At 44.9% G+C, this 72089-nt stretch overlaps 1 protein-coding gene across 1 annotated transcript; it reads left to right on the top strand.

Annotated features, from left to right (window-relative positions):
- The first annotated feature begins 3057 nt into the window (after nt 1–3057).
- On the top strand, nt 3058–35297 carry LOC142569708 (uncharacterized). Its single transcript, XM_075678624.1, has 5 exons — nt 3058–3149; nt 18690–18808; nt 18880–18969; nt 30207–30440; nt 35023–35297. The coding sequence occupies exons 2-5, from the start codon at nt 18732–18734 to the stop codon at nt 35171–35173; spliced, it is 552 nt and encodes a 183-aa protein (XP_075534739.1). The 5' UTR covers nt 3058–3149; nt 18690–18731; the 3' UTR covers nt 35174–35297.
- The last annotated feature ends 36792 nt before the right edge of the window (nt 35298–72089 follow it).

Consider the following 72089-nt stretch of genomic DNA (forward strand, 5'->3'; position numbering starts at 1 on the left):
ATGACGCCGGGGTTTTCGGATCGAGCTCCATCGCCTTTTCCGAGGCACTGGATGATCGAGAGCCCGGCGCCGAGACGCGCGTCTCGGGCCGTGGGATGCTGTTCAACTTCGGGCCCTGCGGCACTGTAGTCTGCCGGGCCGTCTTCGTTGACGATGGAGCAGCACTGGCTGCAGCCACCAAGGGGGCAGTTGGAGTTTCTACAAAAGTACCGGACGTCCACCCTGTAGACTCCTGAAACCGGTGTAGCGCTGCCCCCTGCCGCGTCACACTGGCACAGCTTACTTGAGGTAACTGCCCTAGCCTTTTCTTCGCTTCATAGAATGAAATCTTTTCCTTTACAGTTATTGCGATTATTTCTTTTTCTCTTTTCCAGCAAGGGAAGCTCCGCGAGTAAGCTGGATGATCGCCCTTGCAATTGACACATTGTGCGGCAGCATTCCAGTTGTCAGATGGATGGTCGTTGGCACTACACTGTGCGCATGTTTCTTTGCCTCTGCATGATTGAGATGCATGCCCGAACCTCTGGCACTTGAAACAGCGCCTCGGGTTTAGTATGTACGGTCTGACGTTGATTTTCAAATATCCTGCGTCGAGTGAACTAGGGACAGTGCTACTACCAAATGCCAAAATCACATGTTTCGTCAGGATCTGTTTGTCATTTCGTCGTAGTGTGATTTTCCGAACGTTAATTACGTTTTGCCCCTGAAATCCTTCGAGGAGTTCTTCATCGCTGAGGTTCAGGAAGTTTTCTTCTGATATAACTCCCCTGCTAGTGTTGAGTGAGCGGTGTGGAGAGATTGTTACTTTGTTGTCACCAATATTGGTGAGTTTGGCGAGCTTTTCTAGTTGATCTTTCTGGGTCAGTTCAAGGAGGAGGTCACCGCTAGCCATGTTTGAGGCCTTATAACCAGGTCCAGTTGTGTTTGCTAGGCATTTCGAAACTATGACTGATGAGCTTTCTAACGGTGGTGTTGCCTTCACTGTGAAGAACGTGGTATTTTGGAAATGTGTCTTCGCTTGGTTTTAAAAAGAATTGAAAAGTTGCTTCGGTGCGACCTCTTTTCAGAGGCCGATCTGAAAGTCGCGGGAACGCTTCTGCCATTGGATGGTTTCAAAATTCGGCGGCGGTGGTAGCCACCGACCACCGAGCCCAACAAGGGGACGTACAGGTTCCTAGAAACCTGCAGACGCCAGCTATACACCGCCACTATAACCTAATGTATATACCCAAGGTAGAATATATTACACACGGTTAACCCTTGCCGAAAGGAAATACGGAAGTAATAGGAAGTGAAGAAAAGACAGGAAAGATGGAAAAGTGGGAGAAAAACACGAAGATTGGTGAGGAGGACAGGAAAAGGCGATTGCCGATTTCCTCCAGGTGGGTCAGTCTGGAGGTACCGTCTGCGTGAAGCTGAGGCCAAAGAGAGGTGCTGCCTCCGCCGAGGGGCCGTAAATGTCAAAAACACCTGGCATCGGCTCAACCACCAGGATCCACTCTTCCCAGGACACGACTAAGCCGTGCACGGTTACACGCGGGAGGGTCCAACCCTCGTGTTCTCGGGTACAGGCGCCCAAATCTTTAACTGGCGTGCGCCAGCGGTGACTTTTCTGTGCGTCAGCGCCGTATGACGGGGCGAGGCTGGAAACAGCCTAGCAAACGATGGGCCTAGCTGAGTGCGCTTTGTCGGCATGCGCTTTGCCTCACACTGTTTCTAGCCTCGCCCCGTCATACGGCGCTGACGCATGGAAAAGTCGCCGCTCGCGCACGCCAGTTAAAGATTTGGGCTCCTGTACGTGGTGTCGCAACACACCCAGCGCCTGTTGACGCGGACGCCCCTGCGGGGCCGAGTCATTGAGGCAGTATGTATTTGCCCGGTTCTAATACGACCCTGAACAAAATTCGTGCCTGCTTTCTATGCATCCAAAGTAGAAATCTAATCCACATTTGATTTCTCAGCAAGAAAAATGGCCAAGGTCTAATATTTGTTGCACAGTAGAGGCTGGTTTCCGATTATCAGCTTCGCCGCAATACAGCCATGCTATGCGGTAAAGCATACAAACGCCACGAACACGGTTTTGGTTTTGTATTCAAGTGCACCATACAGGCAATTTCCGATTAAATTTCCTTGAGAAAAAAAATGTACACGTTAGCATCGGGTAAATATTGTAATTAGCCATTGTGAGCTATTGTTGCTGCTTAGAAATCTTCCTAGGCCAGACCAAAAATAGGTGTTTTCTATGAGAAATGCTGCGTCTTCAATGCATTTAGTTCCCTGAACTCCACCACGACATGCTGCCGCTAAAGACTTTACTATTGGTGTCACCATAGTTGTCACATGCTTGCATGCTGACTGGCCAAGTTAGAATTATCTGCCGAAGGCTAATTTCAGAATCTAGAAAATGAAAATTCGGGCCCATAGAAATGCATGGGTGTCAGCCGGGACCATAAGTCAGAATCGAAATAAACCAAAAATATAATTAACTGGAGTTGAAATAATAATATTCTTTCCTGTGATCATTGTCTCCGATCAATATTCCACCAACAAGAAGCGCGCGTAAAATGGCACGACATAAATAAAATTTTCTTTCGTAGCTTCATGTTATAGATAGGCGGCTACTGTGGCAAAAATTACGTGTTACTTTGAAAAACAATGTTAAAGATAGCAGTTCACCAGGCTAAACCTACAATTGTACCGGCCGACCAGAGTCACGGGCGCAACCAAAGCAAGTAAAACCTTAAAAAAATTTACAACACAGACTTCCTGCGAGAAAAACTGCGCGTCATATTGCATAACCCATGTCACAAATATGTATACGTAACCAAAAGGTGTCAACATAAATTTGCTGTTGCGATATAGCACTATTATTAGAACGTACGTGCGTAATGGATCTCAGCGTCCGCAGCGAAATTACGTTGAACATGCCGCGAAGCGCGCCTCCGCCCCCAATCCAGATCGCTCGCAGCGCCCTCGCACAATTTTTCCACACTGGGCGCCTCAGCGGGAGAGCGCCGTTCGGTCCAATCTACTGTTGTCTAGTACAGTCTAATGTGTACATATACCTTGCGGACGCCTTCGTGCTGCTGTGGCGTCCATCTGCTGCGAACATTTCACCTTCGTCAGGAGCTGCAATACGACGCATTTCGGTAAGTCGTTCTTTGCATTAAACATTATCTGCACTTAATCAAAAATACTGTTTGTCAAGCATGATCAGCTCCAGCGTCAGATGCTATCTTTTTTTCTGACCATTGTAACGGTACATCAGCTTAGGAGGCTTACGACCAGGCAGCTATAAAACATTTAGCTGTGGACGCATGAAGTATTACGAGTACATGAGCCTACTCGCCGTGGTGGCGTAGTGGCTTTGACATTGCTCTCTTAACCCGACCGCGACGGTAGCATTTCGAGGAGGGCGAAATGCAAAAACGCCCCTGTAGCGTGAATTGCGTGCACGATAAAGAACCTCAGATCGCCGAAGGCAATCTGGAGTCCCCGACTACGCCTTGCCGCATAATCAGATCGTGGTTTTGGCGCACTAAATGCGAGTAATCCAGTTAATGAGCATGGTAACGGTTTTCTTTTTTTCTTCCTTGCTTTCGGAGACAGGTGAACTACTTGAGAGATAGAGTGGAGGCGAATTGTGTCCCGCACCTTTCTTGAGCCGCGAGTCCAACGAACGTACTATGAGCTGTTTCGCTGCTGCCTAGATGCCCGGATGTTCTCTCCCGCGTGCTACCTGGCACGAGCGCGCCGAGCATGCGGAGGCTGAACTTCGTCGTCGTCAATTTACCGGTGACGGCTCGCCGTTAACTCGCAACTCCATGTGTCTAAGGTCGAGGTCACGGTGTAGGAGTATCATGAGAGGCGTGCCAACGGCGGTGTGCCTCGCCGTGGTGAGAGCACGTCGACGATTCGCGCATGTTTAGGCCATCCTCTGAGGGGCGGCGCTACATTTTCGATGCCGCTAAAACCCCTTCGTAATTTGAAAGCAACGACGCTCTCCCCCCTGCGGCGCTTTCCTCCTCGATTATCCACGCCCGCCGGCTCCGCGCGCTCCGCACGGTACGCTTTTTCTCCTGGGCTCTCGTGAACGGGCCGCAGCATTCTGTGGAGGCGCGTTATTTTCGGCCAGTTGCGCGTCCCAGTGGTGTTGAAAATTTTGAGAAATGCTGATAACAGCATCGGTAATGCTGAAGGCAACGTTTATGAGGAGGTTGATTTTTCCTGAAAGCCCTATGATCGTGGTATACTGATGTAAAAGGAGCTTTGAGGCGAGTTCTATACTCCAGACAGTTTTTCTGCCACATGACGAGATGCTTTAATTTGCGCATCTGATCTAGTATTGCTTGTGGTACATCCCTGTGCGTGTGGCTTATTAGGCAAAAGCCTTAGATCTTTAGCAAAGTTAATTAATGGTTGATTAGTGATTGTATTGAGATGGATGAAGGTGTATTATGGAGGATTCACGTGTATTGAGGATAATTAAGGTGGATTAAGGTCGATGAAGGTGAATTAAAGCGGATTAAGACGCATAAAGAAGGATTGCGGTGAATTAGGGTGGATTAAGATCGATTAGGGTGGATTATGGTTAATGAAGTATTAAGGGGATTAGGGTCGTCTAAGGATGGTTAGGGTGTATAAAGGAGGATTAAGGCGCGTGAACAAGGATTAAGGATGAGTGAGGTTAATGAAGAAGCATGAAGGTGGATTAGGGTGAAATACGTTGGACTGCTAAACATTATTACCTGCAGAACATTATCTGCATTACTACATTATGACCACAATCATAATTGATTGCTCAACCTTCGTAATCAAAGTGCATCGATGCAATGATTTCGGTTCGTGTTAAATCAATGGAAAAAGCTTCCCCACAGAACAAACCTACAGAAACCGCTATTAAAGTGAAGATTCCCGGCCTCCGCCTAAATGTCGATATCAACAGCAAGCGTGCGCGATCACGTGACCCCCCCCCCCCCCACTGCACATTGCCTGTATCCGTGAGAAAACCGAATAATAATCGTCGCCCACTCATGCGTGTGTGGAAGCGGAGTTCAAAGCAAATTGCAAGAATCCAAAGTGTGTTTAGGTATCGCCTAAGAGACGCGAATACGAAAGCCTTGTACAGCCTACTGTAATTCACCTTAATCCACCTCCATCAAGAATACTTCTCCATAATCCACCCTAATCCTTCTTCATCAAACCTAATCCACCCTAATCTATGTTCACGCACCTTAATCCTCCTTTATACACCCTGATCTACCTTAATCCCCTTAATTACTGTAATACTCCTTAATCCACCCTAATCTGTCTTGATACTGCTTTATTAACCCTAATCCACCTAATCAATCTTAATCCACCCTAATTCACCTTAATCTTCCTTCATCCACCTTAACCGCCTCTAATTCTTAATACACCTTAATCCTTGTTCATGCACTCTAATCTTCCTTAATAATACAGCCTAATACACCCTACCACCTTAGTTAAATCACAAGTTAATCATGAATTAACTTGGATAATCAATAATATCCTATACACAACTGGACATGCACTGGGTCGCTTCTGGCCTTACTGGGTCACGTGATATTTTCTGTTCACCACACGGCAATGAAACACAGATCTAAAGGCTCTCGCTTAAAAAAAAACGCAATGTGGACTAGCTAGCGCTCATCCGCTGCAATACCACGGGTATACTTGCCACTAATTTTTTCAGTGCCTGCATTCAGTGTATGACTGACACACACATGGACGTAAGCTGAAAATTATAACTCCTCTACAAGCCGCTATTTCAATTTTCAGTAAAACAGGCAACGAATCTGAACAATCGCGAAAAGTGCTATCGAGAGGCTGTATATTTGCACATAAATGTTCGCAGCAGAAAGCAGAATCTATAGTGCTGCATTTACGACTGAATAACAACAGTTGGCGACGTGCGAGGTGATGGAGTCCCAGCAGAATATTAAGCATACTGAAGATAACCACATTTTTATGCAATGTACAAATTGCCACAGCAAAAACGCTGGTGAGCAGGCTGGAAGAATTTAAAAAAAAATGCAGCATTAGGGGATGCTTTGATGCGAACAATAAGAAAGGCGCCTTACCTCGCAAACAAGGCTGTTCTTTGTCGGAAGAAAGTTATTTCGGCCAATGTTGTGCAGCCACTGCTTCCTGCGCAAGCCGTCACGCTTTCCTTGTGGTATCATAAAAACTGCATAACCATCTTCAGGCTTCTTGCTGCAGTTACATGCGCAACAGCACGGCATAGCGCTAGCACAGACAGCAGGTAACACGGCGTACAACGTTCGCGACGCCGAGCTGAAGCGCTGACCCTGCTGAGCTGAGAAAAATGGCGCGAACGAAAAAGAAATAAACAAGCAAAACGCAAGATCCGCGCGTTTCTAAAGGCAACGGCAGGGAGACCAATCGTCGTGCAGAAAAACGGGCACAAGACCGCTTCCCGCAAAGGGGGTGGGGGGGACGCGTAAGGGGCGAGGAGGAGGCGAGGAGGTCACGCGGCGGTACTTTCAAATTATCAAATGACTTTAGGGGCCGGCAGCCCGTTCTAAAAGGGGGAGCCACATCGACACCACATCATCGTTCGCGTTCGTCGCCTGCAGTTGCGAGTACTTCTGTGCCATGCAGGAAGGAAACTCAGGAGAGGCCCTGAGGTCACTCTTTGCGAAGCTAAAGGTGAAGCCGGAAGTTGGCGTTGCTCATGGCGTTGCTCCGCCTATCGGGCCAGCGCTCCTCTCTTGTTTACTTCTCTCGAAACCATGCCGCGCTGCGCGCAACCGGGCTGCCCGGCCGCGCGCGCTCTGCAGCAATACTACTGGGCCTCTTCGATTTTCGGAATTCTGGCAGCCAGCTAGTTCCGATTCTGACAGGAAGTCACATGGGCTGGGATCCCAAGACAACCCGAACCTGCCCGAAGTTTGCAAAATCGAACGCCGATACAGCTGGCCAAATGTACCAGCATGGCAGCTCCCGTCGAGGCCGGCGCGCGCTCGGCGTAGTAGGCCCATTTATGCGTTGCCAGCTTGAAAATATATTGTTGCATTCAGGGATACGATCACTTTCGCGCGATTTCGCGCGACTCGGCGAGGGACGCGTACTCGGCCAACCTCGCTTGCGCAGCGCAACAGATGGCCTCCGACGCGGCGGATGACAAGACGCGAAATCGTGATTGTATACTCGAAAGCGATAGCTGGAGGATACCTGCTCGCAGCGATCACGTCGACCACCGGCGACATTGATGAGTTGGCGTTGTGTCATCACAAGACATGAAAAAGCAGGTTATCGGGTACGTCTAGCTCATACGCATAAAAATTCGCGCCGACCTGCTTGGGCTTCGATTCCATAAAGTTTGTTGTGGCTGATGGTGTTTCTCATGTAAGGAGCTGGGGATGCGGCTGGCGCATGAAAATGCACGTCGCCGGTGACGAGCGAAACGTTTCATACGAAAAACAACATTGGTCGCAATCATGATAGCAATAAGCCAATGTACGTGTGTCTAAATGTACCGAGTGCAATCAGTGTATTCTTAGATCAACAGCCTGCAGTTCGAACACATATCGGTTTCGAGCTGCCACAGCATACGACGGAGAGACGGAGCGAACACGGGCTAGCTGCAAAGCCTTCGCTAACTGCAGAGAAAGGAGATATACATACGCGAGATATGTGAAAAGGAACGCCACCAGAGAAAGACGAACCCAAAATGTACCGCAATCTGTGAATGAGCGTCTACAACTTGCGTGGAACACGATGTAGATAACATGCACGCATGATAGCGCGGCGCGCTGTTCACCGCCGCGAAGAAGCAATCAACTGGGGACACGCATACAAAAGCTTCAAACGGTTCACCACGGCTCGTATCACACCGCTTCGCGATGCGGAACAGTGCGTTAGCACCTAAAAAGATAACGCTAGAAGTAAGGAAATCCGAATATGACGGTAGACAGTTGGCTGAGCGAGGTAAATTTAAGTCCTCAAGCACCCGCGTTGCAATCCGTGAAGTCCCCGTAAAGATGGCGGCGAGCGCCCATCGCCTCTTTTAGTCGTCCGCTAGCCAGAGAACTTCCAGAGAGCAGCCAGACCAAAATCGTCCTGGCAGGTTCTGGCAGCCCGCGGGTAGCCAGAACCGTCCAGCGCGAGCAAAAGGAACGCCCGGCGGAAGTGCGTAGCGCGGTGGGCGGAGCAACCCGAGAAAAACGAAGACGCTCTGGCTGGCTCTGGCAGCCCGCGGGTAGCCAGAAGTGGAAAATCGAAAAAGCCCACTGAAGAATCGCGATGTCTCATTGCATTACCATTGCCGAAGTCACGTTGAAAGAATTTCTTAATGAACTTCGCAGATTGGGCCGTGAGGTCGAATCGGCTGCTTTTACCTGCTTTTATTAAAATAAACATGCCTTATAAGGTGCAGCGAACTGAACTGTTTGTTCTCGTCAAGCGCAGGTACGGGCCGCATGCTCAGTTGTTGCGTGTTTTTTTTTTTTTTTTAAGAAGATCGCCTTTATCGCTGCCTTCTACTCGTTTTTCTCTGTCTGGGCTTCCTGGGGCTCTCAGACGGTCTTGCGAGCTAGACGTCTGGCAATACGAAAAGAACGTACGCATTCTCACTGCACTGCAAGTGCAGTGAGAATGCATACGTTCACACGTACACGTACACGTACACGTACGACACACCGACCTATTTGCGATCTATTTGCAGTTTGTGAGCACAAACGCATTCTCGCTTGAGGAATCGTCGTGCTTTATGGAACGAACTTCGCGTGGCCGCGCACCACTACGACAGCACGCCGGCGAGGAGGAAGAATGTCATTTCTGACTACGCGTTTAGATTTATTGGCTCCGGCCTGAGGTGTCTTCTTCCCACGGTAAGTGAAGCATCACGGAACCAAAGTTTTGCGATAGACAGCGCACGGTGCAGAACAGTACGCGCGTAGAACCGGCTTATATGCGACCATGGAACAGCCGTTCGATGTGCTCGCAGGCGTACGTTCTGTGGAGCCTTGCCGACTCTTGCAGCGCATCCACTAACCTTCACTTCCCTGCACTTCTCGCGCGCACAGATAAGACACGCCTGCGGTAGGGAGGATTCATTCCTTCAGTCAAAGCAGCCGCTTCTTTCCGATCTTCCAGGATAAAGCGTCGGCTGGCAGGTGCGCTGTGCCGAGGGTACCAAAATGGCCTGTCAGCACGTGTATTGAGGTACACCTGTGCTGATGTGCATGAACCTCGAACGCGCTCTGCTTAAAATACTTCCTGCTGTCGCGAGTACTGCGAGGAACAAGCAACAATTAAGCAACATGTGTTTTAATATGCACAAGAGCAAGTTGTTACTGAACACGAACTATGAATTCATAACGTACGTCTACGTGCCGCAGATGCACCATATGCGCTGTCGAAAGCAGGAATCACTGACCTGCAAGGCGTTCATTGTACAGATTCTAAAACGCATCGGTTTCGGCCTGCGATGGCCCGTTACCATGGTTCCGCCACAGAGGACAAAATTTACCGCGGATATTCCCTCGGATATTACCGCGCCATTGCCGTGGCGCGGTACATTTCGTACAGAGTTGCATGCGCATTAATTTCATGAACTTTAGTTCCTCCTATCCCACCTGGCCACGGCAACATCCGGGAGAGCACGGTCCGGATAACACAGCGCAACAAAACACGGAAACCAACGCAAACCTGCCCGCACGGCGCCTTTACCACGGTACGAATCCTTCGGAGCAACACGTGTGAGCGCACAGAACTATAAAAAAGCCGCCATAGTGGCCGGAAAGGCGTAACCGCTACAGCAAAGAAATAAAAAAAGCAGCAAAAGAAAGGAGAACCTACTACGTCATTTCCTCCACACTTTTCTCCTAGCGCGCGGAGGGGGTAGGGCTTCTCCTCAGTTTCCTTCCTCCATGTTCTGCGCTTTGTGCTGGTATACATGGAGGAAGGAAAGCTATAGGAAGGAGCATTACGTCACGCAGCCAGCCTTGGCAAGCAACGCTCCGTGAAGCCACAATGCTGGCCCAAGATATGACCTTTTGCTTCCAGATCACGGACCAAGCACCGTGATTTCTTAAAACATTTTGCTCCCAGTAGGTATGCCAGTAGTTTTTATTCAGTGCGCGTTTATTCGGCTGCCCTGCCGTGGCTCTCCCTGCAGAGTGAGAACACTAAAACCAGCCGCGCACTTTGACGCGCGATCATGTGTAGGGCCGACAGGCTTAGCTTCAATCACTTTGCGGTATGCTCCCTCATATCCTTTTCCTTCCTCCATGCTGGTATACGTGTGTTGCTTTTGCACGGTTTCTTGCAGTATGAATTGTTTTGTGCACCTGTTCACCCGTTTCTTTTTCCACGATGAGAATCGAAACTATCGCGAACGAAAGCAACAAACGCGAGCAGTGCGAGCTAGAGCTGACGCTAGCAGACGATAGTAGGAAACGGCGGGTCCGCATGACAGCAGTGCTCGCGTGCCCCTCAGTGAAGGGGCCGCTCTCATTGGTCTCCACCGTTCGCCGCTCGCGTCTTTCATCTACCGCTCCGCGTTCGCTCTTTCATCTTTCGTTGTGCTCGCTCGACGATGGCCCCTAGAGTTACAATATATGGCTCCCACATATATGGCGCCCTGTGGGAGCCATATACAGCAACTCTAATGGTAAAGTTCCTTGATAATTAGAAAGTAGCGAAACTCTCCCCGATTCTCCTCGCCCGCCGGCTGCGCACGGCAAGCTTTTTCTCCTGCGCTCCCGCGGACGGTCCGCAGCATTCTATGGAGGCGTGTTATCTTGGGATAGTTCCGCGCCCCAGTGGTGTTGAAAATTTTGAGGAATGCTGATAAAAGCATAGATAATGCTGAAGGCAACGTTTATGAGGAGGCTGGTATTTTCTTAAAGCCGTATGAACGGGCTATACTGATGTAAAAGGAGCTTTGTGGCGAGTTCTATATTCCAGACAATTTTTCTGCCACATGATGAGATGCTTTACTTTGTGCGTCTGATCTAGTATTGCTTGTGGCACATCACTTTGTGCGTGGCTTATTAAGCGAAAGCCTCTCTGCTTCAAGGACGCGTTGTGAGCTACAGAAAATATCACGTGACTGAAGGAAGGCCGGAAGCGAACCAGAGGATGTGCAGTCGTGTATGAGAGATCATTACTGATTAACGAAGGTCAGGAATGATTGATTAGTGATTGGATTAAGAAGGATTAAGGAGGATTAAGGTGTATTACGGATAATTAAGGTGGATTTAGGTCGATGAAGGTGGATTAAAGTGAATGAAGGTGGATAAAGGTGCATTAGGTAGGATTAAGGTGGATTAGGGGGATTAAAGTGAACGAAGAAAGGGTAGGGTGGATTAAAGAGGAATTGGGTGGACTAAAGTCGATAAAGGTGAATAAGGGCGCATTAAGGAGAATTCTCGTGGATTAAGGTTGATTAGGGAGGATTGAGGTGCATGAAGGAGGATTACAGTAGATTAAAGTAGATGAAACAGGATGAAGGTGAATTACGGTGAAGTAAAATGGATTAAGGTATATAAGGAGAAATCAGGTCGATTAAAGTGGATGAATGAATAGCATGGATAAAGGTTTATTACAGTAGGCTTTACAACCTTAATCCTCCTTCATCAACCTTAATGCACCCTAATCCTCCTTAATACGTTTTCGTGCACCCTAATTCTCCGTAGTATACCTTAATCGGTCTTAATACTCCTTCATCAAGCCTAATTCACCTTAATGCTCCACATGGCCTTAATCCTCTTTCATACACCTTAATTCTTATTCATGCACCTTAATCCTTCTGAATACACCCTAATCCACCTCCATCAACCCTAATATATCATAATTGGTCTCAATCCTCCTTTATGAACCCTAATTTACCTTACTCTACCCTAATCAACCTCAATCATCCTGCACCCACCTCAATCCTACCTAATCCTTGTTCATGTACCCTAATCGGTCTTAATACTGCTTCATCAACCATAAATAATCTTAATCCACCCTAATCCGCTTTAGTACTCCTTCATCCACCTTAATCCTCTTTCATACACCTATATCCTTATTCATACACTTTAATCCTCCTTAATACACTCTAATCCACCTTAATTTAATCACTAATAAAGCATTAGTTAACTTCGCTAATCATTCTCTTATACAGGGGTGGACATGCTTTGGGTCGCCTCTGGCCTTTCTTAGGCCACGTGATATTTTCTGTTCACAACGTCACTTTGAAGCATAGAGATCTAAAGGCTTTCGCCTTAAAACTAAAAAAAATGTAATGTGGACTAGCTAGCGCTCGTCGCTTCCGCTCCTCACAGGTATACTTGCCACTAATTTTTTCAGGGCTTGCATTCACTCTATCTGACTGACGCACAGATCGACATAAGCTAGAAATAATAGCTCATCTCATCATCATCATCATCATCATCATCATCATCATCATCATCATCATCATCATCATCATCATCATCATCATCATCATCATCATCATCAGCCTGGTTAAGCCCACTGCAGGGCAAAGGCGTCTCCTATACTTCTCCAACTACCCCGGTCATCTGATGATTGTGGCCATGTTCTCCCTGCAAACTTCTTAGTGTCATCTGTCCACCCCTAAATTTCTGCCGTCCCCTGCTACTCTTCCATTCTCTTGGAATCCAGTCCGTAACCCTTAATGACCACCGGTTATCTTCCCTCCTAATTATATGCCCTGGCCATGCCCCCCATTTCTTTTTCTTTATTTCAACTAAGATGTCATTACCTCGCGTTTGTTCCCTCACCCAATCTGCTCTCTTCTTATCCCTTTACGTTACACCCATCATTCTTCTTTCCATAGCTCGTTGCGTCGTCTTCAATTCAATTAGAACCCTTTCCGTAAGCCTCCAGGTTTCTGCCTCGTTGGTGAGTACGGGTAAGACACAGGGTTATACGTTTTTCTCTTGAGGGATAATGGCAACCTGCTGTTCATGATCTGAGAATTCCTGCCAATTGCACCCCAGCCCATTCTTATTCTTCTGATTATTTCAGTCTCATGATCCCGATCCGCGGTCACTATCTGCCCTAAGTAGATGTATTCCCTTACCACTTCTAGTGCCTCGCTACCTATCGTAAACTGCTGTTCTCTTCCGAGACTGTTAAACATTGCTTTAGTTTTCTGCAGATTAATTTTTACACCCACCCTTCTGCTTTGCCTGTCCATGTCAGTGAGCATGCATTGCAATTGGTCCCCTAAGTTACTAAGCAAGGCATTATCATAAGCGAATCGCAAGTTACTAAGGTATTCTCCATTAACTCTCGCGGCGATGAAAACAACACTGCTGCACGTTGGGATGCGGTCCTACACAGTCCCAACCTCTAAGAACAGTTATGGGCTGTGCAACGGGCCCGCGACGCGGCGGAGAGGCTCGGCCTCTCTGTCCCGACGTGGGAGCGGCCCGCTGCGCGCTAGTGCGCGTCCTAAAGGACCCTAATAAAGTTTTTCATCCATCCATCCATCCATCTTATCCTTCATTCTTCCCAATCCAGGTTTCTGAATACTTCGTGTAAACACTCTGTGAATAGCATTGGAGAGATGGTATCTCCCTGCCTGACGCCCTTCTTTATTGGGTTTTTGTTGCTTTCTTTATGGAGGACTACGGTGGCTGTGGAGCCGCTATAGATATCTTACAGTATTTTTACATACGGCTCGTCTACACCCTGATTCCGTAATGCCTGCATGACTGCTGAGGTTTCGACGGAATCAAACGCTTTCTCGTAATCAATGAAAGTTACATATAAGGGTTGGTTATATTGCACACATTTCTCTATCACCTGATTGATAGTGTGAATATGGTCTTGTTGAGTATCATTTACGGAATCCTGCCTGGTCCTTTGGTTGACAGAATTCTAAGGTGTTTCTTATTCTATTTGCGATTACCTTAGTAAATACTTTGTAGACAACGGACAGTAAGCTGATCGGTCTATAATTTTTCAAGTTATTGGCGTCCCCTTATTTATGGATTAGGATTACGTTGGCGTTCTTCCAAGATTCCGGTACGCTCGAGGTCATGAGGCATTGGGTATACAGGGTAGCCAGCTTTTCTAGAACAATCTGCCCGCCATCCTTCAACAAATCTGTTGTACCCTGATCATCCCCAGCTGCCTTCCCCCTTTGCATAGCTCCGAAGGCTTTCTTCACTTCTTCCGGCGCTACTTGTGGGATGTCAAATTCCTCTAGACTATTCCCTCTTCCATTATCTTCGTGGGTGTCACTGGTACTCTATACTGGTACTGGTACTCCTCTATAAGCCGCTATATCCATTTTCAGTAAAACAGGCAGCGGATCCTCAAGATCGCAAAAAGTGCGATCGAGAGGCGGTATCTTCGCACATAATTGTTCACAGCGGAGAGCAGAATCTATAGTGCTGCGTTTCCGACTGAATAAAAACATTTGGCGATGTGCGAGGGGATGGAGCCGCGCTGCATATTAAGCATACTGAGGACAATCGCATATTCATGCAACGTACAAATTGCCGCAATAAAAACGCCGTGGAGCAGGCCTGAAGAATGAAAAAAAAAAGCGGCCTTACGGGATGGTCTCCTGCGAGCAATAAGAAAGATGCCTCAGCTCGCGAACAACGCTGTTCGTTGTCGGAACGAAGCTTTTTTCGGCCAATGTTATGCAGCCACTGCTTCCTGCGCAAGCGTTCACGCTTTCCTTGCGGTATCAAAAAAACGGCATAACCATCTTCAGGCTTCTTGCTGCAGTTATATGCGCAACAGCACGGCATAGCGCTAGCACATAGAGCAGGAAACAAGCGTACAACGTTCGCTACGCCGACCAAAAGCGCCGAGCCAGCCGAGCCGAGAAAAATCGCGTGAACGGAAAAGAAAAACACAAGCAAAACGCAAGATCCGCGCCTTTCCAAGGGTAACGGCAGGGAGACCAGTCATCATGCAGAAAAACGGGGGGCGAAACTGGCTGCTGCGGGGGGGGGGGGGGAGGGGGAACGCGCTGGAGGAGGCCAGGAGGTCGCGCTGCGGCGGCGGAGTTCAAAGAGTGGCGGTACTTTAAAATTATCAAGCGACTTTATCTAGTGGGTCCACACGAGCGCACCGTCGTTCGGAAACTGCTTGAAACGCATCCTAAACTGGTATCCTGGGACGAACGCCGTTTGCACACCTCTCATAATATTCCTACTTCGTGGTACATGTGCAGGTTTTAATGCGCAATCATTCTTTGTCGAGTATGCTAGCAAAATCTGTGCGTGACGCGGAAACTGTATTGCCCTGTTTCTGTACAAAAATGCGCTATTTGCGAAGGCATTAGGACTTTATAATTTCTTATTTTTTAATTTATACATACTGCAGGCCACATTCGGGTCCAAGCAGGAGGGAAGCACAAGAAAAGACGTAATACATGAACGGAACGTTAAGCGTATAAAAAATACTATGTCGCAGGGGAATAAACACATAAACAGAAATTGTGAGTCGGGTACTCTTGCATAATGAACATGTTACATACCGAAGTTGATGTTGGCAATATTATTAATGAAGGATTCTGCCGGAGTAGACGAAAAGGTACTTCTTGTAGTTTATACAAGCAGGCAATGGCAGCTGGAAACAAAGAATACTTGGCGAGTTTGTGTGGCTTATGGTTTGTTTGGCCATTTTACTGTGACCCGTGTGAAGTGAATGTCTCGTGAGGTCAGGTATGTAGGCAGAGCGACTGATATTCAAGTGGCCATGATAGAGCTCATACATAAATTTAAACTCGATAGGGTTCTACGACGGGCTAGAAATTGTAGATTAGCTTCCATAATTAACTGGCTAACACTGCTCTATCTTGAATAATCTGAGAAGGCAAACCGAACCGCTAATCTTTGTATTCGTTCCAGTTTGTCAATTAAATATTTCTGATGTGGACTCCAAATTTTATCGGCATACTTTAAGGTAGGTCTTACTAGACTTTTGTGAGCTTTCAATTTGACAGGCACTGTTGCTCCGCGCAGTTTTCTTTTCAATAGTGATAATTTACTCTGGGTTTTGCGACAAATTTCATTAATGTGCGGTTCCCAACTTAGGTTATTTGTCATTGTTACCCCTAGATATTTTATGCGCGAAGTTCTGGTCAGGAGGGTATTGTCTAATGTGCATGTAAAGCCATGCGGTTGTCCTCTGTTAGTGAATGAATGTACTTTGTTTTAGCACTGTTTAGTCTCATACCCCATACCTTGCACCACTGTTGAATAGAATGTAAAAAGTCATTTAACGTAAGTCGATCTTAACAGTTAAGCACTGACTTATATATGACGCAGTCGTCTGCGGACAATCGTGTATGTACGGACGGGTGAACACAGCATTGTATGTCATTGATATAAATTAAAAATAATATGGGTGCCAAATCCGATCCTTGCGGGACACCAGAATTAACACTCAATTCCTCAGAGGAGCAGGAATTCACAGTAACACTTTGTTTCCTATTAGTGAGGTAACGTGAAATCCAGGATACAATATTTTTTAATACCGTAAGCATGGAGTTCGGTAATTAAGTCAGCGTGGGTAACAACATTAAAAGCGTAAATATAGTGTAAATATATATTGGCAGCTTTATAAATGATAAGGAACAATTGGAAAAAAAATCATTATAAGGGAGAATACTCATATGATCAGTTTTATACATATCCATGGGGTACATAGGGCTCCACAGAATATGAATGGGCAAGCCTACTGTAGGGGTGGGCCAATTTCAATATAACGGTGGGCCAACTGAAATTTGGGATGGGTAAACTTAAATTTGGGGGTGGGCCAACCTAAATTTGGGGGTGGTCAAACTTGAAATGTGGGTGATGACACACTTGAATTTGGGGGTGGCCCAAGTGAAATCTGCGGGTGGGCCAACATGAAATTTAAGAGTAGGCCAACTTAAATTGGGGGTGGGCGAGTTTGGAACAGGGGGGTTGGCCAACTTGAAATTTGAGCGTGGACCCACTTGAAGTTTGGACGTGGACCACTTGAAATTTAGGCATGGGTTAACTTGAAAGTTGGCGATGGGCTAACTCAAATTTGGGGGTGGGCCTGCTGAAATGTGCGGGGTCGGCCTACTTGAAATTCTGGGCTGGGCCAACTTAAATTTGGGGGTGGGCCTGCTTGAAATTTGGGGGTAGGCCAACTTGAAATTTGCGGGTTGGCCGAACGAAATTTCGGGGTATGCTTACGCATACTTAGACAACTCCAGGGGAGTTTCTGCATAACTTGTTGGAATGGCAAGTGAAAGCAACTGAATGAGGTAGTTCAGGAAACCTGCAATAACGCGACAACTTGTTCAACTGCTTGATCACAATTGTCTTAAGGGATTTTAATATTTTTAGCGCAATGTAACTAGCCCACCAGTCTGTTTTCTTGTCCGAAGGGAGCACTTGTGCCCTTCTCATTCTCCAAACCACGGTGACATAACGGTTGTGGTGCTGCGGTGCTGATTTAGAGGTTGCGGGCGGTATATTTCCGGCTGCTGCGGCCGCATTTCATTAAGGATTAAATGCAAAATGTTAGTGTACAGTACATTGGGTGCATGTTAAAGAACTCCAGGTGGCAATCATTATTCCGCAGTCCCCTTATTTGTCATCCCATTAAGTCACGGTGTACACAACAGTTTTTATCCAGTTTTCTACAGCAATGGCCAAGGGAAAACAAATGCATTATCCTGTGCGTAATTTGGCGCTGCTTCTAAATCTCTCATTTACTCTCAAGACCCTTTATATACCGCTTTACATCACTACGGCGTGCCTCAGAATCATGTCGCGGCTTTCGCATACAAAATTCCATAATTTAAATTGCCACACATTTTAGTCTTCGTGGTAACAAGCAAATCTTACGCGGCTGGAATGCATTTTCTTAACTGTATCGCAGCGTCAGCCTTGCACAATTCTGATCTGCTTGCTTTTCGCAATATGACAACACTACATTTTGTTCTCAGGGTGCATGACTTGTCCTTCTTTACAACAGTAACCATCCCGTGTTCTTTTACCTTGGCTACTGCTCCACATTAAGCTACATATAACTGGCCCAAGCTGTAAAATATTTCACACCCTTAAAATGAAATGGTGTAAATTGGTCTATAACTCGCACCCATAAACTTGCAAGCAGTGTACGTTCATGAGTTAGATACAGATTTACAGTCTTAACCAGTTTTAAGGGTGTAAATTATTTAATAACCACAGGGCCTTAGATACGCCGAACGCCTGCTTGGATTCATACAAACCACATTCCTTATTATATAGGGAAAACACAGCGCCATATTGTACTGAATGATTGAAATATTAGCACCCAGGGAAACTGTGCACCTTTTTTCTGTTGCTGCTGCCATTGACAACTGACATACATAGCCAAATAATTGATCGCATTCATTTGTCTGCAGTGAGAAATTCATGGCAGGCGTTTGTCTATAGCGACATATCTCAAGAATGACTCTTTTGGATAGCAGAGGGGGAAGGTGTCGCGTTTGATTGTTGCCAGACTTGCTGTTCTGCGCAGTCAGTCACTTATACAGCACATGCGAACTCTAGTCGCTGGATCCACGCGACCATCTAGACGAAATGAGTACCTCCCGCATCAGTTTTAGAAGCAGTCGCGAAAAAAACATGGCTTCTCATTTACACTGCCATGATTGCTCCATTCTCTCACAGTTTTATCCAGTGTATCCGCTGTATTCACTGTAGCTCAGTGGTCACGTGCCCGACTGGTCCGCCATCAACACAGTGATGGATAACGCAGCCGGAGGCAGGCTACCAGAGGCAGAGCGCGGCGGCAGACTGAAGCTCACGTCGACAACCCGCAAGTATGTCCGCGTCCATCTGGAAGAGCCACATCGAATGCTCTCAATCAAGGTTCTGAACTTCCTGCTTCCAGCCGCTGGGTCAGGAGTCGCAGCACCTACGAGATGAGCTGGCGTTCAAGTGTTCCTGCTGGCCGCCAAGCACAGGCGACGCCGCTACGCAGGTACGCTACTGGCGCACGCTTCTTAACAATTGTACGAGATGTTGACATGACACCTTGCCATCGTCGTTACTATCACCCTCAATATAATCAAAATTTTTACATGAAAAGCTGTTAAGGTGTTTAATGGAGCTTTAATTGGAGGCTTTGTAAAATGCATTGAATAAATGCCCCACTCTGTTTGACCCCTCCCTTCACGTGTACCAACGCATAGAGAGACGTCGCCAAAGCAAGATGAGCGAAACTAAAGCCTGTTTGCAAATCGAATGAAACTAAGAAATACGGAAAATGGCCAAAGAACGATAAGAAAAAAGATCAACAAGAGAAACAAGCTTTAACTTTAAAAATATACGGAAGTTTTTATTATCTTATCAGGAGAAGGCTTCACCACATGCGACTAAATATATTGCAAAGTTATTGCGTTAGGGGCAGTCCTATTTAAAGGTTACCACAAGTAGACTAGCAAGCCGCCAGTAATAGAAAACTAGCTACGCAGCTTGCTGTGCCGGACAAATTGCGCACAGCCAAGGTGTCGATGCGCTGCGTGTGGGCTGCACGGAGCCAAGAGTCTCACGAATGAGAGACGATGCTCAGGTGGGCAGGCGAACGTGAAGTGGGCGCTTTGGAAGGCGGCGGTTACGCCGCAGAGACTGGTGTGTATGCAAATCGCACTTTGAGTAGAGGTTAACAATTGAGATTTCGGAACGCTGGCGGATTTCTTAAGGAAATTGTAACCCCTCAAGAATCCAATAATTGGGATTCCTCCGGAGCTTCTTAAAAACAGCGTCCCCTTTTGACTAGTATAGCGACCGCAGTAAACAGCGGGAAAACGTCGATTTAATTGTGGCAACGTTAGACACTAGTACATAACTATATCGAAACCAATAGCATGGCCTCAGTGCGGAGAATTAGGCGCGCGATATGTGCCGAACAGCAAATGACGAAAATGTTCACCAAGAAACATACAGGAAACAGCGCAAACAGACGACCCCAAGAAGCGAGACACGTATACACCGAGTGCTTGTGTGTACGTGTCTCCTTTCTTGTGGTCGGCTGTTTGCGCTGTTACCCATATGTCTCAAGATGAACGAACTCGCTCAAAAAGAAGTATTGATGAATGTTCACCAAATTTCCTTCGTAACAACTGGTGCAGTTGATAGCTCCATGTGCGCACACTGATACCATTTTTTTAATGTTTATGTCTAATCCTGAGTCCTATCACCAAAATCACTTCGTTAAACTTTGTGCTTAAAGGGAGACTGAAAGTAGTAAAACACGTTGTTGGTGCCTCTTTCCTGTCTTCTTGTATGGTTCCTGTGTGCGTCTTTTTTGGCTGTTCTTTTTTTTTTCTTAAAGGACACTGAAAAGATTGCCACGTTTTCGTATAAACATACTGAGTCACTAGGATTGGACCTTCTGATCATTAAGTAACGCAGTTAAGCGCTCCGCATAAAGCGTGTAATTTATTGTAAGGTTTTAAAGATGTCCATGGCTACCGATCGCCGTTGCACCGCTCCCCCGACTTTTCAGCCGCCCCAGACTAAGTGACGCGTGGTGGCTATGCGGCGTCAGTAGAGCGTGCTATCCAACTGTCTGCTCAGGGCGCGTCATCGATACCTTTTCCAACTTTATGTTGCTCGTAATACTTGGAATGTTAGTTAATTTGTGTCTATAGAAAAAAGAAAGTAACAGAAACAGAATGCACAAGAACAATTTCTCACAACGCAAGCATTTCTGGCGCACAGGAAGTGTCCTGCACTCGTGTTGCAACGTGGCTCCGTGTTGACGTGAGCTGCGCGCTCTGTGTTCCGTCATGACCTGTCTTTTCGCTAGCACCATGGTTCGCCCTTGCTTCAAACGTAGCGATCGGCGGCATGTCTAAGCGGCGACATCGTGGTCTATCTGCAAGGCAACATGCGAGCGGGGTGACTGTAGCCCTGGTTGTCGGCATTCTTTCGGCACCAGCATTTACGCGTTTGCAGCCGTCACTTCACGCCGAAGGACTACTAGCAAAATAGAGTTTAGCAAGTCCGGTATTCAGGTAAACGCTAGCGCAAGCGGACTGGGCCTGGGTGTTTCACGGAATGAGTGGAGGCACAAATGTGAAATGCCTACACAGTGCAGCCACCTGGTGGCACGGAGCTCAACCAAACAAGGAGCTAATAATAGCAATAACCAACTGTATTCTACTTTGCAGCTGGTGTAAACTTTTGGCAGGAGCGGAATCGTGAACACGTTGTTTTCCTAAAGGTGAAAAACATGCTTTGCACTTGATTACAACAATATTAGGTCTGCGTTTGCTGGTTAAGCTCTGCACCACCAGGTGGCTGGACCATGCAGGCCGACCAGGCCGCTCACATAGGTCTACGTTAAGGCTCCTTCATCACAGCGGTAGTAGTATCGAGGGAACCCGCAGGGGCGTCTGCATCAGCAGGCGTTTAGTGTGTTGCGAGGCCACGTACCCGAGCAGATGAGGATTGGACCCTTCAGTGTTTACCCGCGCGTGGCTTAGCTGTGTCCGAGGAAAAGGGGATCCTGGGGGTATAGCTAATATGCCGGGTGTTTCGGCCTTTACTGCCCCTCGGCGGCGGCAACACGCCCCTTTGGCCTCGGCTTCACGCAGAGGCACCCCCGGACTGACCCACTCAGGGGAAATCGGTGGTCGCCTTTTCCTATCCTCCTCTCAAATCTTCGTCTTTCTCTCTTACTTTCCGTCTTTCCTGTCTCCTACTCACTTCTTTATTACTTCCGATCTATCAGGCAGCAAGGGTTAACCTTGTGTGGGATAGTCAACCTTGGTTATAATAGATTTGTTTATAGCAGAAACGTACAGTTGGCGTTCGCAGGATCTGTTTCCTACAAGTCCTGCAGTGTCCCGTTGTTGGGCTCCACAGTGGGTGGCTGGCGCTACTGCCGAAACCTGAAATACAGTTATGGAGATTTTATTTCCAAAACTTCCTGATCGCCCTCAGAAACGAGGGCACATCGAAGAAGTGTAAGTTTTTTGGCAACCAGAAACAAAACTTCCCGCGGTTTCATGTGATACATACTGATCAACCAGAAAAGATGATGAGGATGATCGTACCATTAATTGTGTCGAAATGTATGGCACGCTCTTGGTGGAGGCTATAAAGTAACGAAGATGGCAAGTGGGATCTCGTCTTGGTATTCCGAGATAATAAACAACATGACAAGCTCCCTACCCTATTGTCATTCGGTGACATCCCAGTAACAATGTCACCCCACCGTACCATGAACACCACCCGTCGTGTTGCCTCCGATGAGGATCTAATGGAACTGACTGACACTGAATTATTAGAAGGCTGGAGGGAACAGAATGTCATTAAGGTTAAAAGAATTAAAATGAGGCGTGAGGGCAAACATATCAAAACCAAGCACCTAATCCTTAATTTGGGTTCGAGCATACTGCCCTAGAGTATTGAGGCAGACTATGTCAAGATCTGGGTCAGGCCATACATTAAATCCTCTGCGATGCTTCCAATGCCATTGATTCGGCCATAGTTTGCAGAACTGCCGAGGCCAACAGACATGTGCTAAATGTAGCTCCCGTGAGCATTCATCCGAAACATGTAAAAACACTCCGCACTGTGTTGATTGCGATGGCGAACATGCCACGTACTCGAGGTCCTGCCCGTCCTGGAAGAGAGAAAAAGAAATTGTAACGTTCAACGTGAAAGAAAACATTTCCATTAAGGAAGAAAGAAGGCGGGTTTCATACTTCCCAAAGAACAGCTTTGCCGAAGTGACGCGTCAGGCGGCAGCGCCACAACGGCGCCCGACAGCTGTCAGGCCCACGCGCAGTGAGCCGCCAGCAACGCCATCTGCCCCCACGGCGGACGCAGCCAGCGCTGCTCCGCTATCTAAGAAGGAGCCATCAAGCTCCGGGCTGGTGGGATCCGAGGTCTCGTCCTTCGAAGCGAGGCTTTCGAAGCAGACAAACCGCTCGCATGAGTGCAAGACCAGTGCCTCTCAGGAGGCGATGGAAACAACACCGAGCATGACTGCGCAGTCAGCGCTCAAGGAGCGGCCGAATTCCGTCGGGCGCTCCAAAAAAGACAAACCTCGCGTCATGGTGCCCGGAAAGGGACCCGTGAGCTAACGTCCGTTTCCTGAAGCCGCAACACAAACACTACTCTTACTATGGAGGCACATATACTACAATGGAATGTAAGAGGACTCTTCTGTAACCTTGACGATACCAGAGAACTCCTCAATAAATATAATCCAAAAGTGCTGTGTATTAGGGAAACGCATCTGAAACCAACCCGCACAAATTTTCTACTGTAATATGCGATCTTTCGCAAAGACCGTGATGTGGCTACTACCTCATCTGGTGGTGTAGCAATAATCGTGGACAAGTCTGTTGCGTGTCATCATTTGCCACTACGCACAGCCCTCGAGGGCCAGTTCGGACAATTATTTTTAATAGATTGGTCACTGTCTGCGCGTTATATGTTTTTCGAAATTTTAAGCTCACTAAGACACATTTTTATTGCCTTATTGACTAGCTGCCAGAGCTGTACTTTCCTGTTCGGGATCTTTACGCCCACAATACTTTGTGGGGACACTCCCGGTGCGACGCGACAGGTCGTCTCCATAGAAAACTTCATTATAAATTCCGGTGCATGCCGCTTAAAGGGACACTAAAGCGAAACAATAAATCAGTTTAGACTAATGCACCATGGTTTGAAAACCCTGCAGGCAGTCATCTCAAAAAATATTTTGATTATTAGATGAGGAAATGAAGGTCCAATTATCAGTATTTGGATTTCGCACCGAAACCCCAGCGCCAGTACGTCAGCGTTATGTCAGGGATTCCAAAGTATGTTTTCGCATTTAGGCTGCATTGGCAGGTTCCCGAAATTTGCCATGTTTAATATTTGGTTCCTTTAGAACACAATGTAGTCAATCTGTACCGCTATATGTAATTAGTAGGCCCTAGAAGATGCCATAAAAATCCAAGACGTCACAGCCCCATGTGCGGGAACCTAAGTAGGCATCGCCACCCGTATTTTGTTCTTGCGCTTTTTATGGTTTACCAAACGTCTTATCGTTGTAAGAGTGGTGTTTTTGGTGTTGTAGAACGGTAATTTACTGATGCAGAAGAAATAATTTTTCACTTTAGTGTCCCTTTAAATAAGAAGGAGGCCACCTATGACAACCTACAACATAATACATACTCCACCGTCTATTTATCGCTTGCATCGCCTACACTTTTTCCCGACCTAGAATGAAATGTTATTGAGAATCAATCAATTGGTCAATCAATCAATCAATCAATCAATCAATAACTGAATTAGTTCAGTGTCAAAGACACTTGGTGGGTACAGACCAAAGCCATCTATCAGGCTTGACGAGCTCTGCACCCCTGAGTACTGGCAGACAAGGCGCGTAACAAATACAGCTCCCCAACAGAAACAAACCGAACGATGTACAGCAGTCAGGTGTATTTTTTGTACGGTTTGAAATTAGCTTCTATTGTCATAAATACTAGTAAAAAGATCATAATAACGAATCATTGTGTAAAAAAATAATTAAATAAAAATGAACTACGCTTGAAACACACGATAGGTTCACATGACTACATGAAATGCTGCGTGAGATTACACATTATGTTGCGAAAGCAAAAAAGACTGAAAAATAGAACATCCCAGCAAAGCAAGTAAGGCAATTAGGTGTGTCATTGTATTAAATTTGGAACTCTGGATTATTAAGCAGCGCAGGTATCTGCTATTTTAACATCTGGCAGCAACCATTCTCCAATAATGTTGAACACGATCGAGCAGTATGAGCATCCACGGCATGCCCCTAGATGGAAACTAGCCTTTGCTGATTAGGATCATTTTAAAGGATTAAGCTACTTAGCACGAGATTTTATCAAGAATTTTAGTATAGACGACGAAGTCGCATATTTTACAACTTTTATTATTGATGCTACAGAAAAGCTTATACCAGAAAGAAAAGGTCAGTCACGTAAAAGGCGTGTACCATGGTGGAATGAAGAGTGTATAGAGGCGCGGAAGAAACAGAATAAGGCATGGGGAAAGCTGCGTCGATACACAAATGCAGAAAATCTTGTTAATTTCAAACACATCAAATCAAAGGGGAGGCGTACGCGGTGGCAGGATAGAAGAGCCAGTTGGGAGAGGTTTGTCTCCAACTTAAATTCTTGCACGCAGGAGGCGAAAATTTGGAATGGCCTCAGAAGTTGGAGGAGCAGCAAATCCACCCGTTGCCCTTGGTCGATGACCAAGGGAGTAGCTTGGAAGATCAGACTGACGCCCTAGGAAAACACTTAGAGCGTGCATCAAGCTCCATACACAACTCAAAATCATTCCTTAAACACAAAGAACTAGCGGAACTTAAGCCACTGGTGCGTAAATGCCGACCAAATGGACCAAACAACCGTTCATTTAATAAGGCCGAGCTGAGAGCTGGCCTGTGCATGTGCAGGAGCTCTTCACCAGGAGCTGACCGAATCATGTATGACATGATTAAAAACCTCCACAGTGGCACAATAATAACACTTCTTGCACTTTCTATCTGGACGGCCGGATCCCTGCCATGCTTATGGAAGGAAGCTATTGTTATCCCAATTTTGAAACAAAATAAAAATCCATCCGACGTATCAAGTTATCGTCCGATAGCTCTCACAAGCTGAGTCTGTAAGGTTTTTGAAAATATGATAAATCGTCGCCTTTTACATTTCCTCGAATGTAACGATATACTTGACCCTTTTCAGTGCGGCTTTAGAGAGGATCAGTCTGCAACTGATCATCGCGTGCGCAATGAGGCAAATATCCGGGATGCGTTTGTTCATGAACAGTTTTTCTTATCGGTATTCCTCGATATGGAGAAGGTGCATGACACAACGTGACGTTTCGGGATCTTGCGAGACTTGTCGGGAATGGGAATCCGTAGAAATATACTAAATATAATAGAAAGCTAGTTGTCAAATCGTACCTTCCGCGTGAAAATTGGCAACGTATTGTCGCGTCAATATATACGAGAAACTGGTATATCTTAGGGAGATGTGCTCAGCTGCACACTCTTTATCGTTAAGATGAACACACTCCTCGCTTCATTACCACCAGCTATATTTTATTCCGTCTACGTAGACGACATACAAATAGGTTTCAAATCCTGTAATCTTGCAGTGTGCGAGAGACAAGTACAGCAGGGCTTGAACAAAATATCTAAGTGGCCAGACAAAAACGGGTTTAAAGTTAACTCCCACAAGCGTTCATGTGTTTTTCTCACACAAAAAAAGGGAGATATGGTTCCAGATCCAAGTTTAGAACTGTATGGAGAAGAAATACCTGTGCACAAAGAACGGAAGTTTTTAGGCACAATACTTGATGCAAACTGACTTTCATACAACACATATATCAAGGCAAAATGCTTGGAAACAATTAACCTACTGAACATTTTATCACACAAAACATGGGGCACTGACCGAAAGTGTTTAATGAACCTCTACAGGAGCTTCATTCGATCACGACCGGATTACGGTGCCGTGGCATATCTCTCTGCCACGCCAAGTGCGTTATTGATGCTAGATCCCGTCCACAATCTAGGTGTCCGCCTGGCCACTGGCGCCTTCAGAACAAGTCCTATTGAAAGTCTATATGTAGAATCAAATGAGTGGTCATTTAATCTGCAAAGAACATACACTAGCTTCACATACTTTCTAAATGTTTACTGCAATCGCGAACACATTTGTTATACTACAGTTAACGATATATCGTACGCTACACTTTTTCACAATCGACCTTCTGTGACAGAGCCTTTCTTCCTGCGTGTGAGGGAACTGAGCGAAGAAATGGATGTCCAACTACTCGAACATCGCCGAATGTCTCCAGCCAAGCTGATACCGCCTTGGGAGTGGCAGGTGGTACAATGTGACATACATTTTCTAGAAGTCTCAAAGCGTGCTCCACACGTCAAAATACGAATGTATTTCTTGGAGCTTCAGTCGATATACTGCTGCTCTCAATACTACACCGACGCGTCAAAGTCACATGCCGGTGTATGGTACGCAGAAATTGGTCCATCCTTCTGGGAGTCGAATATTTTACATCCAGAAATGAGTATATTTACGGCAGAGGCGTGCACAGTATTGTCCCCTGCTAAACAAATCAGGAAAGCAAAGACACAAAAACTTGTATTTACTCACCCGTTAAGTGTAGACCCCTAATGTCCTTCACTAAATACAAAAATCCTTTGCTTGCTTAATTATCTTCACTCGCTTCTCTGCACAATGTATACATATATATATATATATATATATATATATATATATATATATATATATATATATATATATATATATATATATATATGTATATATATATAACCAGCAAATCACAATATGCTGGGTACCTGTACCTGGTCATAGAGGTATTGAGCACAATATGCTTGCAGACGGAACCGCTGCATCAATGGTCACTAAAGCCTGCAACATCTCTGTAGCTTTCACTGCCATAGACTTGAAACATCTTTTGCTGAAAAGGCTTAGGAGCTATTGCAACGCTTATGGGACACTGAAACGTCCAATAAGCTGCATGTCACAAAAGCACAGTTAGGGAACTGGCCACCAGTATCGAAAATAAGACGAACCGAGCTTACCGCATGCTAACTGAGAATCGGCCACACATATGGTACGCACTCGTACTCTGTGACTGGTGATCAGCCACGTATACCTGTAGTAAATGTGGCGGGGCGCTGACGGTCCTGCACGTGTTGCTGGAATGTGTTGAATTAGAAGCTCTTGGGAAAAAACAGTTCCCTTTACCTCAGCATCAACAACTTCCATTACATCCAGCAGTGTTTCTTAGCAAGAACCCGCTCTTTGATGTTAAATCAACATTAACTTTTTTGAAGGATGCAAGTGTCCTGCAGGTTATACACCCAAGTGATCCGTAGCGCAGCCTATTTTCAGAGGTTTCTGCTGCGATAATTGTATTAAAGCATGTGCCTCCCGGTTCTTTTGCTCAAGGGCCCGGAAACAGCTTTGGTACTATTTCCACATTTCCATATTTTTATCTCCTGATCACATTGCAAAGTTTATTTAAGGTCATAGAATACCTCACTTGTCATTCGCATCTTTCTGGAACATATATATTTCACGCACTTACACACTGACTGATTTTAGGCCCCTTTGGAGCCATGGTACATCCTAGACTTCATCAACCTTTGTTAACTGACTGCATCATGTGTTTGGCGCTCTTTGGCCAGAACTGGCCCTTGCGTGATTAAAACCCAATCATCAATCAACCAATCAATCATCAATAGTACGGAGGGGCTTTAGCTTACTCTACCGACCATCCGTCACAACCGGAATACCGGACACGCTCGATGCTGCGACAGAATGCTCGCAAAGTAATGCACGCTGCTTCGATAGCTCTCGCGCGAAACCGATGACCAGGCCGTCGGCAGAGAGGTTGGAGAGACAGCGCGCTGGCTTCAAGACAACTGGAAGTAGATGACACGACGTCACATCACGACGCAGAGCCAGCGAAGGAGGAGCTTAGCCCCTGTCCCTCGGCGAACGAGTGGAGTACAAGCCTGGCTACAGGGAAGGGTAATTTGTAATCGTTAGCAGCTCTCTTACTATGAGGCGCTTCACTTAAATTGTGGCGCGATTGTTTAACTGTAACTGTACCCTACACGTCTACAAAGTTTGTCCGAACCGTTTCAGGGACCCTTAAAATCTATTTGACCTCTTTCACCAGCACATGTCAATGCAGTGTATTTTTCAACAGTTATCATTAGTCACGCAATAGCATCAATGGCTCGGGTTAATATCGCTTTGATTTGGTAATCATTCCCTTGTGAAATTACCTTTGCAGCAACAAGGTTGCAGTTCGGCGAGTCTTAGATGCATTATCTCGTTCATTTGCTTCAAAGTTTACCTTTAAGGCTGGATTTATTCTTGGTGGGGTTGAGATTATAAAAATACGACTACTATAAAATACATTTGTAGCAAATTGTTTAATTGATGATTCTAGTGTCTGGCAGAACTGTAGAGTAGGCCCCACTGAGGGTTCTTCATTTCATAGAAAGAATAGGGCACTTCACCTCCAGAATTTTTGCCTTTGTGGTAACACGGTAATAATTGTTTGGCTGTTGAAGTTAATGACAGAAATACATTTTCTGAGGCATGTGACTGTAACGATCAACGCCTTTCAACTGCTCAACGGCCTGCTGTGGATGCTATGCAATTTTTTTTTGTTCAGCATGAAGAACTTTCTATGGATGTACTTGGATCCTCTTTTGGCAAAGGTCAATTCTGATCTCAGCAGTCTTGTCAACGCTAGATTTCGTAGTGCCAGGTGAATGTTTCACGAACACCTTCGTTCGAAAAAATACCATTTAATGCAGATGCTTCGATGTTGTCTCATTTGAAAGAAGTTCCTCGCACTGCCAACTACAGGGGATTTAAACATTTAAACACTTCGCTATTTGCCGCCTTCTAGAAACAGCTGTTTCTGCACTGACGAGTTCCTTGTTTGAACATCTCACAAAATTTTCCTAACCACTCTACAAACTCTGAGGAAGAATGTACAGTAAGCGGAATCCACCTCTTAAGTTACCATCTAGCGGGCTGAAACGAACAAGCGCAATTAAGTTCTGACGCCTCTGCACTGATTCTATCGCTTCAGCCATGATCACTAGGAGTGTACACTGGCTGTCCGAAGAATTTGTCGCAATAACTTAGTGGCTATGGTGTTGCACTGCTTACCTCTAGGTTACGGGTTCGATTCTGATTGTGACAGCCACATTCCGATGAGGGCGAAATGCAAGAAACATTCGTGTACTTTGCGTTGGGTGTGCGTTAAAAATCGCAGTTTCTCAGAACGATCGGGAGTCCTTCACTATGGCGTACGTCACAATATATATCGGTTTTGCCGCGTTAAAACTCGTAATTTAATCACTTCTCGAAAACAGATTAGAGCATATTTTTGTAAACCCATTTTTGAAATGGGATCTTTGTAATTATTGTAAATGTGACCCATTGTATTTGTATAGCCATTGTATTTGTATACAATACATTGTATTGTATTTGTATACTGTATTTGTATTTGTACTGCTGCCATGTGAGGGCCTTCAGGCACATTCAAGCTGTGTGTCGCAGCTTCTCGCCTGGAGGACCCCCAACAAGTTTGTTAGAAATAAAACATTTGATTTGATTTGATTTGAATTCCATTTCCCAACAGCTGGATGGTCCTCGAGCAGCACAGCACTGCTGCTACTCCTAGTCGGCGCCAAGGACAGCCCGTCAGTTCAGCACAGGCGCAGACTGGGCGGAAATCTGGCCAAGGTTTGGATCATGAGGGCCGAGGTTCTTCGCCACGCAGGGGGACAATTTGCAGCCGCGTGGACGCCGAGGGTTTCCGGATCATTCACCCTAGCACTCGTCGCCGAAGGCAGCCCACTGGACGACCCTTCAGGTATACCTACATCCTATCGCTGAAATGGGGGAAATGCGGCAGGATAAGATGGAATAACAGTCGATTTAATCATAGATGTAGGAGACATAATGCTTGAGAAGCTGGCGGCCCTTTATATGGAATGTCTCACGACATCAAGGGTGCCAGAGAGCTGGAAGAATGGCAACATTATACTAATGCTGAAAAAGGGAGACGTTAAAGAATTGAACAAATATAGACACATTAGGCTGTTTCCATCATTGTATAAAATATTCACCTAGATAATTCGCAATACAATAAGGGCAACACTTAATTTCAGTCAACCAAGAGAACAGGCCGGCGTCAGAAGGGATGCTCCACAATGGATCACATCCCTGTCATCGAACAGGTAATCTGGAAATCCACAAATGCATCAGCCTCTCTATATAGCTTTCATAGATTATGAAAAGCCACTTGATTTTGTGGAGATCCCAGCAGTCCCAGCATAGAGGCATTAGTAATTAGTAACTGTGTAATCAATGAGTACAGGAGGCGTACGTAAATATTGTGGAAAATGCCTGCAGAGATTCCAAAGATCCCTTAATTCTCCACAAGTAGAAAGATACCTGTAAAGAAAGGGGTCAGACAAGGAGACACAATCTCTCCAGTGCTATTCACTGCATGCTTAGAAGAAGTATTCGAACTGTTAAACTGGGAAGGCTTAGGAGTAAGGATCAACGGCGAATATCAGAGCAACATTCGGTTTTCAGATGACATTGTCCTGTTTGGCAACACTGGGGACGAGTTGCAACAAAGGACTGAGGACCGTGATTGAGAGAGCGTAAGGGTGCTGTTGAAGATTAGTATGCAGAAAACAAAGATAATTATCAATAGCCTGGCAAGGGAAGAACAGTTCAGGATCGCCGGTCAGCCTCTAGAGTTTGTGAAGGAGTACGTCTACGTAAGTCACTTACTCACAGGGGACCCTGATAATGTGAAGGAAACTCACAGAAGAATAAAAATTTGTTCGAGCCATACGTCAGACATTGTCATATCCTGACTGGAAGCTTTCCGCGCGTGCGAGCGAGGAACGTGGCCCGGATGCGTGCCCTCTCCTGTGGCGCGCGAGGCATATGGATCAGGCGAGAGAGGAGGGGTGTTCTCCTTGAGTGGCTGCTAGGGTGTCTCGATGTCCTCCACGCCCGCCGCTCTGTATAGAGTGGAGACAACCGCGGCGCCTACTAAGGCGATGGACACGCGAATCGCGTACGCAGTAGTAGACGCCTTTGGCGGACGCCATAGGGAAGCGTAGCCGGCGCTTGTGCGTATTATACGTGGTTTGGCACTACTTGACTGGCCTTCCCCCAGCTTCACTGGTCTCTGGTGGTTGCGATAGCACAGCCAGGCATAACTTTTTTCTTTGTTCTTTGTGTTTTCTTTTTCAGGATGTGCGAAGCTTGGCTGAGTGCCACAGCCGTGCGTTTACTTCTTGTAACCCTATCAATATGAAGTCACAAACGAATAATAGGAAGTTAATCCCCGAAAGTGGTTGTTATGCCTCTTGCGTTCATTTGTGTACGCCTGGTGGTTTGCGTTCCCTAACTTTGAGTCCATATTTTTAAACTCCCTAGTAATCCCGAGCATCGCTTACTTCATTTTGAAGATATAACAATTTAGGATGGAAGGACCAATTTTTGAGAAGCATCGAATTTCACGCTTCATACGTCTTTCCTTTTCTGCCTGACTGGCCTGGAAGTCGCGCGATCTTAAACAAAGGATGACTCGACGGCCGGAGACGAAGAGGAGCGTGGCTCATTCTTTAAGTTCATAAACTAAAGATCGAATTTGACGTTTTATGCTATGTTTATGTGACTTCAAAAAGGATTTTGTCAAGCCCAATAAGCTATTTGAACAATTATGGTTTTCATAATGAGATGGACGTAACGACAATGCATCTAGCCATTAGCGAAACTATAAACAAGTTTAGCATGCATAAAGAAATGTGTAGAACGCGAGTGCCTTGTTCTTAATATAGCTTCCGCTTATTCTAGTTACGTTAATTTTGGACAGCAATCGACAAATTTTAGGGAAATGGCACTTGAGAAAATATTTTCCTAAATTAATAAAACACAACAAAACTAAAGCATTGCTTGCCTTGCAATATGTGTACCATGCGGAATAATAACCCTTTCATGGTCATAATATGATGCTCAAAACTTGCACAAGAGGCCATATTTTTGCACTTTTGTAGGGCACAGAAGAATAACCGAATAGGAATCTGATCAAATAAAAGAAACCAAAAGTAGAAGATACAACTTTTCACGATACATGATTTCACCCACTTAGTTTCATTATTGATTAAAATGAAGTTTGTCAGACGCATCTCCCCTTGTACTCTTATGTCAACCAAGGAAGAAAGAAACTTGTATTTTCAAACGCTGCCTTTATTGTAACCAGTAAAAACCGTTTTGCGAATTCACAGGGTCAGCCGATCACGCAACTTTTTTTCACCTTGAACGAAGTAAGCTTATGGAGCATTGGTAGAACACCCGCCGAGGAGGCATTACATTCCTCGTTCGAAACCGCGTAAATTCGTGATTTTTTTTTACTTTATTATGCTCTTTTCCGAGGCTTTGAACGTGATGTCACAGGCAGCCGTGATGTTGCAAGGATACGCAAGCGCCGTGCTGATAACTGAGCGGGACGCGTGTGCCACCCCTCCCCCGTTTGAATGCGCCCTTCGACACAGTCTTTCTCCGGTGAAAGAATTGCCTCTGCAGAGAATTCGGAGAGGGGCCATCACATTTACTTGGGGTCACTTCCTTGGGCTCACCTTATCTTACCCTTACTTGGGATCAATGCCCCTGAACAGAAAATGACAGTCCTCGAAACTACACTTAGAGGTGTGAAGTTGAGAAGCAACCAGCCGGAACATTATGAACGATGAGCCATAGACAACAGATTTTATAAGTCGTGTTTGCCCTATCTGCATGAAAGTGACTTGCGTGTTTATGTTTAATTTCGTTCCGACGTTATGCCAGCTCGCAATCGAATACGAATAATTAGCATACTATATCGAATCGAATATGAAATAATGATATGCGCAGGTATGGATTAGTAAGTTGGCTTATTTTAACACGTTGGAACATTGCAGTTACATTGTTATTCGTGAAAAAAACTAACTAGTAAGCCGTTATAATACAAGATTGTGTGTTAGCTTATTATTATCTATTATTATTAGCTTAGATTGTGTTTGCTTTGGGAAATTGAGTAATTTCCGCTAGGTTTCTGTTCTCGCCAACCTGTGCCTTATTATACCGCATCGATTTCCTGTGAAATCACAGGCATTTGACCCTGTAGCACTCGTTACTCAGTGCGTTTGCTGTCAAGCAATAAGCTCAGGATTGAGGGTGAAGCCCTCGCTGCGGAGGATCTGGCTTTGCTGCACAGCTTCAGCGGCCAGGGGCTAAACATGTTTTACAGGCAAAATTTCGGCAGCAACATGAAATTATTTCAAAAGTCAGCACAAGATCAGACACACCTTCGTACATTATATAAAAATAAACGCTAATAACCACGTTTTCTCCCGCACAGCCATCAATATATTCGATTTGTCTCGAGTATTCGTATCCCATCGAATATCGAAAATTTTCGAATTCTTAGTTCTCGAATTAAAAACATAATATTCGATCACATTCAAAATTTTCTAATATTCGTGAGCACCTACTCCTTAGCGAAGTAAAATGGCTTGTAAAAGGGTCAAATTCACACTGAGCAAGCCTGGGAAAGAATGGGATAAAATCACTCGGACAAAAATTATCTCCTTCGGAAGGAGTGCCATGGATGGGCAATTTACGCATGTACTGCCACTTTGATGAATGTGCAAGGCTTCCGACATCAGCAGTGCCAGCTCATCATCGCAATTTGATGCAATAGTTTAAACCTTGAACATTGGCTCCCATCCGTATTAAGCACAATCTAGTGCTAGCTGGGTATACATATTGCTTGTGTACAGACCTTATTTTACTGTTCCCGCATGCGGTCATTCACACGAAGCAGACTACCAGAGTGCCATTTGTATGCCACGATTTCGTGATCACATGTTTTCTTGCGCCGGTCTGCAGCATTTTTCACTCTCGAAAGTGCAAAAAGTAAAGTAACAACCATAAAACTTCTTTTTTTCCAATTTCGACAGAACACGGTAATCGCGACGGATGTTCAGCATCTCTCCTTCCATCGGAGAATTGCCTAGACTGGTCGCCATTTTAACATTCCTCAACGAAAGGCGATGTCGTCTGCACCGTCCGATGGAGAAAATAATGGCCACAAATATGGATGTAGGGCCTATTCTAAGCAGCCGAATTTGCCCAACTGTCTATGTAATACGTTATTATGTTTCGCTTGGTTCTTATATGTTAAATGTTTGATAAATTCAAATAGATGCACTGTCGCAAGAAGAAGACACAAGCGAAATCGCCACTCTGCAGCCGTTAGCGGCGCTGGAACTAGACACTCGGTGCACAAGAGCTAGACTACTTGCGCATATCAGTACGCGTGATGTCACATTAATGCGTCGGTAATGTCTTCACAGATTTCACAAACACTTCACTACCACTGCTCGCAGTTGGCAACGCGAGGGAAATGCCCCAGCGACGACGCGCCCGCCGTGGTCCTCGACGTCTGTCAACCAGCCCTACTTACAGCGGAGCACGACTGCACCAGGGGACTCGTCCTGTTTCGAATCGTGCAGCGCATGCGCACGAGAGTGTCGGTGACTCAAGGCGCGCGTTCCTTCAACTTTCCGCTGGTCGCTGTCAACGGCGGGAGCAGCCGGAACGTCCGCGAGTGATTGTGGTGCTGCCACCGGCAGGCACAACCACTGTAAAGTAAAAAATGTTTACAAAGGTTAATTTGGTCTGTTTTTTTCTTTTGGTTAACAAGTTGGCACCCTTATGATGACATGCTCATAGCCGCGAAAAAGGGTGTTGAAATTAACGCTCTTTAGGAAGGGTGTTTCTTTAATGTGGGAGAAATATTACAATAAAAATATTACTCAAAATAAAATAGATTGGGCACTGACCGTTGACAATGATTCCTAATGTGGGCAAATAGCCATACGCTTCTATGAATCTAGGGCACAATAACGTCAAGCTATTCCAAATTGTTCCTATTCCATTTCTGCCATCAGCCCTTCAAGTTTATAAAAAAAAATGTCCTTGTTTGTCACCCAATGTCCAGAAAAGTGCAAAACCTCCCTATCTAATATGACGCGTACACGCTGATTATGCATGATTGGCCGAAGAAAAGAAAAAGCTGCATCGATGAGTACGGTACTCCGTAATGCGACACTTGAGCGCGACCCGCGATGCCGTGCCTACCCGTGGCGCAGTTGAAGGGTTCAGCTCTTTAGGTATTTCGATTTTGCAATATATGGTAAAGAATTTTGAGAGAGACATGCGTGTATGTACAGCTACAGAGCAGTCTTTATTTTCCGCATTATTAGACGTCTTGCAGCGTGTTCGGCAGCTTGCTAAATTTCTGTGATTCGTAAATATTTCGTGAGCAAGAACTTGCTCCAGCACGCACCCGCTTGCTTCAATGGAAGGTGAAAGCCAATATTGGGAGGTTTCCTAAAGGGCCAGGAACAGAGGGCGCCTGTGTCAAGACACATCGGTACAAAAGGGAAGAAAGGCGCCGAGTGACTGCGTATATAAATGCCCGTAAACGTATCGCGGGTATTATGGGTATTCAACCGAGTGCATCTGCGAATACGAAAACAGAGAAAAATTGTTGCAGAAACCATCGAAGATGATTGTAGATGTAGCAGTCTTACGCGGGCCGCAGAAATGAAATGGACCACACTAGCAATACTTCCAAATTATACTGGTGATGTCGATAACGGTGTTTGGTGATGGCGGCAGAAATTATTGTCGAAATGTTTTGATAGGCGGCATGACAGCGTGACGACGGCGTGACTAAGATGGCGTAACGACAACGGAATCAGAACAACGCAGTAGCGTCGAGCGAATGACGACACCGTGACGACAGTGGCTTGACAACGGCTGTGCCACCTGCGCTTTTCTCTCCGCTCGTTCACTCAACGCAGGCCACTCTTCGGACAATTCACCTTAAGGTCATGTAGATCCCAAGCACTCTGCGAGTAGGTCTAATCGAAGCCTTGGGGAGCCAGCAACGCGAAATAGCGCTTTCTGCAAGAGACGCGCGGCAGATTTCGGCGGCGAACGCTCCCTGCAACTGTAAGCTCAGGTGGCGGAGAAACAGACACCTGGACAGCTTCGAAGAAATATTTCTCGTCCCTGCCTTTTTCACACGGTATCCTTTAGCAAAAACAACTCACCTAAGCAAGACCCCTTTCAGAAGATTCGTATAACATGTCATCACCTCTTGATTGTCGGTTTAAAGTTTTCATTCCTTTCTTTCGCACAAACATTTCGTTCGAATCTTTTTCTGTGGACGTCTATTTTACGGGAATCTTTTATTGTATAGAAAGCGTTACTTTCCTTGTTCTCCAAAATACCGAAGGATTTTCCTAACTTTATGGGAAGGTGGGTTTTACGTGTTATCGTCAGCTCATGAAGGTCAATCTGCGCGACCGACGAAACCAGGGACCGCGCATCACGTGACTCGGTCACCGCTACGCGAGTACCCATCGTTGGTACTGCGCGTGTCGACCGCAGTCGCGCCGACGGTAAAAAGCAGAGGCATTTTCGTTCTCGGGTTCAGCGTCGTTTGCCACCTGTAAAAGGTTCTGAAATCGAGAGGGCCACGGCAAGTTCGCGCGAGGCACCACTCTCTCCCCGCCGCTCCGTGTCCGACCGCGGTCTACGCAGACGTCTGCAGCCGTGGCGGTGAGCGCACTAGACGCATTGCACGTTAGCGCACGCCCTGTAAACCTGAAGCTAGTATTGTGAGGGGTTGCTGGAAGAAAAAAAATGCTGCCTCTCCCGTAATCGACAGTAGATGTAAACATGAAATGACTACCGGCAAAGCAGGTTGGAGATGATACTAGCCACGACCTTAAAATGGGTGTTGTGCATGTTCGCAACGGCACACCACACCGCACCACGCCATACTGTGCATTGGTCCATATGGACGCAATAGTTCCCTGTCACAGACAGAACCTCATTGCAATTGAGCCTCGTCTTGGTGAAACAGCCATACGCAGTGCGCCGGACGCTACGAGCTTGGACGCTGCCCTGACGCTACCGGCGAGCCGGATGCGCCGCAGCCCTCACGGACGACTGGCGTTGAAAAGAGCACAGTCAACTCTGTCTCAACGCCAAAGATAAGAGTCAAGTGTATAGTTCCCTGTATCTGCCTTTTGAATGTCGCCTCCTTTTGGAAATGACAGATAAAACTTCAGCGTACTACTAGTTCCAGCACAATTCGTTGGCGCGCTAGTTGGTGCAAATTCATAATTTGTTTAGCGCAAAACAACGGACACAAGAGAGACGACCCCCCAGGACAAGGCACTACTCTCAACTGATATCATTTTATTGCGTCACTCCTTTATAGAGAGCAGAATATAGAAGAACATGCACAGTGAGAACCATGCGCAGGAACCACCAAGATCCGATCACCAGAGCGCACTCATGAGACAGAATCCAAAAAACCACATTCTGCGCAGTACAAGGTTAAAGAAGGCACACTAATGCACTGCGAACGCAATGAATGTATGAAAAAACGTTCCAATAATTCTCGGGCAGTGGTATCACGTCTTGTTTTCAACATCGTAGTATCACGAAACATAACTTTGCAGTTGCATATTTTACAATGTTTAGCTAAATGGGAACCTGTGCCTGTCGGTATGGATCGCTCATGTTCTCTAAGGCTCTCGTTAACACCACGGCCTGACTGCCCTGCATACACTTTGCCACACGACAACGGGACCTCATATACCACACCGACGCTGCAATCTACAACCTTCGCGTGATTCTTCTTACAATCTGGTTTTGTACTTGTTTTTGAAATACGTCTGCACAACAGGCGTCAGTCTCTGAGCTATTGCTTCTGAAACTGAAAGGGAAGCGTCACAAAAGTAACTGTGTTACACAAAAGAAGAGGCCTGAAAGTGTGCCTATAGCCTTAGAGTGGCTTACAATATAAAGAATCTCACCACTAGATACCAAATCCCAGTAGTGTCTTCTACTTCTCAGAAAATGTCAATGTTGTGCAGCCGTATTTCAAAAAGAATTTTAAAAAACAGATTGTAAGAAGAACCACGCGAAGGTGGTAGATTGCAGCGTCGATGTGGTATATAAGATTCCGTTGTCGTGTGGCAAAGTGTATGTAGGGCAGTCAGGCCGCTGTGTTAACGAGCGCCTTAGGGAACATGAGCGATCCATACCGACAGGCACAGGTTCCCATTTAGCTCAACATTGTAAAATATGCAACTGCAAAGCTATGTTTCGTAATACTACGATTTAGAAAAAGAGCCATGATACCACAGCCAGAGAATTATTGGACGCTTTTTCATACAGTCATTGCGTTCGCAGTGCATTAGTGTGCCTTCTTTAACATTGGACTATGCAGAATGTGTGGTTTTTTTTTTTTTTATTGTGTCACATGAGTGCGCTCTGGTGAGCGGATGTTGGTGGTTCCTGCACATGGTGCTCACTGCGGATGTTCTTCCAGATTCTGCTCTCTATAAAGGAGTGACGCAATGAAATGATGTCACTTGAGAGTAGCGCCTTGGCACGGTCGTCTCTCTTGTGTCCGTTGTTTTGCGCCAAACAAGCTAGAAGATATAGATTGAGTGACATTGTGAACAAAAATTTGGAAGAACTCGGAAGCACCATTTTTTGTAACTTATTTGGGAAGTATCTAGAGTATATAATGCGCTCTTGACTGGTCCGGTTCGGCCCGGACACTTACACTCAGCTATGGATTCACACCAACAATCCCCCTCTTACTGCTTTCTTAAGTTGCATCCTCTATAACCTGCTAGTATTAAAGATCTGAGACGGGCTGCCAAAATTGCAACTGCTGCATACTATTGTGTGAACACAGAGCTATCTATCTCCCATGACTTTACGAAACAACAAACACGGGTTGTGCTCAAAGAATTGATTACAATATCTACAAAACTGGTACTAGGTGCGCACACTTGTTGAGAAAGCACTTCAACAAATAAGCAACACGCGCAATAATTATTGGGAAAGTGTGGGCTTGCCATAGTATTAAGGATAATTTATAAATAAGTAGTAGTAATATTCATTTCCTGGAACAACAAAAATGTTCAAATACATGAAAGCATACACCTACTCCATGTGCCTCATCTAACTAGCCGCAATATGTAAAAATACGCAACTGCCACATAGCTGGACAGAACCAAAGGAATGTTTGCCGTTTCTTGAAGAAAGTTACTCTTTTATATTTCGCCTAATTACATGCCATATTTGCGTGATTTTACCGCGGCACCCACTGTAACGTGGTGCAGTTGTATTTCCACCCATGCATATATATATATATATATATATATATATATATATATATATGTATACAAAAGCACACGGAGACGCACACAAGTGAGCTTAGCGTCTAGTCGCTATTGGAGTCCGACAAAATGTCCGTTTCGCATACCGACCATAGACAGTCACCTTCAGTTCCATTTAATGCATTATAACTGCCACACTTCTTGAAGGCTCGTGCAACCACCGTCTGTAGGAGGGCATTCCACACACGCAGAACCCACCTTGCAATGTCTTCGAGCGTCGCTTTCTGCAGACAACTTGTTCGATGGAAGTGTGGCTAGCTAGCTTGCATCGAGCTTTTTTTTTTTTTTTACTAAGAAATCGGTTTCATTTTTTGATTCGGTGGAGAATTAGTTAAGATCATAACGTGCATGCAAATTTGAACACGCCTTTTATTGAAATATGGTGCACGTTAGAGTCGTGCAAACACAAAAAGTATATAACTATAATTAGAGAAAGAGTGTCAATTAGGAAATTATAGACCATCCTGGAAAATTACAGATGCAAACTTCTGCTGCTAATAATCTACAATGTACACTGTAAATAATGTACAACTGCGTAAATAAGGCACTCCGTGTACATATGAAGTGAAAGGTTTAAATTTAGGTTAAATGTGTAAAAAATGTCATATGTCTATGTGCACAAATGATGAATATATACCAAGAATGGGCAAACAGAAGGTCAATGCTGCCTCAATGCTTTTCAAAACAAGGAACCAAAACATTGCATTGAACTATGGCACTCGATCTGCAGATTTGACCACTTCTGAATTCTGTCACGTTCTTTCAATTCCAGTCAACTAAACGCCGTGGTTGTTCAGTGGCTATGGTGTAGGGCTGCTGAGCACGAGGTCGCGGAATTGAATTCCGGCCACGGCGGCCGCATTTCGATCGGGGCGGAAACAATCGTGTCCTTAGATTTAGGTGCACGTTAAGGAACCCAGGTGGTCGACATATCCGGAGTCCCTCCAGTACGAAGTGCCTCATAATAAGAAAGTTGTTTTGGCACCTTAAACCCCATAATTTTTTTTTAACTTCCAATAAACTGCAAGCAACAACAGCTGGCATGCACCGGCCAATAAGATCTGGTTCGAGCTCAACCTTCAAAGCGACAGAGCACGGGGTGTCGCAGATTAGCCTCCTGTTTCCAAGAGGACCTGGTTTCAGTTTACTATTCAAATTATTTTAAGTATATCAAAATAAATACAGGCAGCGGAGTTATAAAGCTTTACAATGTCACTTTTTCTTAACACGGACGTTTGATGCTTAAGGAGCAGTGTATGAAAGACAATCTCATAGATGGCAACCTCGCTCGTGAAGCTTTTGTTTAGGGAAGGTTTCTTGAACTGCCACTTCGTCATTTATCATCTATACTCCCCTATACAATGGTACATAAACAATAAATAATCAGAATACATATTTACAAAAGTTATAAAACATGCCTAAACCTTAATTGGAACAAAGTTTATTGCAAGATCAATCAATGAATCAATCAACCAATTTCATTTACCAGAAACAAAAGGAACTGGAGGGACACCTGGGCAACAACCTGTCGGAGCAGCTTGACGGAGGCCCAGGGTCCCTTACATGGCAGTAGCACTCACAAGATATATACACTGAAGTCTTTATACACAACAAACATTACACATCGTACGTATGCATAAAAATGACATTTTTCACTTGAATGCAATATACTAAAGTGTCACTATAAAGAAAGATAGTAGTCACGCAAACCATTTTTATTTAGCGTAGCCGTGTGCTTATATTTGTTTAGTACAGTCGGTATATTATGTGTTAAGGACTGTAGGCTGTAATTGTTTCCAAACCATGGTACCTTCCACACCTCAGGGTTTCGTGTCCTATGTTTCTTGTGTGTGCAGAGTTCTAGCTGAGCAAGGGATGTAAAATAATTCTTAACATATTCGGATGCGAAGTAAATCGTTTCTAGCAATCTGTGTTCGTATAAGTTATCTACGCGGTTTTGTCTGTATTTGAGAAGTATATTATCTGTTGGTGAAAGCCGATTAACGTTCTCTATATACCGAGCGATTTTCTTTTGAAGTATTACCAGCTTTTGCAAGTTAGATTTAGATGTTGTAGCCCAGACAAGGTAAGAGTAATTTATATACTACAAGAGACCGTAGTGTATTTGAAGTTTTGCTCTCGTAGGTAGAAATGTGCGGCAACGTGCCATAGCACCGGTAACCGCAGAGAGTGCCGCAGAGATGTTTGATATGGGCATCCCAACGTAAATTAGAAGAAAAGTATACTCCAAGAATTTTAAATTCTTCAGCCAGTTCAATGCGTTGGCTCTGAAAATAAATAGCATGATTAATGTTATGTGGTTTATTTGTTGCGCGCAATATTAGAACTTTCGTTTTTTTTTAATTTACTTTAAGCTTATTTGTCTGTGTCCAATCGGACAAACTTGCCATAATTTTATTACATTTTTGCACAAGTTCATTCGCATCAGGACCTGAGACACACAATGTGCAATCATCCGCGTACATAATGAACTGAACCTCACTGTTCATGGTTACGATATCATTTATAAAAACGTTAAACAAAAGTGGCCCAAGAATACTTCCTTGAGGCACTCCACATACAATACTTAAGAGGGACGAGTTCTGTTTATTAATGGAAACGCACTGGAGGTCGATGTTTCAGATATGATTTCAGTAATTCTAGCGGTTTCCCACGAATTCCATACAAACAAAGCTTCCGAATAAGGATCTCGTGATAGAGGCTGTCAAAAGCTTTACTAAAGTCTATAAAAATGCCGACTGCGTAGTAGTTATTTTCAAAGCTCTGCAAAACGTAATCAACATAATGCTACATAATTCAACTCTGCTTGAAATGAGTGTCATGTGTCCTTGTTTGCACAGCCTTCGAGGGCGTTGAGCAGTGTTGCGTGCAACAGGTTTCTCTGCAGGGCCTCAAGGGAAGCCCTGGCAGCTGCGACGAGTTATGTCCAATTACATAAGGGGCACACGAGAAGACGGCCCATGTAATCTTTACCACCTTTCAGTATGTACTATATCACTGCCATAGCGGTCAGCCTATTTCTATTTCTGTTTGTGCTAGGGAAAGAATGTGGTGCTACGGAGAGAATAGGTTTAGAAATTAGAACAAGCAGTGTTCTTCCCTGCTGTTCATTGCCGTTTGCAATACACAGGAATGATGTCCCGCCAGCCGACACAGTTTTGTTTTATCTCTCCAAGCGGAAAATTTTTTTCAGATCAAAGCACTTTATTTTTAACACAAAGTTGGGCGTCCTCCAGGGAAAAAGATGTCATAGACTTTTTACACGGAGCCTCAAACATAATTTCCCCGTCACAAGTACTATTGTACTCAACATAACGTGAACTGCACGTAATCTTGTGTCTGAAACAAATACAGCAGAACCTCATTTATACATTTTAAAAAATATCGCGAGAAGAAACGCACTAACCGGGAAAACGTACAATCCGAAGTTAATAAAAAAATTGACTCAACTATTGCTGACATCTACGTAATGAGAAGCACCGCACATCCAACTGGTGGTGATCTTGCAGCACGAGACGCGTTTTGTTGTTTACATATTGCGCGGAGTTTTAAGGGGGCGACGGGAAACCGAAACGAAATCGAGCTGGCGGGCGACGCTGGGTGCCGCCGAAGCGAAACGTGGTGCCCATATCGCGCCGCCTGCAGCGGAGAATGGCGGCGCGTTTGGATTACCGCTCACTGTACTCAGTTCCATGCATAGCAGTCAACGCTGTGGAAGCTACGCAAGAAGTTCGGTCAAACAAAGTTATCACTCCGCGCATTACGTCTATGCTTTGCTGGGCGCCAACAGCGTTCGCTCGCTCGAGCATACACTTAGAGCTCCTCGCGACGGCTTGCAAACAAAAAAAAGAACCCCGAAACGAACAACGAAAATGAAAATGATCTCAAAGAACGCATTTGCAGCCGTATGACATAGTGTATTTGTTTGTAAGGATTGAAACTTGTTCTATTCAATACTGAACCTATATAAACAACAGTTGCGCACAATTGCGCTCAACAAACATCGAACTATATCCAAGTGCGAACGAAGCCACTGCAAGAAGTCTCCCTAGCCTCCACAGCATTCACTGCTAAGTATAGAACGCAGTATAAAAGCGTGCAGTACATTAGCAATGGCACTACGCACCACGCGCTGCAAAAAAGATAGGTGAAGATGCTTACCGCAATAGGTCTGGCGGCGGTAGCTGCGAATGCGGTGTGGGACGGCCCGGGCGGAGGTTTGCTGGTTCCGGAATAAGAAACTGTGCGCGCCGTCATTTTCACGTGAGACGGGCTATTGGGGGCGAGGAGTTACGGAGTCGCCATCTGTGGGAAGCGCCTCCCTTGCGCAGTATGAGGGATCACGCGGCGCGCACATAGGTTTCGCTTAAGGCGCTCGATGAAAACACCACGCGGCAGCCCTCCTGGACATTTATGTAGGCACTCTCAAAACGAGGGAAGTTTTTTACTGTCAAAACATTAATATTGGGCAAACTGAAAGCATTTAACCGTTTACAGACGCTATATCTTTCCGAATATATACAGTGAGAACCACTGCGCGCGGTCGCCGCGATGGAGTCTCCCGAACTGGCTTCTTGTGTGAAAGGTGGGCAAACGGCGAGAATAAATTATGTGAAATATGTTCCTCTAATGGGCTGTCTGTATAACCGAATGGAGCATATCAGAATGAAGCCTCAACGCAGTGATTGCACGGGTTCGCAGCGATCGACTGCGCGTCTGCATGCACGTCCGCGCACAATGTTTTGCTTTCGCTGCGGGCGCGTTTTCGTACCGTGCCGCGAGCTTTAGGCCGCACAATATGAGCGTTTAACAGTACATAAGCAGCCATTGTTGCGGGGATGCTATCAGAGCTGTTCAAAAATAATTTCGTTATAAACACTTCGACGCCAACGGCGACTGTGATGTGCCGTCGCCACGATTCAATATTTCTTTTTCTTGTAAATTCTTGGACGTTTCAATATTATTTCTCAAGTTGCGTCGCACTGTATGTACATCGGTCTTCTCAGCGTGAGATTTCCCGCTGCTCTTTCTGTTTTTCGTAATCCAGTACATTAATTCATAACACAAACATGACCATGTGTCATGCCTTTTTCTAATGTGCTCCTTAGCGCTCCTTTTCCATTCCAGTGAACTTGCCAGAATCTAGCATCAACAAGTTCGTTGACAAAATAAAGCGTCATGACATTAGCCGGGAAGCGGACGCGGGCGAGCGTCTCAGTGCGCGTTTTCTTCTACTCACCGAACATCGCAGTCCCGACGCCGTAGCAGAAATCTTCCTCGCTTCTATGCTTGCTGCCTACCCGAGTTGTAGCCGATGGCTGTTTGCCGGTTCTAAGTTTCACGAGCCAAGCTTCACGCTGTTTCTTGTCCTGCGGCTGCGTGTGAGTAAGGCTGACACCGGGCTCTGTTGCGTACGTCCGGCACTGCATCCGAACAGTAGCCTACCATGCTGCACGCTTCCGGAGGCAGCCACTACCTATTATAATGGTTTCAAACGTTGTCAAGCACACACCCAAGGCGGAAAACCCTCACCATTTAATCAGAACCGCAGAGCAGGTGGCACATTGAACTTTCGTTTTCAGCTAGCTTCGGTGCTTCCGAAGCAGCCGACGCGGCCGCTGTGTCCACGTGATCCCTCATGCCACGTCACGCCGACGGTGGCGCGCACTCACTCACTCACTCACCTCGAAACAAGGCGCGTGGTGCGTTTTGTCGAAGGATTTGCAAATTGTGCAAAGATTTTGCTCCAGAAAAATCACAAATTTTATCGCTGTGCGGTAGGAAGTGCAGGTGGTACACGTACAATAGAGGACGGGCTCAATTTACAAAGCTTTCGTTTCGAAATTACACTTTGTCATGTACCGGCCGCGTTGGCTATTAATATGCCCCACATTTGGATTGACAAAAATTTTGTCTTAGGAACAATTCTAAGGTAAAACAATTTTTTAATTCAGTGCTGAGATTAGTATTAACGCGTACGGCCAACATGTACCGAAGAATGAATAAGCTAAAATAGATCCCATCAACAAAAAGCATCAAAAATGTCTCATGTACTTCAGGATAGCTTTTCAGCATGCAGAGCAACAATATCGGTGGATATACAATAATCACCATGAGAGCCATCTTGGACATGGCCGCCACTAAACGCTTTTTAATATTATTGAAGGTGTGCGCAGAAAATCTGGCACAGTGCCGCTTGTAAACGATACACCTTGTGCTTTGCAATTTGTTTACTAGTTATTATATATATATATATATATATATATATATATATATATATATATATATATATATATATATATATATATATATATATATATATATTTGTTAAACGAACGGCTTCTGCGTTGAAGGATCTTCGCCTGCCTTTTTCCCAAAAGCTTGGTAGAAAATAAATGCATCGCAATCTAGCGCTTGTTAGTAATTACTAATAAGCACCAAGGTATGAAGGAAGAAAGTATCATACGGCTGATACAATCATTCGTAATCAGTCATATCACATACATAGCAGCCTTCCACAATTGGTTTGCAGCTGAAAAGCGTAAAATTAACAACATGATAAAAAAAGCATACAAACTAGCGCTAGGGGTCCCCATCAGTACGAGCACGGATCTCTTGCTAAAGTTAGGACTCCACAACACACTGGACGAACTCATAGAAGCACAACAAACATCTTAAGCAGAGCGACTAACCAAAACCAAAACGGGACGGCATATACTAAGCAAACTAGGAATGAATTATCACAATCTATACGGGGAAAAGAGCACGATAACGAGAGAAATTCGTGACAAACTCCTAGTACCAAATATACCCAAGAATATGCATCCAGGTTACAACGACGGCAGACGCAAAAGTAGAGCAGAGAAAATTATCCGAAGCTTTGGGTCAGACGACAGAGCAACCTTCATAGACGCGGCTGAATACCCAGACAGAAATAGCTATGTAGCAGTAATCGTAGATCATACCCAAAAACCCCTTACAAGCGTATCAGTTAATACCAAACATTCCGAGACCGCAGAGGAGGTAGCCATTGCACTAGCATTGGTCTCCACGAATGCTCAGCACATCATTAGCGATTCTCATGCGGCCATTAGAAATTATGCAAAAGGTAGAATCTCTCCTGAGACATGGCACATCATCAGAGTCGATGAAGCAAAGTTCTCCAATGCAGAGAAGAACGGCAGGCAATTGATCTGGTTCCCAGCGCATACGACTCCAGACATTCCCGCAGTCAACCTCAACGAGGTAGCACACCGCGAAGCTCGAGGTCTTACTCGCCGAGCTGAGCAAAGAGTGACTTCCATCGGTCAGGAGAACGCGGAGGAGGAAATCTGGAGAGAAAAAGATGTATTAACAAGATTTAGTGATATTACCAAATTCTATCAAAATCGGAGGCGGGTATTACCACCGCCTCACACTAAACTGAACAGAGCTGAGTCCGTTACTTGGAGGCGACTACAAACAGAAACTTATACCAGCCCCGTGCAACTAAAAACTTTCTACCCCGATATATACGAGAGCGATATGTGCAAGCTATGCAAGTCTGTTAGAGCCACGCTTCAACACATGTTGTGGGGATGTGAAATATACCAAAATAAAATGGCAGTCTCCCCAGAAAATCTACGGGCGTGGTGGTCGGCCGTGCTCCTCAGCTCAGAACTCCAAGACCAACTTTGGGCCGTCCAGCGAGCAAGGAAGCCGCACGGGAGCAGCAGCTCCCAGTGGCCATCTTGGCGGCCCCAGGCCCGGGCCTTCCAATCGCCAGATTCCAAATAAAGTTATCACACACACACACACACGCAATCTAACGCATCGTTCTAGAACAACATTCGTATTTTGTGTGATTTTTGAAGCAGTAAATTTGATATACAATGGAACCGATATTAGACAGTGGATAAATTGGCCAGACAGAAAGTCAGTGCTTGAAATCACCGTGAATGCCCAGGCAGCGTGTCAAAAAGGGAAACTGGTCACGGAATTGTTTAAGCCGTGATAAAAATGTTTCCGCGTAGGCCGGCGATACATTATTTCAGTGCTTGCCAGGTATATCGCATTACCTAGAAATGAGTAGGTCAGAGCTGCCGACAATCACTCCGCCCGTGGACAACTTATCAAATGTGGTAGTAATTGAAGCCCGTCACATTCCATATGTTAGCACAGCATCCAGTAACGTAAGTAGGAATGACATGAAGCGCAACAGGTTGCGCATCAACCCTTCTTTGTTGAACGACAGAACTCGCAATTCACACTAACTTTTTATCACGAAGGAACTTAAGAGGAACCAAAGCACCTTTCTTCTAAATATGTATGCAGTGTCACCGTGGCAAGAACACGCCGCTCGCATTTGTGTGTGGGGTGTTTTTTTTTTTTTGTCCAGTTTTTCCAATTAGAAAAGTTCTCTAAGTTGGAGACATTGTAAAATATAATGGTCGATGTGACCGCCTGCTTGGCAATATACAGGGTACAATGATGCGCTAAGTCGAGTCTTGCACATCCGCGGTGGAGTTTGCGGTAACCCGTTCGGAACGATAAAAATCATTGCGCGATCACGACACACCTAAGTCTTTTAGCCTCAGTATCGTCTTCCGCTCTTCTGTGGAGATGTAGTTCGATGGTCATATACAGCGATGCACTCATTGCTGTACGAAGTCAGTTCCCGTGAAAAATTGAATGTAGCAGCAGAACTCACGTGACACGTCGATTTCAATACACAGCATTCGACAGGATATGCCACTCTGAGTGCTGCTGCGGAAATGAAATTTGAAAAGTTTACCACTTCCTTCTTGAGTGCCTATGAAGGCGCCGTAGAAAGCGCGTTAACCACAACAATACACAGATCGGACAAGGGCTCCTTTAAAACAGGAAAATTACTGAGGCCGTAGTCAGCGATTAGTCCGCATCGAAAGACGGTCATATTTTAAGGGTCTTGTTAGCAGACTCACCATTAGAGAAACTATGATCTGTACTGCAGACTTGAAATGAGCTGTCTGCTTGGACCTACGGTGTATCTTAGTACGTAGAAACCTCTTTCACCAAAACAAATATATCAAGCGTTGGTGTAGCGGCGCGGACAGATCTTAGATTGAGAGTCAACATTCAATTGCGCCATCGTTATCATTCTTATGATTATCTTCAGTGTCTTAATTATGTTTTTAGTTATTTATGTTTCCGTAGTTATAATTATTTATACATTATAGTTATTTTTTCTTCAGTATAATATATAGAAGCGAGCGGCCGAGGTACGCTCTACCTTAATCTCTCCACAGCAAACAATGTACGTACAATGCTCGTTTCAGTGTTGCATGCTAGCGAAATGACGGCGACTGGTTGATAGCGATGTTATCACCTTCATGTGAACATTGGTCGTATCACTCGTGTGCAAGGCTTGGCCCTGTATAAAGTGCGCAGTATACTTAGTTGGTGTTTCCTTGAGCGTGACTTTGTCTTTAAGTATAGTGCTTGTTGGCATTACACAATCCTTTTCGTTATTATTGCCTTGTATTATTGCCTGGTACCTTTCTGTGCTTCATGTAACACTCACTCTTGCCAAGGGCCTTCGAACGTAGGCTGGCAGTATTACTGAAATAAAAATAAAATAAAAATACAACAAAAAACAACAGCGAACCATGCAAATCTTTGATTAGAGTTAAGCTTTCCCGCAGAGGAAAGTAGCAACATAAATCGAAGGCAGTATAAAGCAATTCCAAAGAGACCCCATTACAAATCACAAAATAATGTTATCAACTGCAGCTTGAAAGACACATATGCAACTGATTGAAACAACAGAAACGGGTGAGGTATCCGATGCCGATGCAACAGATAAATTACACAACTGATTTGTTCTACAAAAACAATTATAATTTTAATAGCGGTTGTGTGTAGAACGTTTCATAAGCAGTTTACTTCTTCTATACTGTGACAGAATATTTCTTGAAAAAGGCCGCTTACACAGATGGCATGCACAGTGTGTACGAATATAATAAATGAAAATGGAACAAGTGCTGCCGTATGCTGAACTGATTCCAGACATTTAATGACAAACGTAGCACTGTGGATAACGCGACGCGTATACTCACCTTAGCTACAGATAAGACGTGTTAGAAAGGGAAGGGGAGTAGGGCTGATTCCCTAAAAAAATGCCGCTGTATGTCCCATAGTGTTTTATTCGCATTTCTCGTGATAAAATTACAATTTACGTGGCTCTCAGTGCAAATATTGGTGCACAATGCTTAATAAAATTTCGCTATATACTGGTACCACTACGAGAAAACTGTCGTATATAGCTAGAATGTCATATTAGTTTGGACCTTTCCTTTATGGTAGGCAGCGCCATATTGCGTACGAGGTGGCGCCATCTGTAGGCAGTCAGCATGCTGGCATGGGTGAGCGCTCCAAGCTGTATGTTGTTGTTTTCGCGCTCGCGCTGTCCATTTAGTATGACGTGGCGTCTCATAAGTGTGAAACGCTTCTTCGAGACGTACTGAAGTGGTTTAAGCCGGCGTGCCCGCAGTTTCACATGGCGTTGAGGCGAACGCTGCACCTAGCGCGATGTGTGCGCGCATGTTTCCGCCTACAGTCAGCCTCCGAGAAAAGTTGGGCATTTCAGAAAATTCGTTTCATGAATGCGACCGTACTGCAGCATTGTCACTGTCATTCTATGCTGTGGTACAGCAGCAGTGAGTAGATACGAAACAAGACGATCCTAACAGCGTGAGTACCCTTCTGCTACAGAATAAGTTGAGCTCTTGCAGTAACATTGTTATCTGTAGATAAGCTGCACGATTACCCCTTTTGTTGCACGAGGTCTCCGCCCACGTATAACAAGAGGTTTGGTTGCTAACAGCAGCATACCGTACAGTGCGAATTGTCGGGTTGTCGAACGGCCAGCTGCGGTCTGCGCGAGCCTCCGAAGCAGTGGTACATGCTTGGTTATAAATCTTTTTGTGCTTGTTAACGCATCGTCCAAGCATGCGGCATGACCATGCGAGGTCTTAGTGCAGGGTTCGCCAGTGTAGTTTTTTTTTCTTTTTTGCTTTACAAAAAAAGAGGATGATGAAGAAGATGAGGATCTTTTCTTAGTCTTGTTCATCTCGTTCTCTACGACGCACTCACCTGTTTTACAGTATTTGTGTCCTGACGAACGGCCGTCGGATTCTTTCTATGTGCTCCCTTTCGCGTAGTACTGCTTTACAGAGCAAAAAGACGATGCCCAAGCACAAAACTTGTATGTGTCTCGCTAGTGCACCAACCGCAGTGATCGCTATGTTGTTCAACGCCATCGGTGTCATACACGAGGCTAACGTATATATATGTTTTTGTGAATTAAGGTCTACGATATTTGAAGTGAGTTAGAACGATGCCGGTGGTCGACGCAAGTATTTCATGCCGATTGGCGCTTACATCTTTCAGGGTTACATTAGGTTGGCCGTACACGAGCACTTTTGTGTTTTAGTTATTATGCCCAGCGTCCACATAGCGAGAAGATTTTCTATTTCAGGCTAGCAATTGAGAGATGCAGCGCTTCGTCGGATAAAAACCAATTACTAAAATAGCTGACAGCATGCCCACACTCCGTAGCTGATGATGCGCGTTGCATGCTTGCGCAGCCAAGATAATTTTTTTATTTATTTGCGCTCAAAAAGCGGGCAAAGCTTTATAGATCGGAGTGGAGTAACAAAATAAAATAAAATAAAAATAAGAAGAAATGAGAATACAAAGAACACCTGCAGGAACATATGAGGATGCAATCTGAGAATGCACGTATGACTATGCAAAGCCTGGCCCACTTTTAAAGAAAAGTTATAGGATTATTTATTAATATTATTGATAATTACACACCATCGTTTAATGCTGCTCACCCCATTTTTTTTAGTTTCAGTGAAGCATCAGTTTTTCTGTTCGAACGTAATTGTTACACATTTCAGGCATCAAGGTTGGCAAACCACCAGTCGTTGTATAAACGCTGTCACCAGAGTAACATTTAGGCGGCAAAATACTCCGCCATAAAAATAGTCCTTTCACTGTATAGTTAAACATGATGCCTTAATAACGGCTACTTCTGGAACTTCGAGAATACGCAGTATGAGCTTGGTATATGTAACGCAGTGTAAGTATTGTGGGCCATTTCACAAATGCATATTTAAATACGTGATATCTAGGAGTCACTGGAATCATTAATAGGAGCAGGTTCCTGTATTTAAGATATAATAAATAAAGATACAACATGAATAAATGCACAGGTGGCGCTGGACAAAAAAAAAACATGAAGAAGTCGCAAGATGACTGTAAGTCGGCCCGAGTTGTGCCGATATTCAAGAAAGGCCACCGTCAATTACTACAAAATTATCGCCAGATCTCCTTAACATCTTCGTGTAATAAAATTATCGAACGCGTAGTAGCTCGGAAATTAAATGAATTCTTAGAAGAACACTCACTTTTAACAGATTATCAACATGTATTTCAAAAAGGATTTTCTCCTACAACACCGTTGGTTACTAAAGTTCACACCTACGCAGCTTGTGTACATACCAACAGTCAAATTGATGTAATATTTCTACATTACAGAAAAACATTCCATACCGTTAACCGCGACAAACTAATTGTAAAACTTCAGTTGATTGGCATACACCAGAATTAATTTTTTTTTCTGGATTTCAGCCTATCTAAACAATCGCAACCAATAGGTTCACGTGGAAAAACAACACTCTGGCTGCCTTGCGGTAAAGTCTGGCGTCTCGCGAGGTGCTTGGCTCCCTACTTTTTTTCTTTTTTTGCTATATATTCTCACGTGGTAGTGAGGGTCGAGGACACAACAAAACTGTCAATGGCGAAACTAACTTTATTGGGCGAACCTGTGCCCACAAAAACAGGCTGCACTCGAAGCTCAACGAAAGCAGCGAACACAGTCGGCGATCGTCGAAAATTTCATTAGCGGGTCAAGCGCATCGGCTTTTATACATCAGTCGTCGAATGTTCCAGAGCAATCGATGGGATCCGCGAGTCTTCCACAAAGTTTCACACTATTCGCGTATACATGCAATCAGGTTACACAAGGTTCGGTGACAGACAGCAGATGGAACCATCGATGACATTCCAGAAACTTCCGATACATGCAGGCGTGTCCTGCGCTGGGCGATAACATTTGTTAGGCGGTGACAAGCGTTCACACGGAAACGATAAAGAAGTACACGTGCCAATACGCCCGTCTTAAAAAGCATCGACCTGATGCTGCTAAGAAACAAAAGTAATAAACAAAAACACCCGTAGCAAAGAAACAACAAAATAAGGAAGTTGGTCAGCGTGTGTAAAGGGCTTAAGACGCACCACATGTACCACTTCAGATCGTGCGCGGCGCCGCTGTGAATGCGAAATGCCGTCTGGCAGGACCTCACACTCTAGTTCGCCAATACGTCGGATGATCTTGTAGAGTCCGAAATAGCGTCGCAATAGTCTCTCACTGAGTCCTCGTTGGCGTATCGGGGTCCAAACCCAAACACGGTCGCCGGGCTGTTACTCAACGTAGTGTCGTCGGTGGTTGTAGTGTCGGCTGTCGGTACGCTGCTGGTTCTTTATCCGTAGGCTGGAGATAGGCGGCGACGTCAAGATTCTCTTCGTCGGTCACGTGCGGCACCATGGCGTCAATAGTCGTCGTCGGGTGTAAAGGCTCATATTTTGTCTCCTCTCCGAACTCACGCTAACCAAACGATACAAATGCTCTGTTGCACACGATGCAGGGCTACTATTGTTCCAAAAGAACAACCGTGTTCACGAATGCCTCGGTCACCAGAAGGCGGCAGGCTTGCAGATTTGCACACCTACTTTTGGAAATCCAACCTCTGAAATGCTTTATTGTAGTAGAATTCTCTCTCTCTCGCTTTCTTAAAAGCGTGCTAAGCGGCCTTGGTTTGCGCTAATAGCGGATTCTCAATTCTTCTACGCCTAATGCAAGCTGCTACTTCTCTGACAAAGACGATTTTGTCCATTAAACGAACAAATTTCTATTGATATACACGCGACTGAAATACACATATTTTTGCGATGTAACAGAAGAACAATACATTTAAGGCTAAAGATGTGTAGGTGTGCCTGCGCGCGCGTGCGTAACGTCAAAGATTTCCCCTGTTGTCTGCTACAATTCGTCTGCCAAAATTGATAACGAGTGAAGGATGCCGGTAGGAGGTCAACCATATGTTGGCGGACAAATTCGAAGAGCGCTTCTACAGTTCGATAGCGAATCACCACTTCACAAGTTTATGCCAGAGAATCGCCCATGGATGACTGCGTTATCGAGGGAGCCTTGCCTATAGTCACAGGAACAATGAAGAGCCGCGCTTCATAGAGGACCCTGACTCGAGCAGCGCCTCATTTATGACCACAATCATGTGAGCAATCTGTTTGCACGCTAAAACACAGCCTTTCTCTCCCACGACACTTCGAGCGAGTTTTCAATGTCGTTGCAGGTGTCTTCTCAAATAAACCATGGAAAGTTAGCGAATAAATTTTTCAAAAGAAATTATTAGGAACAATTTAACGTGTTAATGCTGCAGTAAATAAATTATAGCGTTGTATGTGCCAAAACCACTGTCTGATTATCAAGCACGCCGTAGTGGAGGACTCCAGAAATTTCGATCACCTGGGGTTCTTCAACGTGCACCTAAATCTAAGTACACGGGTGTTTTCGCATTTCGCCCCCATCGAAATGCGGCCGCCGTGGCCGGGGTACGATCCCGCGACCTCCTGCTCAGCAGCCCAACACCCTAGCCACTGAGCAACCACGGCGGGTGGCGAGCGTGTAGAATTGAGAATAAAGGAGTACTGTGCACAAGGTCAGTTCTATTTACTGTATTCGCGCACTGTTAATAAAAGTCGGGAGAAAGTAACGTTAAAGGAATCGAGCACTTATTAGTGATGCTCAATAACTTTTGTGTAAAGTACGTAATTGGTAATTGGAATAAATTATATTTTTTTAAGAAGTTGTAATTGTAACTGTTCACTTTTTATGTAACGTATTCAAGTCTTTCCAAAATACATGGGAAAGAGTTATTCGGCCGGGACATAATCAATCCTTCGTTATAGAGGTCATTTCACTGTAGGGGAGTTCGTTGAAGAGGAGTTTGACTGTTTAGTTAATTAGTTAGACCTGCTTGTGTTAAACATAAATTTGAAAACATAAAGAAAAACAAGGACCCGGGACGAGCGGGTTCTCAAGGCGCTAAAGCAATATTTTTCCATACCTAAAAAAAAGTTTATATTCTTGGGGGCATCGTTATGATTCGGCCTGTTTCCCTTTATGTATGTCGCTTGTTCCAAGTAAATGTCGTCAAGAACTAACAACTAGTTGATTGCATTATGCAATCAATGCCTGTTGATTGGCGTTCTTCACGCTAAGGTGAGGAGTATGTTTTCTTAGCTTTTTAGGAGTAAATAATTTATGAGTTTTAATGATTTAAAGAAATATAATGATCGAAGCGAGCGTATCGTGCACGTCATTATTATTTTAAACACGAGTGGCGGTTTGAGCTCTGCGTCGCAGTACAACGGCTCCTTTAGGCTACAGCAAACGCGTCTGCTATCTCGGTGATGACCAGTTCGACATGGTTTGTACACTTCCCGCGGCGAAGAAACAAAATGGGTTGGAGCGCATACGGCAGACATTACCAGGTGCTGACTGGAAGCTTACCATTATCCCTAAAACGAAGGTGTACAATCAGTGCATCCTACCGGTGGTACCGGTGCGATGAAACCAAGAATGCTAGGCATAACGTTAAGAGACAGAAAGAGAGCGATTTGGATCAGAGAGTAAACGGGTATAGCCGATATTCTAATTTGGCATTAAGAGAAAAAAATAGAGCAGGGCAGGTCATGTAATGGGCAGGTTACATAACAGTTGGACCATTAGTGGTACAGAACGGGTACCAAGAGAAGGGAAAGGCAGTGGAGGACGGCAGGAGCCTGTGATGAGCGATGAAATTAGGAAATTCGCGGGCGCTAGTTGAAATCGGTTGGCGCAGGACAGAGATAATTCGAGATCGCAAGCAGAGGCCTTCGTCCTGTAGTGGACATAAAATAGGCTGACTTATCACCATGATGATGATGACTAAATGAGTTTTAATTTTTGAACCTTGAATTGTTTCCCCTAATAGATAAGGTTCAATGCAAAAATTGTGGACCATGTCGACAAAAAAAAAAAAGCCCGACTAACTTAAAGGGGCCCTGCGACGATTTTATACCGGTAAAGGTCTGGATCGCAACGCGTTTTTTTTCTCGATGTGAACGATCAATAGAGTTGCCCACTGCTTCTTGGAAAACTCGTTTCACTTTCGTGCTATTACCATTTCGTTTAAACAAGGATCAATCATTTTTTTTTTACTTGCTGATTACTTGTGCCAACGAGAGATTTGCTGTGGAGGAGAAAGAGAAAGTTCACGCGCTGTTCCGCCAGGGCCAGTTGTACCCACGAGCGGTGCCATCAGGTTGAGAATGCCGAGGGATAAGAAGACAGCCCCGGTGCCTTCGGCGCCCTCGGTACCCAGAAAGGGCCCATCGGGTCTTCGTGATACCGAAGCCACCGGGGTGATGACTCGCGCGCGCTTGGCCAGGCTAAGGAATGCCGGCATACTTCCGGAGCACTCGGCGTTCGTTCCAAAGCCAGCGATACCGAGGAAGCGATGCGGTGGTGCCACGGCGAGGACGACGAGGAAGGAGAAAACTGGGGGCCCACCGACGGCTGCCGAAAGTGAGCTTCAGCACACGCCTCCGAGGCGATACCCAATTGTTGTGCCTCATGTTCCAAGAACGCCCAGGCGCCGTGCTGTGGACACTTTGGGGACCTGCCTGTCCAGGCCGAAGGACGGCCAGGAATTCCAGAGCGACCGCGACATTGTGAGGCGTCGCTTATTCCTGTCGGACTAAGCGAAACGCTGCAGCACCGGCAACGGACTATTGGGTCGAGCTCACGCGCCAGTAAAATTATTTTGTCGAGTGCCTTCTATGTTCTTTTTTTCTTTAGTTAAAGTCACCCAGACATTTGAACTCGTGTTTCTGCGAGAAGTCGCGAGCTGCATGCGTTAACGCCTGCTTCATTGTGCTAGGGGCGCAGCGGACGTCATGTACCTGAAAAATAAAACAAATCTAGTTCAGGCACAACACGCGATGGAGCCACCTTCATGATGGATCTCTCAATTATGAAAGTGCCTTTCTCACAGTGCTATTGAGCAATGGCGAGCTGCTCTTTCCCGCCTGCAAGAAAGCTAGCTAATGTATGCTTGGACAGCGGACGGTCGTGTAATAAGCACATGGCTCTATAACACTGTATGAACGCAGAGTTTTGCTACAAAAGCCCATTTCTAACGCTGGTCGCTTGGTGACATTCCCGAGTGAAACCAAGCAAGGCATGTACGAAGAGTGTATCGTGGTGCTACGTCAGTATTTAATGACTTCAACATAAAATTCCGTATTACACTAATCTCAGCTTTAAAAATAATAAGCACCACCATATAGCATTTCAGTCGTATATAAAAGCGGTCATGGATTCCTAAAGGCATTCTGCAATAAAGCCAGACTAGGTGTGCCCTTACGAATTGAGTTCATGAACTCAATTGTTGCCCCATCGGTAATTTTCTAACATTCGTACGCCATCGTGCGACGCGAATGCTCGACACCCTTTACCGACAGATGGCGCCAGCAATTTATGCCTAAATATGTTCTCTCCATGTCGTATTTGCATTGTACAGGGTGGAGATAACCCTGCTGGCGCCGCCATATTTACTTACACGAGCTAAGTGACTCAGCTGCGCTGGTATTCGCAAACAGTCCTACTCACGACGCGCTTGTAAGTGTTTTCACATGAGTCTTTTTACAGCGCCGGTCTTTAGGCAACCGTTCCTGCGGCGAGCGTCGGCGTTGTCCCTCTTAACCGAGCAAACGAACACAGCGAAGGATGAAAGCGAACGCGGCGCGCAGCGGGAGTCGAAAGACTGCGAAAGCGCAGAGAGCGCGAGGAGGAATGCGGAGAAGGGAGGTACGGCGAATGCGGGGGAAGAAAAGCGCGGTGCCCCGCGCTTTTTTAGGCAGTCTCGCCACACATCGCTCCGTTTGAAACGTGCCTCACGAAAGAGATTGTCCGCGCCCGCCAGTATACATACGGCGAATAGAAAACACGTATGCAGCGGCGCTCAAATTTTCTGTTAGGGAGGATCGTAATCGTGGGTGAATTCTTTTTTTTTATTGGTATCGTGTCTGCACATCTCTTTACACAATAGCCGTTAACTCTTCGATGGTGAAAGACGTAACTGGACGGAGCCGCGAGCAAGTCCTAAGTGGCCTATGTGAAACAATTAACTATCTCGTGTGCATATGTTGAAAACATCACCATTTTTTAGCGCTTGTTTGCTAGGCAAATGCTGCCACCACATGTATATGGAATTATTTTTTTTGCCGCTGTCTTTTGTTTAATACTTCACGCCTTCTTTGCTGCATTCAGCCGCTCGCGCGCTCCGGTAGTTTGACATGCGTCGCGCGTGCTCTTTCCGTTTATTTCGCTGGGAAACAGTGACGTCTCCCTGGTGCACAATCTTCGAGAGGCTAACTACGAGATGCTCGTCTGCTTATAGATCGCAGGGGTGCTAATAAATGTGTTTGCAGTTCGGCGCTGGTATATAAAAACGATGGGGCCGCATACCAACGAAGCCACAGTCCCTGCGTTTCCTTTTATATTCCCGTGAAAATTGATTACCCCCTTGTTGGCGATATGACAAAAAGTTAGTGCAAGTTTCTGACTCGTTTGTTTTTTTCTGACGGGCGCACAGCCACCGAGACTTTTTTTTTTTTTTTGCGTGTGCTCACGCGCACACTTCACTTCCGCTACGTACGTGGGCGCCTGTTGCTCTGCTACAAAATAGTCGAGCAGCGATTCCTCCGTCTGCGAACAATATTCATTCTTGTTTATTTACTGGTTATTGTTATAGTTCTTTTACCCCATCGCATTCATAAATAAACCATGCATGTATACCTACAGAAAACATTTTTTTTTTGAAATTTTATTTCTTGTAAACAATTATATAAATCTCTTTTACTGCGATAGCTATTATATGTGGACACTCCAGGCGCATTTCCGCCGTTGGCATCGTCGTTATGTCCCGTATAAAGTGCAAGTGCGATAGCATCGTTACCCCGCGCCGTGTGCTGTGAGTGATAGCGTGGAAGAGTGAGTCGAGGATGGATGCTCGATCACGTGGGAGAGATAGAGGCGGGCAGGAAGCGCACCGGTCTTCTATTGCGCGCAATGCACCGGGAGCGGAGAGGGTGCCTCATACTGCGGCGCTTGCTGCTGCTGCCGCTCTTCCTCCCGCCAGTGTTTTGACAGCGAGTGTGCGCGGTCATCGAGTGAAATGTGCTTGTTTGTCTCTGCGCATGCTTGTCAATGTAGTTAAGAAGCGAACGTTTACATGTTTGTACGGCTGATAAAACTACTATGCTTACTTCGTATAGCTGTGCAACATTTGATATCGCAGCTGACGCTTCGCCTTTCGGACAAAACTACGGCTTTTTTTTTTTACATGTACCACACTAAAATTTTGTTAATCTGCGATAGCAAAGTTGACTGGGGGTCGCGCTTTCATTAAATAAGGCTAAATTGTTCAAAATACTGAAATTTTTCTAGGATATCTATGTGCACGTTTCTTAGCTTAGCTACAAAATTGTGTTGGCATTTTGGCTGATGGTTAAATAACTGCGACGTGAAAATGACGCTTTATTACTCCTGCAAACAAATGTGTAACGTAATTTGACTCTGTAAACACAGTTTGGTACAGTCAACAAACCTAATGAAGTATAAAACAGATTTATTTCTTATTGTGTAGTGCATTCGATAACGAAAAAGAAAAGATGCATAACGCGAAATAAGTAATCATGACAGAAGGGTATGCGTAGCCACGTTTCTTTAGCACAAAATCCCTAAACTGACGCACTATACAGCAGTACCCACAGTCACCCCAGCCTGGCATGGCTTCCACAAAATTCGTTGCCAATGCCTAAGCTCTCACCGACTTGACAGCGAGTTTCAGCGTTGAAATAGCGCCTTCGTATTTAATTTTATTTGGCAAACTCAGAGCAACAGCAGGTGTCACGTAGTCATGATTGTGTACCACTTCAAAAGTTATTTCGAAAAATGAGGGTGCTGCTCCAGTCTCGGTCGGCAGCTTCTTCTACTTAAAGTACCTGATAGCTGCAGATGCTTCACGGAACAACTGAACAGCCACCTCTACTTTCATATTTGATGAGAGGTCGTTTGAACACGGAGGGTGCTTAGACTAGAAGCCACATTTAGCTTTAAATTTACCAACATTTGAACGTACTCAATCGACACATCACTGGTCGCTATTTCGTCACTGAAAAGCATGGAATCTTTCCGCACAAGCTGCCCTTAGACATCTTTTTTGCGAAACATGTGGAGGATCGGGAATACAAAGAAACAGTGATAGCATTGTCACATGTCGTGGGCTTTGAGCTAGTATTGACAGAGTAGCGGGAACTTGAAAAGCTATAGCTTCACAACATAGCGCGGACGGAACTCCCCAAGTCGAATGTCACGAAAAGAACGCGCACTAAAGTATCCGCGGAAACCTTTATTACATGAAAAACAAAGTGCCTCAACTTCTATCCCTTCACAAAAGCATCCGTGTAGTTATAATCAATTACCTGCTTCCAGCGCGTGTTTACGCCACCAACCATGACGACCAGTATTTATTTCGCGGTTTGGTCAGTTTTTGGGAGTGTTGTCTTGCCAAGGAGCCATCACCGCTGCCGTCTTGCTCGGCACTCTTACGAATTTTAGTTTCCATTCCGTTCAGGAATATGACGCAATCATTTACAATTACGTGCATCGCAGCCACTTTTCCATTTATTATGTGTGTGATCTCACTCAAGACACCGGTCTTAAATGACCGGTGCTGTAATCGTATGTAAAGCGCTGTTCGGGACGGAAGAAGGTTATGTTGTTTTGATAGCAAGTCATATCCAGCAGAGCCACAGTCAAATTTGATTAGGAACGCTTTCTTCATATCGTTTCTACACGCCATGCATTACATTTCGGGCTCTGTTTTTCCAAGGCAGCCTTGTGGTGCCGATTGAAAAAGTGTACATTTTTCGTCAGCGCAGAAAGGTTTTTTTTTCTCCGCCCTTTTGTTTTTCTCGTAGGGATCTTCAACTTCTTTTTTACTGACGTGTAGATTTCATGCAATTCAGTGCTTTCTCTTTTTATACCTTGCAGTGCCTTTCGTACTTCACATGCAAAAATGGAGGTGTTTTCATTGCATTCACGCTAGACCGTAGTTTCTTCCAAAGAGGACATACTATGTCGGCTGACATCTGCATGTCATATTCAACTTCGGCAGCAATACTTGAGGAGGAGTTGGGGCTTTTCTTGCCCGCGAGTCCACATACGACAGGCCGTCTCGTAGGGCCTTTTCTTCGCTTAGGCTGAGCTGAAATAAATAAAAGAAAAGAATAACACACGCGGTTGTTTGGCCCTCAGTGGAGATTAAATGTGTAACACGCCACAGCACAGACATTACTCACGCCGAAACTCAAGCAACTTGGGCAGGGCTGTGGCGGCGTCTATCCTATTTGTCTCGTAGTGTTCCTCTTCGTTGTGGCGCTAAGCATAAGTAAAGCAGCAAACGTGAGTATCGGCCTTTAGATTGATACCAAGCAAATTCTTGTAAAGGATACAACCTTTTAGTCCCAATGCCTAAAGGTAAGCTTTCGTAAAGCTAATGCTAGGTTACCTATAGCGTTACACGTTTCCAAGCAATGCACGGGCAGCAACGGAATCCATGCCAGAAAAGGCACAAAACAATTTGGTCTTGTAATGCTCCACACACACACACACACACACACACACACACACACACACACACGCACACGCACACGCACACGCACACGCACACACACACACACACACGCACACGCACACGCACACGCACACGCACACACACACACACACACACACACACGCGCGCGCGCGCGCGCGCACACGCACGCACGCACGCACACGCACACGCACACGCATATATATATATATATATATATATATATATATATATATATATATATATAGCACTTGGCGGCAGCGAGACGACAGGAGAGAACGCAGAATTGCGCGTGTATCTACTTTTTCGCCCTCCAGATTAGTTGGTTTTCATAGTTCAAAGCTTGTCCGAATCTGTTTCTTTCCCTGTCGTACTCGCTGCTGCCAATAATTTCTATCGTGTTTGGCCGGTGTTGTCTGTGAAACACCATGACTTCGCGTTTTGAAGAAATAAGAGAGGAGTACCGAAAGGAAATGAAGGAATTCAAGAGTAAGCTTGAACGCGATGTACGAAAAGAACTTCGCGACTTTGAGAAAAGCCTTGACAATTTCAACACGAGGTTTGAAGAGGTCATGAAAAAGAATGACACCCTTCAAAAAGAAAACCAGGAGTTAAAGAAAGCCAATGACACTCTCATGACCGAATGCACTAAAATTAAAAAGGAACTAGAGGAGCAAGAGCTCAGGATTACAGCTAGTGAGCAATACTCCCGGAACTGCAACGTCGAAATAAAGGGAGTGCAGGAGAGCAAAAGTGAAGACCTTGTACAGACAGTGTGCCAGATTGGAACATCACTTCAGCATAAGGTTGAACCGGATGATAATTAAGTCGTGCACAGGGTGAAAACTCGCAACGACCAGGCGCCATCTAACATTGTCGTGCGGTTTAAGAGCCGCTGCAAGCGTGACGCGTTTCTTCAAAAGGCGAAAAAGACTAGGCTTACCATGCATGACCTTGGCTACTCCTCAAGTGAACCCATTTTTGTGAACGAACATTTGTGTCCACCATTGGCATGGCCATTGTCTCTGGCATGGCCATTGTTCTCAATGGCATGGCCATTGAGAAAAAGAGAGTGTCAAACTGGAAGTTCGTGTGGGTCAAAAATGGTCATATTTTCGCGCGTAAAGATGAAGACTCCTGAGTTGTCCGAGTGACATGTGCACGGGACATTGATAAGATTCAGTAAGCCTACATAACTGCATTTCTTTGCTCGGTTCACAAAGGAATGGCCGTTACACCCGATGACGTAAATAAAATATTTGTATTAGAACATATTAAAGGATTCACATGTTTCCACTTGAATGTAAGGTCTCTACGGAACAAAGATCAGTTAGGTATTCTGCTAAACAGTTTCAATTTTAAGTTTGACTGCATATTCCTAACCGAAACATGGCTTACTTCAGAAAATGACACTCCAAAACATGAAAATTACAGCAGTTTTTCGAAAAACAGAAGTAACCGAAATGGTGGTGGGTTGCTTATGTATGTGAAAAGTGTCAGATGCGATTTAATGGAAAACTATTCGTTAATGACGAATGACCTAGAGAGTCTTGTTGTCCGATCCAATAATCATATGTTTGCTGTCATGTACCGCCCGCCTGATGGGAATTTCCTCAATTTCTTTGCCTACCTTGAAGATCTGTTCATGCATGTAAACCAAAATGAACTGACACTTGTCCTTGGCGGAGATGTTATTGTTAATATATTGGACGCATCCACCCCGCGACACACGTTCCAGACGCTTTTAGATTCGAATAGTTTTCACTGCACGGTTAACACGGCAACACGCATTACATCGGCTACAAGCACATTAATCGATCTATTCATTACCAATTTAGCACCGCATGATCATATAGGTGGTGTTCTCGCCTCCCATATTAGCGATCACTTACCTATATTTCTGCTTATTAGGTCGCCGCACCATAAGATTGCCACACAACATTCAGATAACCGGAAAATTCAAAACATTAATCGAATCACGCTTGAAACATTTCGCTCTAAGCTAAAAAGGATAGATTGGGACCCTATATATCGCGCAGATACAGTTGATGAAGCGTATGATACATTCTTACGTTTGTTTAAGGAAGCCTACCATGAGTCTTTTTCTTTAATTACTATAAAAAAATCCAGCCGATCGCGGAAACCTTGGATTTCGAACTTCTGCCTTAAACTGATAAAAAAGAAAGACAAACTTTATAGAAAGTTCTTGTCCACGAGAAACCCTGATGACTGGGAACAATTTAGGCAACATAGAAACAATACAACCACCTTTCTTCGTAATGCCCAAAGGGAGTACCTATTAACATCTTTCAATTTGGAATGTAATGCAAAGGCAGATGTAGTATGGAAAAGGATAAATGAATTATTGAATCGTTCACCTGCGGCTCAAAGTGCTCAAGAGATGAGCGTAAATGGTCTGGTTTTAAAGGGCAGCCAATTGGCTGAAGCATTCAATGATTTTCTTGTCAATCCAGTGAACGCGTCCCACTATCCTGAGGCTGTTAATCAAATCCAGAGTAATAAAAATAGTATATATCTGAACCCTACGAGTGTGCATGAGGTTAAAATGACATTTAACCTGCTTAAAAACAGTAATGTCTGCGATCTGGAAAACCTACAATTAAAACCTGTTAAGTACACCGTTCATATAATTGCAGCACCACTCGCACATATTTATAACCAAACGATTATTACTGGAAATTTCCCCGAGCGGATGAAGCTGTCTAAAGTAATTGTTATTCACAAAGGAGGTGATAAAAACCAGTTTTCTAAATGTCGCCCTATTTCCATTCTTCCAGTGTTCTCAAAAGCACTAGAAAAAATAATACATGGTAGAATCGAAAATTTCGCCTCTAACTTCAACTTAATAACTAACGCTCAATACGGCTTTCGTAAGGGCAGATCAGCAGAACTCGCTTTATTAAACCAAAAGGAAATAATTTTAAAAGCTTTTGAAGAGAAGGAATTTATAGCTGGTATATATATAGCTTTTTCAAAGGCCTTCGATCGCCTGAACCACATAACTTGGCTAAAAAAACTCGAGCTGTATGGTATACGAGGCACATCCCTACGACTTCTAACCTCTTACCAAAAATTTCGTAAACAAGCCGTAGTGATAGGTGATTCTCTTTCCTCATTTAAAAATGCGAATGCTGGTGTTCCCCAAGGGAGCATCCTTGGTCCCCTTCAATTTAACTTTTACATTAACGACATAATTAAGATAAGCGCGAAACCTACATTTGTTATTTATGCGGATGACACGACACTACTGTTCCGAAACTCTAACACTACGACACTTCACCTCGATATAAACGATTGCCTTGACAAATTGAACTCCTGGGGCAAGCTAAATTCATTGGAGATAAACGTTAATAAAACAAAGGCAATCCTGTTTTCACCCAAACAATAACGCGCTGTGCTACAAGGTAATCTTCTCCTCGGTAATGACATTGTAGAAGTTGTCGACTTTGTTAAGGCACTTGGTGTCCATTTTCGTAAAAACATGTCCTGGGATCTGCACATCAATCACGTTATTACCCGTATTGCAAAGTCTGTTGGTATTTTAGGAAAGTTTCGATTCTTTTTACCACAAGAGCTTAAACTAAAAATTTACAATGCTCTGTTCCTTTCTCATCTTAATTACTGTATCCTTGTCTGGGGGGAAACCACAACAACGAACTTAAATCGCATATTCGTATTCCAAAAGAAAGCTCTTCGACATATAGCCAATGCAGATTACCACGCTCATACTAAACCACTTTTTCATCGTTTTAATTTAGTTTCTACTCACAATCTTTACTCGTATTATCTGGCGATAAGATATAAACAAAGCATCAACAATCCTGGAAATTTATTAGCTTCCCTTGCAGACCTGACAATTCGAACTCCGATACATCACACTCGTAGCACGGAACCCTGGCAAATACCATTTTCGAGAACATCCTATGGGGAGCAAATGCTTCGCTGTTCTCTTCCTATGCTAATAAATTGTCTACACAAACAGACACTAACGATAAAAAATAGTAATAGAACAAGACTCCGCAACTTTTTTGTACATGTCGAATAACAACTTTATAAGAAAATGAAAAATTCACTTATATGTTGATAAGATTGTTTTCGTCTCATTTGTATGCCTGTGCTATTCTAAACTAGTTATTATCTTGCTACGTATAATTGATTCTATTGTTTATTTGTCGACTTGTCACCTTCGCTATGCCTTGTAAAAGGGGGCCCGAACCCCCGTCAAGTGGACTAGCTTCCACTTTTTGTTCGGGCCTCCTTCCAAATGTTCTTTGGAAAAATAAACATGATTTTGATTTTTGATTTTGATATATATAAATGAGAAGAAAGGGGGTTAGCAGAGGGGCCCGATTTTTATTACTCACATCATAACAAGCCAACAAACACTGCCACCAAGGTCAACATAGGGGAAATTACTTGTGCTTAATAACTGAAGAAAAGAAACGATAAATTAATGGAAATTAAAGTGTATGAAAAAACAACTTGCCACGGGTGGGAATCGAACCACAATTTTTTTTCATCCACTTTAATTTCCTTTAAGTTATCCTTTCTTTATTTCATTTATTAAGCACAAGTAATTTCCCCTATGTTGTCCTTGGTGTCAGTGTTTGTTGGCCTTCTTATGATATGACTAATAAAAATCGGGCCCCTCTGCTAACCCCCTTTCTTCTTGTTTATTACATAACCAGGGTCTCGAATCCGGCTACATTGATGCCTTCAGGTAGCATATGTGGGTTTATTGACCAGCTGCCTTCACCCAAAAAGATAACGTTCTCGTGACGCCTGCGGCAAAAAGGACATTCCACGTCCGCCGCCAAGATCTGTGAGTGGTGGCGCTGGCTAACACTCCCAGGGTTCTACTAGGACACATAAATACCTAAGAAAGTGGATGGGGTAAGAGCGCTGCGGTAGCTCAATTGGTAGAGCACCGCACGCGAAATGCGAAGGTTGTGGGTTCGGTTCCCACCTGCGGCAAGTTGTTTTTTCATCCACTTTAATTTTCATTAATTTATCGCGTCTTTATTTCATTTATTAAGCACAAGTAATTTCCCCTATGTTGCCCTTGGTGTCAGTGTTTGTTGGCTTCGTATGAAACTTTATATATATATATATATATATATATATATATATATATATATACACGTCTACAAAATCCACTATGCAATGCAACGCCGTGGGATCACAATGCTTCGCTAGGGACGAGCGCAACAGCCGCTCCCTTCGGACGAAGCATTTCGTTCTTCACTATCAAATAGCGAGTACTTAAAGAAAAGAGAAATATAAAAGGAGAGACGATCAGTGTCATGCGAATATGTAAAGCAAGTGTGCTGCGTGATGATTCGTTGCTAATGTGAGAATAATGCACGGCTAAGTATCCTCCTCGAACCTTAAAATGAGGGCGCTTCTCGCGTCGAACGCACCGAAAAATACTAAAAAAAGCTTATGCTGTACGATACCCAGGCATCAGCGGCGCAAACATAAGCGTAGATTAGAGCATAACTTCTTATTGCCCACCACGCTTACCTGACAAAAACTGCAGCAAAAAGCTCTCTGCTTTATTTATTCCAAGTACCAGTGGCATAAAAGCATAATTGCTATGCAATAAATCGCGTGCGTGCGCATTTTGACGAGTAGACGTGAAGCTGCATCCACGAAGCTTGTATTCAGGCGGTAACTTGATCAAGCTTTCACGTAGCCTAAGTTATCTCCTCAAAATATTGTGTCTCATTTACTTTCAATGTAACCTGCCATGTTCTGAAATTTTGGCAACTCAATATTTTTTGCAGTAAACTTAAATACTTTTCAGAGTATCTTCTACTCAGTACTTAAGATACGCCCGTCGTAACTGTCAGGTGCGCCATCGGCGCGCAACGAGCTCGTTGAGTTGGATGTGCCGTGCACTGATGGCTGGTTCTGGCCATTTCGTCTGCCTCACAACCTCTCGTGGTGGCAGGCTCACACATTAAGCAAATAAAGAAAGAAAGAAAGAAAGAAGGTAAGAAAAGAAGAGAGAAAGAAACCTCTTTGAAGTATCGCCATTGTTTTTGAGTATTTAGTATTCTATCGTCAAACGGACTTCTAAAATCGGTACTAACACTGCACTCAAATACATTTTCTCGCATGGTGTTTACTAACTTATCCTTTACACATTTTCGAAGTGTTTTGTACAAACCTCATTATAATGGGACAAACATAGACAAAAACGAATGTGTAAAGGCGCCTCGCTGTCAATCACTCAGAACTAACTGCATTAAGCTCATTGGACCGCTAATCTCGCGTTGCTCCACAGGGAAGTTAGCCCTTTGTTCCTGTGAAATAATCTCCTCTTTTAAATTGAGAAACACCAATTGTATTTAGAAATTCATTTCTGAGATGGAGTATTATTCCAATTAACAATCCTACATTATATGTATCATCATCATCATCATCATCATCATCATCATCATCATCATCATTTTGGTTCCTTGTAGAACAAAGGCCTCTCCCTGCGACCTGGGGCACCAGACGATACCGTGGGTAAATTCTGGTGAGCAGCCCAGGATTCGAATGGCTTGTATAGGGAGTGTTCCATTCATGTATAAACGACAAGCCGCCTGTGAGTCCGTAAGGACGCGGGCGGACCTTTTCTTGCTATCGGCGTCGCGAAGTGCGAGAGCGATCGCTGCTGCTTCGGCTGCTGCGCTGCATGTGGCGCGGATGGAGGCAGAGGCTACCAGGTTCCCCTGATTGACGACGGCGAGTGTGTATTTGGGCCCACGACGTGGCGACGAGGGATACGGGCTAGCGTCCGTGTAGTATGTATCTGGGTCTCTGAAACAACGTTTGTGCGACGTTTACTTGGGACAAGCGACATACATAAAGGGAAACAGGCCGAATCATAACGACGCCCCGAAGAATATAACCTTTTTTTTTTAAGTATGGAAAAATATTGCTTCAGCGCCTTGAGATTCCGCTCATCGCGCGTCCTTGTTTTTCTTTATGTTTTCAAATTTATGTTTACCACAAGCAGGACTAACTAGTTAAACAGTCAAACTCCGCTTCACCGACGTCCCCTACAGTGAAATGACCTCTATAACGAAGGATTGATTATGTCCTGGCCGAATTACTCTTTCCCATGTATTGTGAAAAGACTTGAACACGATACATAAAAAGTAAACAGTTACAATTACAACTTCTTAAAAAAATAATTTATTCCAATTACCAATTACTTTACACAAAAGTTATTGAGCATCACTAATAACTACTCGATTCCTTTAACGTTACTTTCGCCCGACTTTAATTAACACTGCGCGAATACAGTAAATAGAACTGACCTTGTGCACAGTGCTCCTTTATTCTCAATTCTACACGCTCGCCACCCGCCGTGGTTGCTCAGTGGCTAGGGTGTTGGGCTGCTGAGCAGGAGGTCGCGGGATCGTACCCCGGCAACGGCGGCCGCATTTCGATGGGGGCGAAATGCGAAAACACCCGTGTACTTAGATTTAGGTGCACGTTGAGGAACCCCAGGTGATCGAAATTTCCGGGGTCCTCCATTACGGCGTGCTTGATGATCAGAAAGTGTTTTTGGCACATACAACGCTATAATTTATTTACTGCAGCATTTAACACGTTAAATCGTTCCTAATAATTTCTTTTGAAAAATTTATTCGCTAACTTTCCATCGTTTATTTGAGAAGACACCTGCAACGACACTGAAAACTCGCTCGAAGTGGTCGTGGGAGAGAAAGGCTGTGTTTTAGCGTGCAAACAGCTTGCTCACATGATTGTGGTCATAAATGAGGTGCTGCTCGAGTCAGGGTCCTCTATGAAGCGCAGCTCTTCATTGTTCCTGTGGCTATAGGAAAAGCTCTCTCGATAACGCAGTCATCCATGAGCGATTCTCTGGCATCAACTTCTGAAGTGGTGATTCGCTATCAAACTATAGAAGCGCTGTTGGAATTTGTCCGCCAACATATGGTTGACCTACTACCGGCATCCTTCACTCGTTATCCATTTTGGCAGACAAATTGTAGCAGACAACAGGGGAAAACTTTGACCTTACGAACGCACGCGAAAGCACACCTACACATCTTTAGCCTTAAATATATTGTTCCTCTGTTACATCGGAAAATTATGTGTATTTCAGTCACGTGTATATCAATAGAAATTTGTTCGTTTAATGGACAAGTACGTCTGTGTCAGAGAAGTGGCAGCTTGCATTAAGCGAAGAAGAATTGAGCGTCCGCTATTAGCGCAAACCAAGGCCGCTTAGCACGCTTTTAAGAAAGCGAGACAGAGAGAGAATCCTATTACAAGAAAGCATTTCAGAGGTTGGATTTACAAAACTAGGTGTGCAAATCTGCGAGCCTGTCGCCTTCTGGTGACTGAGACATTTGTGAACACGGTTGTTCTTTTGGAACAATAGTAGCACTGTATCGTGTGCAACAGAGCGTTTGTATTGTTTGGTTAGCTTGACATCGGAGAGGAGACAAAATATGAGCCTTTACACCCGACGACGACTCTCGACGCCATGCTGCGGCATGTCACCGACGAAGAGAATCTTGACGTCGCCGCCTATCTCCAGCCTACGGATAAAGAACCAGCAGCGTACAGACAGCCGACACTACAACCACCGACGACACTACGTTGAGTAACAGCCCGGCGACCGTGTTTGGGTTTGGACCCCGATACGCCGACGAGGACTCAGTGAGAGACTATTGCGACGCTATTTCGGACACTACAAGATCATCCGACGTATTGGCGAACTAGAGTGTGAGGTCCTGCCAGACGGCATTTCGCTTTCACAGCGGCGCCGCGCACGATCTGAAGTGGTCCACGTGGTGCGTCTTAAGCCCTTTACGCACGCTGACCAATTTCCTTATTTTGTTGTCTCGCCATTATTAGGATTTACCTGTGACCTAAATTATCGGCTTATATTTCGGTATATGTATATGCCAGTGCACCCTCTCAGACCCCATGGCTTGGCCTTCGGCGGCGCAAAAGACAGGGCGTAGCAGTATCGACTTGTTTTGAAAGGACTTCTCCGATGCCAGAGCCAGACAGACGCTACAGTGAGCTGATGGGTGTATCTCCGGGCTTACGCGACTCATGAATTCTTGGTAAGCGATGAAACGTTTTTTTCTTCAAGCACGTTTTAAGTGGTGTCCAACTTCGCCGAACATATATCGTTGTCCTCGCCGAGTTTATGCCGACTCCGTACGGGAGATTCCGAAACCACTATGTTAGAACCATTGAGAAATATTGTGTTGTGCTACCTGTCGCGATAAGCAAAACCGGCCTATGGCGGATAATTCTAGCGTGTTTTCAGGCATGTAGTTTCCTTTGGGCTGGAATTCTCCAACATAAGGTGACCTCAAGCCTACAGGGTTATCTGACTGAGCTAGCTTGGATGCTCGGTGGCCATATTCAGAAGTTCCAATGGTCGTTTTTTTTCATATCTGATGGTGGCAAGCTCGAATTAACCTCATCTAGTACACTACATCTCCAGGCTTGGTGTGGCGGCTGACACCGGCAAAAGATTCCGAGAGCCAGGGGGGCTATACTAATACAGGAAGAGCCAAGTACGGAAGACCCACTAAGCTTCAACCAAAGGCGCTCCCGCACCAGAACAGGAATTGGCCTCTCCGGTGCAGCATTCGGCGACTCCCCCTCAAATGACTCATTCGATCAACCACTGACCTTGAGTCCCCAGCAGCTGCGGAGCAGCTGACCAAGGCGGCGGTCCGACCTGTAGCGCAGCTGAGGGTGCTAAGGATGTCTGGATCCGGACACGCCGACAATGGAACCTGATCTCGGCAACATTTAACACGCGAACTTTCTCGAATGAAGCTAGCTTAGCAGGACCCTTTGAGGAACTATCAGACATTGTTTCGGATATCACTGGGCTTAGGGAGCTTAGAAGAACTGGTGAGGCTTATAACCGTGCTGACAAATTGCCACGTCTTCTGCTATAGAGGACTTGCAGATAAGAAGCAGTACGAAGTAGGGTTCCTAATCCATAAGGTCATAGCGGGTAATAATGAAGAATTCTACAGCATTAACGAGAGAGTAGCTGTAGTCGTAATAAAACGTAACAAGAGGTATAGATTACAGGTAGTACGAGGATACGCTCCAACCTCCAGTCAGGATGATGATGAAGTAGATCAGTTTTATGAAGATGTAGACTTAGCGATAAGAAAAGTGCAAACTCAGTATACGGTAGTAAGGGGCGACTTGAATGGAAAAGTGGGGGAATAAGTAGGCCGGTGAACAAGCAATTAGCAA

Source organism: Dermacentor variabilis, chromosome 1 (genome assembly GCF_050947875.1).
Source record: "Dermacentor variabilis isolate Ectoservices chromosome 1, ASM5094787v1, whole genome shotgun sequence".
In the NCBI taxonomy this organism is placed as follows: domain Eukaryota; kingdom Metazoa; phylum Arthropoda; class Arachnida; order Ixodida; family Ixodidae; genus Dermacentor; species Dermacentor variabilis.

Bases quoted from the DNA above. Each gene is read 5' to 3' on its own strand.
- LOC142569708 (XM_075678624.1), top strand. From the start codon at position 18,732: ATGGATAACGCAGCCGGAGGCAGGCTACCAGAGGCAGAGCGCGGCGGC. The intron at 18,809-18,879 runs GTATGTCCGCGT...TCCTGCTTCCAG, and splicing joins CTCACGTCGACAACCCGCAA to CCGCTGGGTCAGGAGTCGCA. The intron at 18,970-30,206 runs GTACGCTACTGG...ATTTCCCAACAG, and splicing joins CAGGCGACGCCGCTACGCAG to CTGGATGGTCCTCGAGCAGC.